The 70,035-nt window shown below is 45.3% G+C and overlaps 1 long non-coding RNA gene across 1 annotated transcript; it reads left to right on the forward strand.

Annotated features, from left to right (window-relative positions):
- Window positions 1-17,796: 17,796 nt before the first annotated feature.
- LOC143268620 (uncharacterized) lies at window positions 17,797-39,872 on the forward strand. The gene is made up of 3 exons (XR_013044658.1): window positions 17,797-18,169; window positions 36,173-36,229; window positions 39,621-39,872. It is a non-coding gene; the product is annotated as an uncharacterized LOC143268620 (long non-coding RNA).
- The last annotated feature ends 30,163 nt before the right edge of the window (window positions 39,873-70,035 follow it).

Raw genomic sequence — 70,035 nt, forward strand, 5'->3', positions numbered from 1 at the left:
TCATTAGCAACCTTTTGGCAAACTCATTCATCTGTGTAATGAGAACACGATCAAGAGTCGGGATTGGTAGCATTGTGCAAGGTTCCAGTTCTAGGGGACAAATGCCTTGGCCTGTTTCCTCCATAGCTTTCTCTAACCCTTGGCTAACTAGCATTTCACAACCTCCTGGGTGTGGCCGCACCCACTCTGGAGGGGTTGTGAGAGCACTCCTTAGCTTATCAATGGCTTATTTCTTTCTGTTTATGATCAGTTTTCATTATCTGAGCTGTTAATTTCCTTATTGATTCATTGAGGATTCTTAAGTCCTTGCCATCAAAAATGAGGTTGCTGGTCACAGCTTCCTGTGAAAACTCTCTGCCTTTGCTCAGTGAACTGTGTAGATGGGAATTCCTAGGTTAAGGGGCTTGTGTGCTCGTTTCCATAAGATAAATGTAAGAATTCTGACATGGTGTCATCTGAAACACCCATTTTCATCACTCTTCTTCATCAGGAACAGTCTGTGTTGACGGCCATATGTTGAGCTATCCTGTAGAGCGATGCCATGATTCTGGTTTAAATTTCTGTGGGGAATAACAGAAGAAGAGTTGCATGTGCTTAGCACCCACTGCCACGTTCTTTACTGTAATAATGCTCTAATGCTCAGCTGTTTGCTATTGGGACCTTCCTCTTCTCAGCAATAAAAATCAAATCCAATGTCTTATGCAAATGGGACAAGCTTTCTGCCACCCAGCCACCCTCCAACCCATTTTGTGGTCTTTACTTGACTATTATTAAGTTACAGAAGTTTACTTTTTATAGTTTTGGATATCAATACTTTGCCAGATAACTGTTTTTAAAATAATTTTCTCCCCCAATATGATTTGAATATTCAGTTAAAAAGCTTTTCATTTGGGGCGAGCACTGTAACTAGATAGTAGAGTATTTATTTGGCATACATCTAGCATACATGAGGCCCTGGGTTCAGTCCCTAGTACCAAAAAGAAAATGCACAAGGTTTTCATTTGGGTGCTGATAAATTGCCTCCTGTGCTGTCCCAGGAAACTGTGTCCACCCTAAGAGACAAAGGTGCTCTTCTCCTGGCCTTTGTTCTGGAAGAGCTGTAGTTTTAGTGTTCTCATTTACATTTAAGGTCCGTCTCAGACACACTTTTGTGCGTAGTTTGAGGTTGGGATTTGGGCCATTGGGTTGGCATATTGCTTCAGCCCTTTACTGCAAACCAAATGTGTGCACACGTGGACTCATTGCTGCACCCTCCTTTCTGTTGGTTGAGCTGCTGGGGCCTGCCCAGTCCCAGCCTCCCCAGCCCATGGAAGCTGACTGTGTTAGCTTGATTCAGTGCTGACATTCAGCGGTGTTTAGTTCCAGGGTGGCTTTGGCTGCTTTGACCCTTTGCTTTCTAAACACAAACTGTTAGTTGTCACATCAGAAAGCCAGAGGGGTTTAGAGAGGGTATTGACAGCATAGACACAGTTAGGGAGAACCGACATCTTATTTGTGTTGAATTTTCCAATACCGAGTCGGTTGGATCACCTTATTTATTTAAACTCTTAATGTCTCAAAATGTTGTAGAGTTTTCAGTGTGGAAATCTCACATGCAGAAAATGTATCCCTGGGATTTCATCCTTTTTTTTTATGCCATTGTAAGTGGAAATAAATTGTTTTCTAGTTGTCTGCTGTTAAGATATGAGAACACAAATGAGCCAAACGTGGTGGCCCACACCTGCCATCTCAGTACTCAAGAGGACGCTGCAGGAGGATTGTGATTTCAAGGTCCATCTGAGCTACATGACAAGACCCTGTCTCGGAGCAAAAACAGAAAAGTGATTTTAAAAATCCTCCAAATTTAACAAGTTCACTCCTAAGTTCTAGTGGTTGCCCTGAACACGTGTGTAATGTGACATGCTTGTTGTGGTGGATTATGGTAGCCTCACTGGTCCCTTTGTTTATGCTTCTCATGTGTTCCCTTCTCATGTTCACTGTTCTGCTTGGAACAAGAAGTGGAGGATGTGAGTGACCCTGCTTGCCTTGTTCCTGACCTTAGTGGAGGGTGTCTAGTTTTTACTTTTAAGTTTAGTCTGTATCTTGGGAAGTGTCCTTCATCAGATTGGAAAGGATCCTGTCTTAGTCAGTGTTCTATTGCTGGGAAGAGACACTGTGACCACTGTAACTCTCATAAAAGAGAGCATTTAACTGGTGTGGCTCACAGTTCCGAGGTTTAGTCCATTTTCATCATGGTAAGGAGCACGGTAGTATGCAGGCAGACATAATACTGGAGAAGTAGCTGAGAGTTCTACATCCATATCTGCAGGCAGCAGGAAGAGAAAAGAGCCACTGGGCCTGGCTTCTGAAACCTCAAATCCCACCCCCCAGGAACATACTTCCTCCAACAAGGCTGCATCTCCTAATTCTTCTAAGTAGTATCACTCCCTGATGACTAAGTATTAAAATATATGAACCTGTGGGGGCCATTCTTATTCAAATCTCCACAGGTCCCATTTATGATTTCCCCCACTCCATTCCTTTTCCCTTCCTCCCTCCTTTTCCCAAAAATGTCTCGAGATTTGAGGGATTATGCCCAGGTTTTGTAACTAAAAATGGCAAAGATGGTTGCTTATGTTTTTCTTTTTTCTTTAAAGATTTATTTATTTATTATGTACACAATATTCTGCCTGTATATATCCCTGCAGGCCAGAAGACGGTGCCAGATCTCATTACAGATGGTTGTGAGCCACCATGTGGTTGCTGGGAATTGAACTCAGGACCTTTGGAAGAGCAAGCAGTACTCTTAACCTCTGAGCCAAGATGAAAGCCATTGCCTGTGTTTGGAGGCAGCTAAGTTAAATTAAGCTAAGTTAAGCCCCAAGGGCCCAGCAGTGACCAGAATATGCTAATCTAACGGTTTTATCTCCTTTGCCCCCATGTGGTCCTTGTTTCCAGGTGGGTCAGGCTGAGGTTGAATGCTCATGCAGAGGCTGGGCGGCACCTTGTAGGCAGTGCTCTTCCTCAAGACCTGCCCTGTCACAGTCCACCCCTTGTAGGACTGTGATCCCTGTCCTCAGATCCTCAATGCAGCAAGATTATCCTCCCCCAAAGTCTTACCTATACAAAGTAGGCTAACCGTGGGAGACCAGCTCCCAATCCACTACCCCCCCCCCCGCCCCCCAGGGTACTCTTGAGAAGAGAGGGATAAGAGATTTAGATAGAAGGATAGAGGGGAGAGAAAAAGACAGAAGACACAGGATAGCCTCAGGAGGGCCTGGATCCTTATCCACCAGCCCCTTCTGTCTCTTCTAAAGGGCTTTTTAAAGGAATGCCAAGGGGTGGAGCTGTGGTGGTACTGTGTTCCCCAAAATATTGTGCACCCTAATAAACTTATCTGGGCTCAGAGAACAGAACAGCCACTAGATACAGAGGCCAGAAAATGGTGGTACACACACCTTTAATCCTAGCATTCCAGAGGCAGAAATCCCTCTGGATCTCTGAGTTTAAAGCCACATTGGAAACAGCCTTTAATCCCAGGAAGTGAGCCTTTAATCCCAGGGAGTGATGGCAGAAAGCAAAAAGGTATATGAGGCTTGAAGACCAGAAACTAGAAGCTTTTTGGCTGGTTAAGCTTTTAGGCTTTTGAACAACAGTTCAGCTGAGATCTATTTGGAGGCTTCCAAGTCTGAGGAAATGGGATCAGCTGAGGAATTGGTGAGGTGAGGTGGCTGTGGCTTGTTCTGTTTCTCTGATCTTCTAGCGCTCATCCCAATAACTGGCCTTGGGTTTGTTTTTATTAATAAGATCATTTAAGATTCGTACTACAGTGGAGCAAAAGACCTCCCTCTAGCAGAGCCAAGTGCAGACCCTTCCAAACACCTGGTAACCATGCATGTGGTCAAGCAATTCTCTAATGCAGCTTTGCTGGGTAAAACAAGCTCAGATCTCACTAGGAACCTTTGTAGGCCTCCACAGATAACTCTGGCCTGTCCTTGGCAAAGAGGGAATTGACTCCAAGCCATGGTTTCCCACAGATTCCCATGGTGCCTTCATAAACTTTGCTATTGTTTCACGGTAATTCTAGTGGTTTCATGGTTGTTGTTGTTTGTTTTGTTTTGTTTTGTCGGAGGATTAGAGTGTAGACAGGGTTAGTCTGTCTTCAGGAAGAGCCTGAACAGGACTCTTTGCTTGACACTCCGAGAGTTTGTATGTTAGGGTTGTTATTTCCATTTTAAATGTTTGCAAGATTTACAGTGATGTTAACTATCTGGAGTAATTTTATAATGAAGGGTTCATTATGCAAGGTCTTTTGTTGGGGAATATTATTTTAAGGTGTGTTACTTTTGTTTATGTTGCATTTGTTTGCCTCTATGAAGCTGTGTTACTTTGCTTTTAGACAATACCTGATGGTCTAATAAAGAGCTGAATGGCCAATAGCAAGGCAGGAAAAGGGATAGGCAGGGCTGGCAGGCAGAGCGAATATATAGAAGGAGAAATCTGGGAGAAGGAGATCTAAGATCCAGAGAAGGAAGAGGACATCAGAGGCCAGCCACCCAGCCACACCCAGCAAGCCACAGAGTAAGAGTAAGATTTGTAGAAATAAGAGAACAGGAAAAGCCCAGAGGCAAAACATAGATAGGGTAATTTTAAGTTAAGAAAAGCTGGCTAGAAATAAACCAAAATAAGGCTGGGTGTTTATAATTAAGAATAAGCCCCTGTATGTGATTTATTTGTGAGCTGGGTGGTGGGCCCCCAGAAGAGTAAAAACAAACAATAACACTGGTGCCCAACATGGGGCTAGAGCAACAAACAAACAAACAACATCTTTATTACCTTCAGGCTCTTCTATAGTGATATTTTATTTGTATTGAAATGTGATTTGTATGTTAATAAAGTTGCCCAGGGGTCAGAGCTATTAGCAAGCCATAGTGAAAGCCTGGTGGTGGTGGTGGTGGTGGTGGTGGTGGTGGTGGTGGTGCACGCCTTTAATCCCAGCTCTTGGTAGGCAGAGCTAGGTAGATCTCTGTGTGTTCAAGGATACAGCCAGCATTGGAGACACACACCTTTAATCTCAATACCAACCATAGAAGACCTGGAGGTCTGTACAGACAGGCAGTGACTAGGAGGTCATGTGGTTGAGTTTACAACCAATGAGAAGGCAGAACAGAAACTCTATAAAAAAAGACAGACACAAGAAGTAGCTCTCTATCGGAGAGGTACAGCGACAGTGAAGGGTAAGGTTTTTAGCTCTTAGCTATTGCTCTGACCTCTTGGCTTTCATCTCTGTATTGTCTCTGTGTTTCTTATTTAATATGACTGTTGGTTACATCTACACTCTTACTGTTCATCATTTCATCCGTGTTACATGGAATGTCACAGACTTGCTCATAAGGTCCTTTCTCTGACGTTTCTGTCTGGAGGATCAGATGTGAGATGACTCATTATTTCTCTTTCATTCTGGGCAAATTCTACCAATTTCTCAAATCTTTTTTTGGGACCCATTTTTAAATTTTCTTCATAGTTTTTCTATTAAATATTAGTTTCCATAGCATAAATTTCTAGGCTTACCTAATTTCCTCCTTATTTCTTGGACTTGGTTGGTAGCTGTTTCTGCACCTGCTCTTCCTGGGAGAAGGTGAAATGGCTGGTGCTCACATTCTAGCATCCATGCGTGGAGCTGTAGATCTGACCTTTACATGAACAAGCAAGAAGCAGAGAGAGTTAATGAGAAGTGGGGTGAGGATGTGAACTCTCACGGCCTGCCCCCGCTGTGACATGCTCTAGGAAAGCTATATCACCTAAAGGGGCCACAACCTCCCCAATCAGTGCCACCAACTGGGGACCAAGTGTTCAAACAGCTGAATTTATGGGAGACATTGCTCATTCAAACCACCGAAGCCTTATAGACGATGTATGAGTGTATGTGTGAAGTGTATGTACATGTGGAGGCCAGAGGATGTCAGGTGGCATTCCTCAGGTCCATCTGCCTTGTTTTTTAAGACAAGGTCTCTCACCAGCCAAACATACGTCAAGAAGGCTAACCTGGCTGGCTGGTGAGACCCATTGATCCACCTCTCTTTTCTTCCCAAGTACCAAGGTTACAAATGTGTGTCTGAAGCAGGGAGGGCCTGTGAGTAGACTCAGAACACATCCAGACACCAAAGTCTGAGCACAAAGGAGATTTATTTCCCCAGAGGGACAAGCAGAGGTGTGTGTGTGGCGGGGTGGGGGGTGGGAGGGTGGGGGGGTTGCCTCTGGATCATACAAAAGCACACAGCAAGCAGTGTGTACGTTTTTGCAGGAGTGGGTTTTTGAGGGGAAAAGGGGAAATCTGAGTTAAAGTGAGTTGGTAAAACCTGATTGGACAGGTTAGCTGGTGTAGCCAAATAATGAACTTTGATTGCGGTTGGTATTTTGATAGTTGGACCATGGTGTCAGTCTCAGGAATGAATCAGTGGCCAAAGGAGGGAGTAGAACTTGAGAGCAAGCTTTAGGAATGTAGTCTAATGGTTTAACAAGGGAGAGGGAAGGGAAAAAGGGCAGCACCTCTCTGCCATGCTTGGGTCTGTTAGAGAGCCTGCCTGTGTCACTGTGTTAGCTTTATAGATTTTATGTTGTTTTCTCTATGGTTTAGGGCAGGCAACTAAAAGATTATATAACGCTGACCTTAAGTTAGTACTTTTACCATTTTTGGAGTGATTGAAAAATCCTATAAGAGGTGTTTTGTCACATATCTCCTATTTTTGTTTTTTAATGCCATGCTGGTATTTCTTTTTTCTACCACTGTAGAAGTATCTCAACGTCATTCTAAGCAACCAATATTCCAAACCTGCCCTGGAGGTCGCCTTTCCCACGGATCCCCACCTGTCTGTATAGCTTCATCCTTCCCACGAGTTTTCCATGGCTGCCATGACGCCCTCACACAGTGAAGTGTGTGTGCTTCACAGTGCTGGAATGAACGTGCTCAGCTCTCTGTCTGTGTTCATGGTGCCTCCATGGACTTAAAAAGCATCTTGTCAGCTATGGGGTACCAGGCTAGCGGCTTTCCTCTTTTTCTTCATTATTTATGGGCAGCCTTCTGTTGTCCTATGACTCCCATAGTTTCTGATGTCATTTATCCTTTGTTTCCTCTTGTATCCTTTGATGGCAACCTGTGATTTTTCTCTGGCTAATGTCAAGATTCTCTTTGTCTTATCCTACTTATGTTTATTGATGTCCTTCCTTCCTTCCTTCCTTCCTTCCTTCCTTCCTTCCTTCCTTCCTTCCTTCCTTCCTTCCTTCCTTCCTTTTTTCCCTCCCTCTCTCCCTCCCTCCCTCCCTCCCTCCCTCCCTCCCTCCCTTTCTTTCATTAAATTTCCCATTTATTTTACATACCATCCACAGTTTCCCCTCCCTTCTCTCCTACCCTTCCCTTCCCCCACCTCCTGTCCTCCCCCTCCCGCATCCACTCTGCCTCCTTTCAGAAAGGGGCAGGCTTCCCATGGGAGTCAACAAAGCATGGCATATCTAGTTGAGGTAGGACCAAGCTCCTCTCCCTGACTCAAGGCTGGGTGAGGCACCCCAGCATGGGGCATAGGTTCCCAAAAGCCAGCTCATGTGCTAGGGACAGGTCCTGATCTCAGTGCTAGGGGCCCCACAAACAGACCAAGTTACACAACTGTCACCTACATGCAGAGGGCTTAGGTGGGTCCCTTGGAGGCTCCTTAGCTGTAGGTCTAGCGTCTGTGAGCTCCCACTAGCTCAGGTCAGCTGATCCTGTGGGTTCTCCCATCATGATATTGACTGCCCACACCCTCACACCCCTATCCCCCCATCCCCACTCATACAATTCCTCTTCCTTCTCTTCAACTGGACTCATCAGTTACTGGATGAAGGCTCTGTGATGACAATTAAGGTAGTCAGCAATCTGATTGATGTGCCATGCTATGTTCAAGCCCATGGGAGGCCTGCCCCTGTCTGAATGGAGACAGGGGAGGAGTGGATGGATGGGGAGGGGGTAGATGGGAGTTGGGAGGGGAGGAACAAGAAGAGAGGAGGTAGGGGAAACTGGTTGCCATGTAAAATAAAGGAAAAAAGTTAATAAAAAAGAATTTGGTAATGTTCCTTCTGTTTCAATTGTGTGGAAAAATTTGAGGAGTATTAGTATTAGCTCGTCTTTGAAATTCTGGTAGAATTCTGCACTGGAACCATCTGGTCCTGGGCTTTTGTTTTTGTTTTTGTTTGGTTGGGATACTTTTAATGACTGTTTCTATTTCCTCAGGGTTATAGGTCTATTTAAATTGTTTATCTGGTCTTGATTTAATTTTGGTATTTGGTACCTATCAAGAAAATTGTTCATTTCTTTTAGATTTTCCAATTTTGTGGAGTAGATGTTTTTGAAGTATAACCTAATGATCATCTGCATTTCTGTGGTGGTATTGTGTCACCCAAAATATTGTGCACCCTAATAAACTTATCTGGGGTCAGAGACAGAACAGCTACAATATTAAACATAGAAGTTAGGCAGTGGTAGCACACACCTTTAATCCTAGCATTCCAGAGGCAGAAATCCACGTGTTCAAGGATACAGCCAAGCATGGTGACTCACACCTTTAATCCTAGAAAGTGAGCCTTTAATCCCAGGGAGTGATGGTAGAAAGCAGAAAGATATATAAGGCATGAGGACCAGAAACTAGAAGCATTTGGCTGGTTAAGCATTTGGCTGGTTAAGCTTTCAGGCTTTGGAGCACAGTTCAGCTGAGAGCCATTGGGATGAGGACACAGAGGCTTCCAGTCTGAGGAAACAAGATCAGCTGAGAAGTTGGCCACGTGAGGTTAGCTGTGGCTTGTTCTGTCTCTCTGATCTTCCAGTGCTCACCCCAATAACTGGCCTCAGGTTTGATTTTATTAATAAGACCTTCTAAGTTTCATGTTACACATTTCCTCAGTGTCTGTTATTATATACCCCTTTTTTGTTTCTGATTTTGTTAATTTGGTTATTCTCTCTCTGCTTTTTGGTTAGTTTGGATACAGGTTTGTCCATCTTGTGATTTTCTCAAAGAACCAACTCTTTGTTTCATTGATTTTTTTTGTATTGTTTTGTTTCTATTTTATTGATTTCAGTACAGAGTTTGATTATTTGCTGCTTGGGTGAGTTTGCTTCTTTTTGTTCTAGAGCTTTCAGATGTGCTGTTAAGTCACTAGTGTGAGATTTCTGCAAGCTCTTTATGCAGGCATTTAGTGCTATGAACTTTCCTCTTAGCACTGCTTTCACAGGGTCCCATAAGTTTGGGTTTTTTGTGCATTCATTTTCATTGAATTCTAGGAAGTCTTTAATTTCTTCATTTCTTCTTTGACCCAATGGTGATTCAGTTGAGCATTGTTCACTTTCCATGAGTTTGTAGGCTTTCTGTAATTGTTTTGTTGAATTCTAACTTTAACCCATGGTGATCTGATAAGATAGAGGGGGTCATTCCAAATTTTTTTTGTAGCTGTTGAGATTTGCTTTGTGACCGAGTATGTGGTCAATTTTAGAGAATGTTCCATGGGGTGCGGGAAGAAGGTGTGTATTCTTTTGTGTTTGGGGGAAGGTTCTACAATGTCTTTTGGGCCATTTGAGTCACAGCATCTTTTCGTTCCTTGCTTCTGTGCTAAGGTTCTGTCTGGCAGACCTGTCCATTGGTGAGTGTGGACTGCTGAAGTCTCTATTATGTATATGGAGTTTGATGTGTCATTTAAACTTTAGTAATGTTTCTTTTACATATGTGGGTGCCCTTGTGTTTGGGGCATATGTGTTCAGAATTGAGACTTCATCTTGATAGATTTTTCCTGTGATGAATATGAAATGTCCTTCTCCATCTCTTTTATTAATTTTAGTTTGAAGTCTATTTTGTTAGATATTAGTATAGCTACACTGCTTGCTTCTTAGGTCCATGTGAATGGAAAAATTTTCCCAACTCTTTACTCTGAGGTAATGTGTGTTTTTGAAGTTAAGGTATGTTTCTTGTATTCAGAAGAAGGATGGATTCTGTTTTTGTATCCATTCTGTTAGGCTGTGTCTTTTTTTATTGGTGAATTGAGTCCATTGATATTGAGAGATATTAATGACCAGTGATTGTTAATTACTGTCATTTTTTTTTTGTCTCAGGGAGGGTGGTGGTAGTGTGTGTGTGTGTGTGTGTGTGTGTGTGTGTGTGTGCGCGCTTCCTTTCTTTGGGTTTTGCTGGTGTGAGGTATCTATTGCCTGAGTTTTTGTGGATGTAGCTAAACTTCCTTGGGTTAAAGTTTTCCTTCTAGTACTGCCTGTAGGACTGGCTTTGTGGATAGATATTGTTTAAATCTGATTTTGTCATAAAATATCTTATTTTCTCTGTCTGTGGTGATTGAAAGTTTTGCTGGATATAACAGTCTGGACAGGCATCCGTGGTCTCTTAGTGTCTGCAAAACTTCTTCCAGGACCAGCTGCTGGCTTTCAGAGTCTCTATTGAGAAGTCGGGTTTAATTCTGAGAGGTCTGCCTTTATATGTTACTTGGCCTTTTTCCTTTGCAGCTCTTAATATTCTTTCTTTACTCTGTATGTTTAGTGTTTTGGTTATTATGTGGTGAGGGGACAATTTTTTTTTTTTTTTTGGTCAAGCCTATTTGGTGTTCTGTTAGCTTCATATACCTTTATAGACATGTCCTTCTTTAGGTTGGGAAAGTTTTCTTTTATGATTTTGTTGAATGTTTTCTGTGCCTCTGAGCTAGGATTCTTCTCCTTCTATTCATATTATTCTTAGGTTTTTGTCTTTTCATAGTGTTCCAGATTTTCTGCATGTTGTGTTAGGAATCTTTTAGATTTAACATTTTCTCTGACCAATGAATCTATTTTCTCTATCATTATCTTTAGTGCTGAGATTCTCTCTTCCATCTCTTGTGTTCTGTAGTTCCTGTTCACTTACCCAGAGTTTCCATTTCCAGAATTCTCCCAGTTTGTATTTTCTTTATTGTTTCTATTTCAATTTTTAAGTCTTGAACTATTTACTTTACCTATTTGATTGTTTTTTTCTCTTAACTTTCTTTATGGGATTTATTGATTCCTTCCAATTTTTTGTTAGTCTTTTCCTCAATTTCTTAAGGCATTTTTTATTTCCTCATTAAGGGCCTCTATCATCTTCATAAAGTTATTTTTAAGGTCATTTTCTTGTGCTTCAACTGCGTTGGAAGTTCTTGTTCAGGTCTTGCCACTGTAGGGTCACACTGGGTTCTAGTGGTGCCATATTGCTCTTTCTGTTGTTGAATGTATTTGTACACTATCATTTACTCATCTGGTCTTCCATCTGGTGTGGGTGGTGCCTGTGCCTATGTAGTCTGCTGGGGTTGGGTGGCAGAGTGGGTCCAGTGGGTGACAGGGGAGGTGGTGAAGCCTGGAGGCAGACCTCTCACCTGCTTGCTGACTGCTAGGGACTGCTTTTCTTTCTTTCTTTCTTTCTTTCTTTCTTTCTTTCTTTCTTTCTTTCTTTCTTTCTTTCTTTCTTTCTCTCTCTCTCTCTCTCTCTCTCTCTCTCTCTCTCTCTCTCTCTCCTTCTTTCCTTCCTTACTTTGAGGTAGGGTCTTTCTACATATCCCTGGCTGTCCTGGAACTCACTATGTAGACCAGCCTGGTCTGGAACTCACAGAGATCTGCCTGCCTCTGCATCCTCTAGTGCTGGGGTTAAAGGTGTGCATCACCATTACTGGTTTATTGATTTTCTTGAAACTATGATATCATGAAGGTCTTAGAAAAGAAACCTAGCCATTCTTTCCCCAAACACAGCTCTTCTCTGCCTTTGTCTCCTGTGGATGGGTTGCTCAGGATTTGGCCTTTTTGAGGATTCTCCTTCCTTATGCTCTGTCTGACTTTCTTCATCTCTATTTTTTCTAAGACCCAGTTAGGGTATTTTTTTAATTGACCTTTCATCTAGTCTTATTTTCACATATATTTACTTCAATGGTGAACTCACCCACTAGATTATTAAATTCAAGTAGATTCTTATTTGTAGAATGTCTCTGGGGGTCTTTCCTATAGCTTCTCGTTCTCTATTGAATTTATCTTCATCATAGCTTTTTTAAAAAATAATTTCTTTATTATATTTAAGGGGATTATTTTAAAGTTCCTATTTAATCCATATGATCTGTGGATCTGTTTCCACTTTATTTCTGTTATCTAACTTTACCTTTACCGTTAATTAAAAAAATTTCTTTACATTTCTTGCAAAATCATAGCATATGCTAGATGTGTGTCAGAGCCGCCAAGTCTGGCAATGCCATCAGCTCATCCTTTTCAGCTGCCTCCCTCTCCTGACAGGTGGATGGGCCACATCATGCCAGCTGGGAACTAAGCAGGTCTGGATAGGATTGTCGTTACAGTCAGACTCATCCGGCTTGAGTCGTCACTGTGCCTTGGACACTACCCCTCTGGGATTTTAATGAGAACCATCTATGCAGTTTTAGAATCTGGAATTAGTTTTAGTTGACGAGAGGGCTGCAGGCCTCTGACTGCCTCTCAGCTTGCCACAGACTGCCTGTGCCACCCAGCTTGTGGACTGCTCCATGCCACCCAGCTTGCTTCAGGCCGCTTCTTGCTACCCAGTTGCTGCACAGGTTTTCCCCTTAGGTGTCCTGTCACTACAAGATGCTTCATTGATTTTCTTGACTCAACCCTGAGGGTTAGCTCATCTTGTTTTCATTTTGTTGTTGTTGTTGTTGTTTTCTCTAACGTCTTGGAAAGCATGGCTTTTGTAATTTACCGAGCTGTTTTCCAAGAGTCTACAGTGCTGTATTCTCTGTTAATATCCATAACATTTTACTTGAAGTAAAAGTCTTACTGATTGTTAAGACTGCACCATTATTATGAGAAATGTCCCTGAGTAGAGTTAGCATTGGATCATGATGCAGACCACTCTGTAAAGACACGACCTAAGAGGAACAGTCCAGGACACCTACCCATCTGTTTAATAGAAACTGTAGAAACACACTCTGAAATGGTAGGCCTTTGATTGGCCTCTCCACATCACCTCAATCTGCCCCATCCTAGGGCATTTCCTGATTTCTTGAACACCTGCAGCTGTGAGTGCCTTGGCCCATCAGCTCTAAGGAGGAAGAATGGTTCATTGGCTGGGAAATGGAGCATTATGAAGGCTTCTCCAAAACATTCCACTGGGTTCTTGACTCAGAATTTGTTTTCAAAGAGAGCCAGCATGGGCCCTCAGCCTATCCTTCTGCTCCATCCTTATGGCTATGACCTTCAGGGTGGTGCTGGCCATGCAGTTTCTACCTGGAAGCCCTACTGCCATCTCCTGTGTTCAGGTGTGGCCCGCACACCATGCTTGAGATGAGTCAGGGAAAGGGAAGATGCATGCTGATGCTGCTCCCTCCAGCTGGGCTGGTGTGGAGAGGAGGGTCTGCTCCAGGTGCTGGTACCCCAGGGGCACCTGGAAAAGACACGGAGGCATTGGTTTGCCTGTGAACTTGACAGCATTGCAGAGGGGGTATTTCCTTGTTATCTGCCCAGGAAGAGCCATCAATCTCCCTGGGCATGCAGCATCTCTGTTTAATGGCTGATAGAGCGTCTCCAAAAGGCTGGTTTTGCTCTTTGTTTAAAATGACATATAATGGGCCTGGACTTATCAGTGTCTCTAAATGCGTTTTCTGTGCTCTGTCCCCATGGGGAGGGGGCAGATTGCGTCAATTTTAATGACTATGTGCAGGATTGACTTTGAACTTGGTATAATTTAATCCATCAATTTAACATTCAATGAATATGTAAAGGAAGACACTCTGTGGATGAAAAGCAGAAGGGACAATCTTATTAATTTGAAATGGACTTGAGGAACAACATCTGCCACGGGCTATGCTGGCATCCGGGAAGCTGCCTGAGTCCTGAAGCAGCTAAAAACAGTCTGGAGCCATTCCAGAACCCCTGCAGTGGCAGCTCCAACCGTGTGAGAGTGGTGGGAGGTGGGTGACTGGCCCAGCTGCAGAGCCGAGGATGCTCTGGCCAAGGCATCCTGGTACTGAGCTCCCAGCCAGAAGGCCAAGCTCTATGGAGAATCCTGGGTATAGGACTCCAGCACAACCCTCAGACTGACACTGGGCTGGATGATGAACCCGCTGACTCCAGACTTCTTTGCTCTAATAGCCTGTCCGTACCTTTGGAGAGCAGCTATATGACGACGGTGTGGGGAGACAGAGGGCCTAGTGAAGTCTAGTAGCAGCTGGGAGAATGTGGGGAATCCTTCTGTTTCCACACAGGCATCCTGGATGTCAAAGGAGGTCAGAAAGCGCACGAGGCCCTGTTTGCAGCTGGAGGCCTGATTTGCAGTGTGGTTGGAAGTTCAGCTTGTGTGCAGGGCTGGTTGGTTTTCATTACCTGAGCAGTGCCTTGTTCCAGATTTGCCCCTTGGCTGGGGGCTGCTGTTTTCCCAGTTTGCTTTACACATCTGACCTCTTTATTGCTTCCCGGCCTCTCAGTGCTGTGACGGGGAGGGGGCGCGTATTTTTGCCCTTTGGGAAGTGTTTCTGGTCCAAGTGGTCTGTCATCCAGGCCTCATCATCTCTCTTACATGTAGCTCAAAGAGTCAGTTCTTTGATTCTGAGGTAGCTTAGAGTATCAAGCAAACCCAGCTTGCTCTAGGATTCTAACAGGCAGTACCAGCCATTGGTCAACACACGCAGCAATACTCAGGCTACGATGGATGGGCTTCAAAGAAAAATCAGCTTTCCTGCCTGAACTTGGAAGCATGAGTGACCTTAGGTACAAAGGGGGCAGTTTTCCAGCCTGAACAGTGGAAGGAAGGGACACCTTAGATGTAAACCAGTGTCTGAATCAGTAAGTACATTTCCAGTTTCATGTAGTTTTATCAGACATGGACCCAACACTACAATAGTGACCACAGTGACACACTTGGATTATTCTGCAGTTATTACTAATACTTGGCATTAGATCTGCTATTTTTGGAGTAAACCACTTTCCTGTCTTTTCTAACCTGCTTTGGCAAGCACCAACATTGTTACCTTTGGCAAAAGGATGTGGGGCAGGGTTAGTGCAGACTGGACAGGAAGCTCCATTTCCTCCCTTCTCAGCCACAAAATCCACAGTAGAAAGAGTTCTATTAAACACACTACTCTGCTTCTGCAGAGATAACAAAAAGAAACAAGGTCAGCAGGCTCTCTCTCTCTCTCTCTCTCTCTCTCTCTCTCTCTCTCTCTCTCTCTCTCTCTCTCTCTCTCTCTGCCTCAGGCTGGCCTGGAATTCATGATGCTCCTGCCTCACCCTCCTGACTAACTTGGATGACAGCTATGGAACTATATTCAGTGTGTCAGAGCTTTAAAATTTCCATACCAAAAAAAAAATAGAGAGAGAGAGAGACAGAAACAGAGAGAAGAAAATGAGAAAATGCGTTCAATATTCTGATGAAAATTCTATACCTAACCAAACTATCATGTAGATGTAAGGAAAGAATGGAGGCATTTCCATTGAATGTGCTTTCTTTCAAATTTCCACTCTTAACTAGCTGCTTTGGGGTACCAAGAAAGAAAGTACTAAAAAAGAGAAGGTATGGACTTAGTAAACAAGAGACCTAGCTAGGATGGTAGGGTCCTAGTCTGGAGGAGGTGGGGACTGATCCCAGGGTAAATATATTCAGTGTAGATGGTCAACAATGGTTCAAGGGAGGGACATTGAGAATCTTGGTGCTATTGATACTTTCCTACACAGAGGACCTCAGGTCCAGCAGAGCCAAGGCACATGTTGTGAAGCCATCCTTCAAGGCCCCTCTGAAGATGTTCACGTCATTCTATGAGGAGCCTGGGAGAGGCACACAGGATACCTGGGGGAACACTGGTTCTTGATGCCTTAGCTTATGTGACAGGCCCACGGATGTTTGTTTAATTTATAGATCCCACACACATTGTTCTGAAGACATCTGATGATCAGGAAACCCTAAACCCCACTGCCCCAGGTCTGCAGAAGTGAAGTGAATTAGTTGCCTCCTCCTTGCTGGTGGGAACCCAAGTGCAGTTAACAGGGAGTGGGGCCAGTCTTCCAGAGGGCTTCAGATTTCAGCCATATGGCCCCAAATCCGTCTACATGATCCTTCGCTAGATCAAGAAAGGCCTCTAGATCCTCCCTTGCCTCATAGCCATGAGATGCTAACAGGAAAGATTTTTTTCATACTTTCTCTCAGGAAGGTGACATTCATTCCTGGTCAAGTGAGGCTGTGCTACATATTGGGTTGTGTGTTCCAATTACTTTGCTCCATGTACAGTTCTGGCAAGTTTCACCCTGTGTCCCTGTCATTGACTTAACAAGGATTCACAGTTGCTCCCTCGGCATTCTTGTGTGTTGCAGAGCTAGCTATGTTTTTAATCTTAACATGTAAGAGCAGCTGTTAATTACCGAAGGACAAGTTAATGCTGTTCAATCCTTGTCGGTTAAGTTTCCTTCCCAAGAGTGGGACCAAGAAATGGGTTTGCTGAGGTTGATGCTGTGGTGTGCATCCTATTTCAGGAATGGATGATTTATAGATACTGCTTAGCTTCTTACCCTAAGGCATGTATCTGAAAAATCAAATGTCACTTGGCCAATTAGGAGACATAATAGAAGACTACAAGGAACACAGCTGGGAATTATGCTCCCCAGGTTTTGGAGATGCTGGTTTTAACTGACACAGTTGTAATACAAGAGCTGAAGAAAGTGCTACCTGACCGATGCGTGCAGATTGTGTGTGGGCCTTGTTGCCAGCTGAGGTAGCACACATCGGCAAGGGCCATCATGGGGAGACTTCTTCCACAGAGGGGCTCTGTAGGTCCCCAAGACCTGAGGTGGAACTCCTTCACTTCTGGTTTTGCATGTGTTGGTCATCCATGTTATCCAACCAGTCACAGCAGCCCAAGCGGCCTGCCTGAAGTGCCACTGTTCTACAGGTCTGTCAGCCTAAGGCCTCGATATTTAAGAACCCTCTACTCCCCAAAACTGTTGTGGCAGATTCTTCTTTCTCATTTTCATCCAGATGCAGCTCATGAAATGAAGTCCAGCACCCTGGTTGAGTTTGTATAATCCTGGCTCCCTGGGTGACTTGTAGAGTTGGAGGGAGACTAACTTCTTCTGAGCTTCGTCCCTCATCATCTCAGCCACAAGATCTGAATCACCAAAATCACACTAGCAGAGGGCTCAGAGGAACACTAGTTGGCAAAATGGGCAGGCGTGATGGATAGAGCAGCTCCTTAGTGATCCCCAAAATCCTGTGGCGCATTCCCAGAGACTCTGTCAGCTGAGTCTCCAGGCACAAGAGGCTAATGCACAGGGCTAACACTCACCCTGTGTGCTCTAGGGTGCAGTGGCTCTGCCCTCAGGGGTAGTGCTCTTTACCTCCCTGCCACTCTTGACTCCTTGGGGAGCAGGCCCGATCAGGCAAAATGTGGTAGGGAATGTTGTTTCCCCCATTTCCTGAAAAACAAAACAAAAAACAAAAAACACTGCATGGAGAGGAAGGGTGGGGCATCACTTTGGAAAATAAATTCATTTGAGGACTAGAGCTTGCAGCCAAGGGTTTCAAGTGCCCAACTCATACTTTTTACCACCACGTTCTATGTTCTGCTTATGCAGATGAATATGTGTGGTATGCATGGTGTGAAAGTGTGTGCATCAGATGTGCTGTGTATGAGGTGCCCATGTGGAATGTGTGCTGTATACATGTGGCATGCCAGTGTGTTACATGTCTATGTGTGTGTGCATGTGTGTGTGTGTGGTGTGTTTGTGTGTAGCTAGTCACTGTTGTGTGTGCTATGTATGCTATACATGTTGTGTTTGTGTGATGTTGGGAGGGGATAAGAGTCAAGGGAACCTCACCACTCAGTCATAAGTGACATGTAAACTTTGTAGTCCCCAGGGAAGATAGATTTGTACATGCCTGGCTGGGTTCCTGTCCAGGTCATAACCACCTGGATAGCTGAAGTACAGCAGTGTGATTGATGACCAGGGATGAACAGGTTTTTTGTTAAGTACCTCAGGCATGAAATTCAAACTCAGCAGAAAACACACCTCTATTCCCAGCTCCCCTTCTGCTGTTCTAACCAATTGCTAATCCTGTTCTCAGGAGATTTAAGATCAAGCTAATCATCTTACAAGGCTGGATTCCATCAGGAGGAAGAGAGTAAGCTATGCAGAACTGCTGTCATCCAGCCCCAGGTCAGATCCAGCTCCTACCCAGAGCCCCATCCTGAGCAGGGGACCTGGGGGGTCTCTGACAGGCAGTGAGGACTGTGGGCCAGCCCACTGTCCTGTCACAGCTGCTAAGTGGCCAGCACTCCAGCACTATTTGTCTTGGCACCCACAGGGAAGGTGAGAAGGGACTTTTCCCCCTGTATACTGAACTCACAGGAGCAGCCTAGGCCAGGGCACTTCTACTTCTAGAAAATTCTCTTGAAGATTCCCCCACCCTCTGCAGGTGCTTGTCTGCCACTATTGTTGGCAGAGACCACACTGTTTTCTTCTGAGATTCCTATGTGGGAATTCCACATGGAGTGGCCATGAGAACTTGAGGATCCTCAGTGTGTGGGTTGGCTATGGATGAGCCCCTGGACAAACACAGCAAGCAGTTTGCAGAGCCTATCTACCAGCAACCTTCGTGCAGAATTTTACTCACCCTGGTAATGCTGCTCATATGGGCAATGCCACACATGCTGTTTATATCATTTCTGCTAAACTGTGACCAGAATACCTTGTTACTGATTGACAGGTGGGACAGAGTCCTAAAGATGATTGGTGATGGGAGTCCTCCCAGTGCAGAACTAAACACAGCTCTCTCTCTCTCTCTCTCTCTCTCTCTCTCTCTCTCTCTCTCTCTCTCTCTCTCTCTCTCTCTCGCCTCTAGCCACATGCATGGCCATTGTACCATAGTGGTGTATCTGATAAAAGCCAGAGGCCAAGCTGATCATGCTTATATAAAGAACATGTATTGACCTCTGATGTCAAGAGCAGCTTACATTGGATGTCTTTGGATTTGTCTAGTAGAGATTTTCTTTTTTTTTTCTATTAAGAATTTTTTAAAATTCATTTTACATACCAACCACAGATCCCCCTCTCTCCCCTCCCCCCACCGAGATTTTCTTTAAGCAGTGTTGATAATGAATTAACATTTTGCCCTATTACTTTCAACCAACAAACATCAGCGATCGTCTCACAGGGCTGATGAGAAGGTGAGGAAATTGCTGTGAAGGCAAATCGAGGTTGAATAAGCCTCCTTGAGTGGTGAGCTAGTTTGCTTAGCACCTGCTGGAGGCATCTTATGACTGGTGATCATGAATCTCCATCTCAATAGCTCTTTAAGGTGAGAAAGCCAGTGAATACAGCCTTTGGTACATCCATGAGATGACTGAGAGACACCTCCTGCTAAATGCTGAAACACGAGAGTTGCATGCCAGAAAGAGGAAAAGCTTCATGACAAAGCTGCTGCACAGGTGACTTAGTGAACCTGACCTTGGTATTGGAAGTGGGACACTCCTGTGAATTTAAAACCAACAGTTTACATTCATATCTGTGTTCTAAATGTTGAAACCTGGGAACTCTAAAAGGTCTTGGTTTGTTCATGATAGAAACAAAGGGGAAACTTTGTCAGAGAAAGCATCTGTACTCAGGTCTTAGAGAAGTCTCCCAACAAGTTCTGTCCTTCATTAGATGACAGTAGGTATCCAGGAAACACACTGGAAATGAGGTACCATCTTCAAGAAACAGCACAATGAGATGAGCAAGGGAGTCCAGACACCGGAACATTCAGACAGACATGTAAGGCCAGTATGTATTAAATAAATACAAGAGGACCTACAATTATTAAAAGCAGGAAACAATCTTAAAAAAGATGATTTTTTAAATCAGCAGGTATCTGCTATCAATACTGATTTTAAAAGATCTAGATTAATTTTTACCTGAAACAATCAGCTGCTCTTCTGGAGCACCCAGATTTGATTCTCAATACCCACACGATGGCTTACAACCATCGGTAGCTCCAGTACCAGGGGGATCCTACACCCTCTTCTGGCTTCCATGGGTACTGCATGTAAGTGATACAGATCTACATGAAGGCAAAACTCCCAAACACAAATATAATAATGAGAAGAGTAATTTGAATCAGGATGCAGAGAGGGCAAGTGAGGTGCAGCTGGATTGCAGCACTGGGAGCTGGGCTAAGAGTCTGTGCATCTGAAAGCTATTAAGCCTGCAGGATGGTGCACCAAGGAGAGGGGCACACAGTGCAAAGACTTCTGAGACCCATAGAAGGCCTGGGAGTGTCCCACTGAGCACTGATGAGCATACCTGTGGGAAGTCTGAGCTCAGAGGAGCCTCTATGTAGAGGGGATGCAGCTAAAAAATATCTGGTGCTTTCTCAGGGCTGGGCATGTTGCCTGCTCTCTGAGGCAGAGCTGAGTGCCCCCAAGATTTATGGAGAAGTGGGGAGAGCACATGGGAGTGTTGGCCTCTATCAGCACAACACAAGTCATGGCAAATACATCTTTTTTAAACAACTATTTAAAAATATTCTTTAATAATCTCATACATGTATATAATGTATTTTGATGATATTCATCCTCCAATACCATCTCGTATCTCTCTCCCATTCCCATGGGCCCACTTTTCATCCCAACAAATCCCTTTTATTTTCATGTCCCACTAAATTTAATTAGTGTTTTTTGCATGAATATGGGTGTGAGGTTATTTAACAGAAGGTGGGCTATTTACCATTGCTTATAGCACTGAAGAAAAATGACTTCCCCCCTCCCACCAGCCATCAACTGAAATAGCTACTCTGCCAGAGGTGGGGTGTCATGAACCCCTCTCCCATCCATGATAGAGTTGATTGGCCCTATCTTATGCAGGTACCCACAGGTGCTGTAAGTTCCTGAGTATAACAGCCACATCACGTCCAGAAGACAGCATTTTACAACGCTCCTCCCCATACCTCAGCTCTTACTTCTGTTCCCTCTTCCATAATGCTTCCTGAGCCTTTGAGAGGCAAGTGAGTGCTAGAAATAACCCAATGGGGATGAGCATTCAATAGTCACTTATTCTTAACACTTTGTCCAATTATGAGCCTCTGCGTTAACTGCTCTCTACTGAAAAATAGGCTTCTCTGACTGACACTAAGAGCAACACTAGTCTATGAATGTAAACATAAATACATAGATGATAGAATAAGAACATAGCCACTTAGCAAATCAACAATGGTAGGATCCCTTCTAGGGCCTATGACCTCCTAATGGACTTTGACCAGGTTTATAGTACTAGTCATGAATTCCCTTCTAGGTAGCAGGTCTTGGTCCAATCAAAACACAATTGGTTATCCCAGAACAGTTGTGCCACTACTGTGCCAATGTGTACATCTTTCCCAGGAGATTACCGCCACTGGGTAAGACTGTGGTTGACTCTCCTCGCTCCACCCACAGACTTCACAGCACCTTCTGGCACTATGAAAGCTAGCAAGCAGGGAAAAAGTTTACAGATTAGTTCTAGCTTGAATTCTCCATGTCCTAGAACATGCCTAATACACCTTTTTTTTTTAAAGTTTCAAAAGAACCAATCTTGACCCAGAGAAATCCAGCTTTGTCCTTGAATAAAGCTCAAAACATGTATAGAAATATAAAGTGCTCTGGCTAGTTTTATGTTCACTTGACAGAAGTTAGTGTCATTTAGGAAGAGTTACCGCAACTGAGAAAATGTTCCCTACCAGACTGGCCTGAGGGCATGCCTGTGGTGCTTTTTCTTAATTGGTGGTTGATATGGGAGAGGCTGGGTCATTGTGGTGTGATGTCACTCTGCCTGATGGTCCTGGTTGCTATAAGAGGGCAGAATGAGCAAGTTTTGAGGAGCATGTGAATAAGCAACACTCCTCCATGACTTCTGCTTCAGTTTCTGCCTCCAGATTCCTGCCCCAACTTCCCTGGATGATGAACTACAAGCTGTAAGATGAAATAAACCCTCTCCTCCCCAAGTTGCTCTTGATTATGGCATTTTCATCACAGCAGCATAGACCCTAACTAAAACACCAAATCAGTAAAACTCTCCATACCTGGCACCATGTTATTGATAAGTGAAATTAGTGCCCCTGAAACTTGCATACAGAAGTTGTGTAATTTTTTTCTCTGCTAATATGGTGAGTTATATTGCTGTATTTTTAATGTTGAACTATCTTGTCCACAGAAAGGAAAGCTTAGTCATGACACAATATCCTTTCTTTGTATATGGATTCAAAAATGCTAAATTGTTTTTAGAATTTTTATTCATGTTAGTAACAAGAATTTGCTCCTATATTTTATTTTCTTAGAAGGTATTGTACAGGTGTAGTTTTCCTTTATCAGGGTGAAGATGAGTTGGACTGAAGTTTCTCTCTTACTCAGTTTTAGGGATGAGTTTTAAGAGCTAGCCTAACTTCCTCTTTAAAGATTAGGTAGAATTTACCAGGGAATCCATACTGGAAACACTATGTCAGCTCATTAAAGAGTTCAGCAGACACTGTATGTGACCCAAACATTCCACTCCTGGGAAACAAGAAGGCATGGAACCACATAGTATTTAATGTCCATGTTCTTGAGAGCCTCTAAATAGACCAAACCAAGGGCCATCAATGCATAGGTGTGGAATTTTTTCCCCATCAACAAAGAAAGTAACTAATATAGCAATTTAGTACCAGAAGTGGGGTTGTTCCTGTGATAAGTGTGCTTACATCTTAGCTATGATCATGGTTTCATGGCTGCATCTATCTGCCAAAGCACGTCACTCTGTTTAACAGCAACATTTGCCATGCATTGTATTCCAATTATGCCTCAAGAGAGATGTTACAAAATAATAAAAAAAAAAACACTGTAACAAAATTTAGTTTTAAAATACAAAACTGAAAGCAACTGGTATTGATTACCTTTTCTTTGATGTAACAAAATGCTTGACAGATGCAGCTCAAGGAGGGAAGAATTAATTTTGACTCACAGTCTGAGGACACAGTCCTTCATGGAGAAGGCAAGACAGCAGGTGTGGAAGGCAGCTGGTCACCTTGCGTCTTAGTCATGAAGCAAAGGTGGATGAATGCTGATACTCAGCCCACTTTCCCTTTTTACCCAGTCCAGGATCCCAGCCCATAGGATTATACCACTCATATTTGGGGGGAGGTCTTCCTGACTCTGTTAAACCTCTCTGTAAACACTGTTATAGACATGCTTAGTCATGATTCTAAATCCAATCAAGTTGGCTATGAAGATGAGCCCTCACATACCCACATATGGAAAACAAATCAATAACATACATTTCTCTAACAATAGGAGTTAAATCCTGCTAGATAAATTCAACACAAAAGATGGCACCAGTAAAGAGAGAGTAAGTGGACTAGAAGATCAGTGTGGAAAATTATCTAGAATACAGTACAGAGCTGAAGAAGAAGAAGCACAGAAGCATTTAAAGCAGGAAGGTCTAGGGCAACTTCTGCCTGGATCTCACAAAGGAGGTAATTGATGGAGAGTTCATAGCTGAGAATTATGTGGATTTGGTGACAATGATAAATCCTTAAATTCAGAAGCAGGAATCCAAACAAGATATATAATGAGAAATTTGCATTTAAATGCAGTCTACTGGAGTTGAGAGATAAATAGAAAAGTATTTAGAGAAAAGAGATTATATAGTTGATCCCAAGGTAATAATAGATTAAAGTTATTTGATCAAAAACAAACAAACAAACAAACAAACAAACAAAAACAAAACTATGGTGAGGCAGACAATTGACTTCCCACTGACTGTGGAGGCCGAAGTCAGCACCAGCATGAGTTCAGCTCTGTGACCAGACCTCTGCCCTGCTAGAGAGCCTGAAAAATATCTTTCAGGAGCTTCAAGTTTCATCTTAAAGGAGAAAAACACTCAACAGATGTCAATAATAAGACAGATTTTCAGGTCCCTCCATGGCAATAGTGTCTCCCAGTATCCCGAGGCACCTTGATGCTCTTTCATAGTCTTTTTCTCTTTCCTAACACAGTGCAGCTCAGGAGCCTCATTTTCAGATCAGCAATGGACCTACATGTGTGTTTTACTTGATGGTAAAGAATAGAGGTAATTGTTCAGGGGGTAGGTTATTTTAGGACTGAGTGGTGTGTTTCAAGGTCTCCTTTTGGCTCCTCTGATGCACTTCTTCCATCTCCAGACCACAGAGAACACCACCAAAACCAGGTACTCTTTCCAGGACAGTTATAAATTCAGTTGTCTTAGTCAGGGCTTCTGTTGCTGTAATGATCAAAATGGACACAAGGAGGAAAGGGTCCATTTCACCTTACGGCTTGTAGTCCATCATCAGGGAACCCAGGGCAGGAGCACGAAGTCAGGAACTGATGTAGAGGTCACAGAGGAACGCTGCTTATGAGCTTGCTCCTCACGGCTTGCTCAGCTTCTTCAATAATCCAGGGCCACCACCTAGAAGTGGCACTGCCCACAGTGTCCACATCAATCATCAGTCAGTAAAATGCCCTCACAAATATGCTTACAGGCCAGTCTGATGGAGGCATTTTCTCAGTGAAGTTTCCTCTCTAAAGGACCCAAGCTTGTGTCAAGTTGACATAAACACTAGCCAGCCCAACAGCCTGACCCATTATTTAAAACATGATGAGATTTGTGTGTATGTGTGCATTCGCATGTGTGCAGGTGCACATGCATGTGTCTATATGTGGAAGGCAGAGGTCAGTGTATCATGTTTCTCTCAATCACTCTATACCTTTTTTTTTTTTTTGAGACAGTCTTTTCTCAAACCTGTAACTCACTAATTTAGCTCAACTGGCTGACCAACAAGCCCCAGCACCCTTTCGTCTCTGCTGGGAATAAAGGTACACACTGCCAGGCCCAGCTTTTTACGTGAGCTCTGGGGATCCAGACCTAGGTCCTCACGCTTCCATGACAAGCGTTTTACCCACAGAGCTGTCTCTGCAGCCCCATTATGAGGTTTTGTTGAGGGGTAACTTGATGGCAGAGTTCTGGAGTGTGGACAAGAGTGTGCGGCAATGTCAAAGGGGGAGGTGGGAACTTCTGTGGTTTCCCGTGTCTGTTCTTCTTTCCTTTCTTCCAGGTTTGCCTGGGGGAAGGCTGGCATTCCTGCCTCATGAGGCCTCACGTCTGATCTCCGATTTCTTGCCTTTTCTCTGTGTGTAGCTCTCACTCATGCCTCTGTGGATGGAATTATCCCTGTTGTTGTCTTTTGGGGGTGTGGCTCACATTTGGGAATCTTTTCCTGTCCAGACTTTGGAGTGCTCTCCTGTCTGGGATGGATTTTCTCTAGAGTTACCCCCTCTTACAGACCAGGTATGCTCTGGTTCTTACCTCACTTCTCATTTTCTCATGCCCATTGTGCTCATTCACCCAGGGCTTCCTTTGGACACGTGACACCTGACGTTGATGGACTGCTAGATGGTAATTTGGGAATAGTAGCAATAGAAAGTGTTTTCCCACTATTATATCTAAGTTTTGGGGGCTAACACATGATGAGGCTGCCAGGAGTATATGGCTGTATATGAAGGGGCTAGGAGACTCTCTGGGGGATAGAGGTGTCCAGGCTGTGTGGGCTACAGAAGGCTTAGTGGGTATTTTGTGTACTTTTCTGTGGCAGGTTTCTGTTTAGAAATCTCATCCAGGGCCACTGGTAGTGACTGCAAGCCTGTATCTATTAGTCCCTGCATATTAGTTGGTGGGTCTTCCCAAGCACAATGGTGACGTCACTCCAGGTCTCACAGGCTCCATGGGGAGCAATGCCTTCCACTTAGGCACCACAATCACAAGCACCTCTATCAGGCCACCCTCACTCTATCTCTTGGATCCACATGCCCCTGCCCCTCAGACATGCCTAGGCTGCTTCCACCCTCCATGGACCCTTTCTTGGAGGTCACCCTGTGAGTTCCAAGTTGAGTGGTCCACACCGAGCAGGTGACCTCCAGGCTGTCTCTCTGTGTGCTCAGAGTGACAAATTCACCCCTGGACATGCTCAGGTAAAGAGCATGCAGCCAGTGTTGTCCACTCACGCTTGAGACAGCGGTGTTGTCTCTCTCATAGAAGCATCTTCAAGTCCTGAGAGATTGAATTCTGGTTGCTTTTGGCAGCCTGCTCACTTAGCTTAACCAAGCACATTAAATTGACCACTAGCTCTTTTCAAATAGTCTCGCCCCGTCTCTGTTGCCAGAGTGCATCCTGTCTGTGTGGTCATCGCTGTCTCTTCCCTACCGTCTGTTAGTGTTGAGCCTGGTCTGTCACCTGATCGAAGGAGCTTGAGGGATGGAACACGCCTTCATTTTCTTCTTCATGTCCCCTGCCCACTTCTGTGCATGCACAGTGGAGCCCCACAGGAGATATGTAAGACATATGGGACGGTGTCCAGGGAGTGAGGAAGGAGAGGCAAGGGGCATGGCTAACAGCAATCCCTGCAGCAGCCAGGAGAAGCTGCTCTTCCCAAGTCCTTTGCCACCCCTTCTTGGAGGGCAGGTGTTTGGGGGCAATGATATGAAACCTGGCTTCCTTCTCCATTACTTTCCTGCCATCCCTAATAAGCTATATTTTAATTTAAAACAGCAATTTGCAGTGCAATTCATTTACAGCAACACAATCCATCGTGATCACAGGGCCATAAATTTGTGTTTTAAGTAATTTTTAATGCTTGTAACGGCCGGGTCTCTGAAGTGTGGAAATAGCTAACATTTTTCACCTTGTGCAGTCAAGGGAAAAAAAAATCTCTGCTCTTTAATTACATAACCACCAAAGACAGCATAGGCTGAGCAGGGCAGTTATAATTGCACAGTAAGAAATGATTTGCCTAAGAATACTGCAAAGCTTTAAACGTAAACACGGAAATGCCAGAGTCTCAAAGGTGAGGCTTGGAGCAGAAATATTCAGATTGCAAAGTCAAGTCAAATTGATTAAAAAGGAGTTAGGAAGGCAGGCTTGTAGAAGGAATGTAACTTTTCCTTCTAGCCCCAAAGAGAAACATCGAATGGGGAAGAGGGGAAGGTTTGCTCCTGTAAGCCTCAACAGTGCTCCTGTGTTCTGAGCCCGGCCTGACTCAAGTCTGGCCACAGCAACCAACTGAAGCAGCAGCTGCTGTGGTCCTCTATGTCCTCCCTGTCTGCTTTCACTATGGGGCCTTTTCTCCTTGAATAAAGCTCTAAGGGGTTAGGCCCTCTGTGCACAGGTAGCTGACCCCTCTCATCATATGGCTAACTGGCTTGCATAAGAATGTCTTGTTCCCTCAGCCAGCAGAGCAGTGGAGGATGCTGTTTAAACTGAGCTCCTAAAGCTAGAAAGTGCAAAAAATCTTCTGAATACACAGCCAAAAATTAATTCAAAGTCAACTGCACAATGACTCTGAGATGTTTGTGGCAGGCCTCATCTGTAGAAGGGAGATGAATACTGAAGACACCTGTGTCCCTTTGGATATGGCAGAGGATTATGGCAGAGGGCTGATGTGCCCTGGACATTAGGAAGAGATGAAAAGGAGTTGAGAGGCCTTGGTCTCATGTGTAGGGCCTGACCAAGCCTTCATTTTAGGTGGGAGTCTTGTCCTTTCAAGTCTGAGGGAGATGCTAGATTCAGCAGGTCACTAAAGGGTGGCAGAGACACAGACTGGTTCTGTTGTCAAGAGACCTGTTTTGTGTTGTGGTCTCAGCACAATGCCAAGGCTGTTTGTCAGGGATTATGAAAGAAGGGAGGAATGTACCCCCTGCCTCCATAGTTTGAACAAGACCCTCCTTCACCTCAGAAATCTGTAGCTAGGTGAGCAGCTTCTGTCTCCTGGGTCACCTTGCCTCTTGCAGCAGTTTAAACACTCTATGAGCATGGGGACCTATAGTAAGATCCACTTCAGGATCCTGGCATTCTCCAATTCTCCAAGTGTCTTCAGAGCAGGATGGAAATGTGAGGTCCTTGCTGTCTCATTCACCCTCATCTGATTCCTGAGCCATGCTTTCTGAGTGCACAGCCTGGTTGGTATGGTGCAGAGCTATGCAGAAAGGGTGCTTCCCAAATACTATGAGTGGAAACTATTAAAACCACAAAGACATACAACTGCCAGGGACAGCAGCAGAGGCTGCTGTGTGTCTAGCCCCTGCTTGGTCTGTGCAAGGCCCACTGGAAATATAGATATTCTAGAAATGGTACCTGCCACGGGAACCTACCATTTAAACAGAATGGTGACAGGCCAACTTCTCTTGGAGGGCTCAATGGAGTGGCCATCGCTCTGTTGGAAATGGAATAGTAGGTGATTTTTAGAGCACCTTTTATTTAATAAAAGAACCCTGGCTGACTGATGCACCCTGGGAAGGCCAGGGCTATTTCATGCTGCTACTGGCTGCTCCATCCTTCCATTTGTCACTGATCTATGTGGCACGAAAATAAAGAACGCATACAAAACATAAAGGCTGAGGAAATGTGTGTCAGGGAGAAGCAGCCTATGCAGGACGCCCCCTTATCTGCATGTGCAGGTCGGCTAGATCCATCAATGCAGACTGAGTCCAACTCCGGGCTGCAGGCTGCTGGAGGCCGGAGGAGAGGCAAGCAGGTGGAGGACACCGCAGATCTTGTAGCAAAGTGCAGCCACGTTCCGTTTAGAAATTTCCATAGGGGCAGGGGCAAAGGCTCTGTAATAATTTTAAGGACATTTCCCAAATGTTTATTTAGATAAAAGATGGATAACAGTAAGTCTCCAGAACCCACGGCCCGATAACTAGGTTTTATTAATGACCTGCCATATGCCAGGGCTGGATAATTAAAGTTTTCCCCCCAAAGGAAGAGAGTGGACAAATTTATTTGATGCTTTGATAACCAGAGACACTGGTTGAAAACTATTGATATAATCGGAGCTCATTCGATTTGCTCAGGACAGCCGTTCCTATCAGCTAATTTCACCTGTGAATAGTTAATTGTCCTCCGAATGCATATGGGTGAGCCATTAATAAAATTTGACTATGTCATAGTTTCTTTGTCCCACATGTGCCTTTTATCTCCTGGATCTCTTTCTTAGTCTTTCTTCCTTTAAAAAAATGCATTCCTTCCCATTTTCTTCTTTAAAAATGACTCTAGGGAAGATAGATATGGTCTGTGGGATTCTGCAGCAGCACTACCCATGTGCCTGGGCCTAGGTGCAGAATAAATCCAGAATGAACCCAGGACAAGTAGGAAGGCTGAGGTTCCTCTGTCCGGGCTTCTCCAGAGAGGCTGCTGTCTCCTGACCACATTTGTGTGCCTGTGGGCTGATGATCACATGAGTATCAGAAACAGCCAGCCGCTGCAGCTGAGGATGTGGGTGCTGAAGCAGCTCGTGTGTGTGTGTGTGTGTGTGTGTGTGTGTGTGTGTGTGTGTGTGTGTGTGTGCGCGCGCGCGCGCGCGCGGACATTGTGGATACTGTTGTTTGTGAACACACCCTAACAGAACGAGGTCTAGTTCTGTTCTCATGGATTTCCTGACCTCAAGCAAGTCAATAATTCCTGATTTTCATTTTTCTCATGGTGCTGACATCTGCTCTAGTGAAGGGGTGAGAATTAAGTGCGATGGCTGTAATCGGCTCTCAGGAGACCTCCTAGGATAGGAATGTACCCCAAAGTGTAAACGGTGTCCCAAGTGTTCCCCAGACCACCTGGTGGTGGTGTGTCGACACTAAATGCTGTATCTGTTCTCTCTGATTTCATAGAATGAAAACTTCTTTAGTGCCACCCCCTCCATTTACATTTAGGGGCTGTGCCTTCTGGGGTCATGGTTATCCTGGGTTCTGGATATATATAGAACCTCCCCTTCAGTCTTAGGTATGTGGACATGCTTGAAGGATTGGGTGGGGACAGCCAGACTGGAAGGATAGTTGTCCAGGTGTCTAAGGTTGAAGCCATGTTCAGTGGACACTGCTCCTTGGAATATGGAAGACCCTAGCCAAGGTGGGCTGTGTAGACTGGAGGGGCCTCCACAGAGGCTGTGTATCCCCAGGGGTAGTGAAATGTGATTGCTTTTATCTTCCAGGGTAAGAACAGATTCTAGAGTGAAACCCCAGATACTTGCTCTGTCTGGGTCACAATGTCCTCCAGGCCTCATGGACCCTGACTTCTCACCCCTGGATGTCTGTTTTCTTCTCTCTGTACTCTGTCCATGGTCCCTGTGGTCACCTGAAGGCTTTTTCTTAGGTACAGTCTGGCACGCCCACTCTACCCAGATGTGTGGACAGACCTTCTTGGCAGTTCTCCGTCCCACTGGGCTTTCCACGTAGACCCTATGTCCCGCATCCACCACTTGCTACTCTCCATCACTTTGCTGGCTTTCCCTTACAGGCTCTGAACCCTATGAGCAGGACTCTCCTGTGCCCTCAGGGAGGGGTGCTTGCTTGGCACCTACTATGGGGATGGTGCTTCAGTTGGGACTTGAGAGGTGGAGTACAGTGCACTGCCCAAGTCTGGGTGACACCATCCTAGAGTCCTGAGCTCTCCTGCCATGTCAACACCTGTTCCTTCTTTCTCCCTGGGCTGTGGCTGGGAATCTCACACATGGCCTTGAATATGGCTCCTGAGGATCAGGTAGTTCCCACTGAGGGCGCTAGATAAGAAATGCCAAGGCTGTGCTTGGTCTCTTGTTGGACTTTTTCTCGGGGACAGCAAGTCTCCCTAGGAATAACCTTCCTGGAAGACAATGTAAGGAAGCATGAACTCAGAGGTTCTATTACAAGCTGCACCTTGGCCACTGGGTAGGCAGGGTCCTCGGAGCTTCAGGGGACCTGAGGAGTATGTGAATGAGGGCTCTGATTCAGAGATGAGCAGAACTGGAGGACTGCCTGCTCACCATGTGGCAGTCCATTGCTGGTGCTGAGAGCAAACACCCCGAGACAGGTGTCTTGAGATCCAGGCATTTATCCACATCACAGGTCTGCAATGCAGACTCACCTGGTCTTGGTGAGCTATCTGTGGGTCTGGAATTTCTGTCCTTGGTCCTCAGCCTGGCTGAGTCCCAGGCAGAGGAATGCTGTGATTCCCAGGCTGACCCTGGGAATTCCAGACCCGACCCTGACACAAAATATTTTCTAGCACGTCTATACTTCCAAGAAGGCCATGGCCACCCTGGCAAAGAATCCATCCTGAGTGGAAGCTGCTGAAAGCTGTGGGAAGTAGGGACCACAAATGTTAGTGCCCAAGTGCCACCTCATGTACCCCATGCTGTGGGAGAATGCAAGTCAGTGGGGGAAGAAAGGGAGCTTGGCTATGAGGTATCCCTGGCAGTGCATTGCTGTGAGGATGAGTGAATGTAGCCCTCCAAGAGATAGAGGTTAGGGACATGCAGGTCTGTAAACACATCTCCACAGGGAGCAGTGTCTTCGTGAACTAACCCCAAGCCCCAGAGACCCTCCATTACCTCCCCAGTGTTTGGCTGCATATTATTCCAAGTCCCTGTGTTGAATATGAGATGAGCCTGGTGACCCACTTCCAGAGCAAAGCAGGAGTCAGAGTGAGCAGCTTCCAGAACCAGGACGCAGCATATAAACTACCTCCTGCCCTTTCTGGGATCACCCTCTGAAGGCTCTCTGAGACTGTGGGGAGCCCACAGGGCAGAGGCTAAGCCCTTGCATGTGGAGACCCTGACGTGGGCCTGCACCTACTCAGACTTCTGATGGGATGGAGACGCCTATCTGCTGCACATTGAGGGATGCTGAGGCAGATCCTGCCAGCTGCAGGACCCAAACGTGAGACACAGAAATAATGTGAGATCTGTGTTTGGGGCTGATCTGGGGTAGCTTGCCCTTGCTGCCTGGCATTGAAGTGGATGCTGGAATCCAAACTCAGGCCATCATGGTTACTCAGCAAATGTTTCACCCACTGAGCCATTGCCCAGCTCCAGTTCCCATTTATATTAAGAGCTATTTTATAGTGGCAATTAACAAGGCAATTCCACGTTGTTCATCTGATAGTTAAAAGAGGTTTATTTTGGGGTGACTTACAACCAGTAAAGGGATCGGTTACAGGATCTCTGGAGAACTCTGACTTGGTCTACAATCTAGCATCCAGGATCACGAGGTAGCCAAGAGGGGGTCAGCACATATGCATTTCAGGTCTTAAGGGTCCAAAGAGGCCATGCCCCAGGGGTAGGTCATAGGCAGGTGTGGCAGTTGCCTCACTAGGGGGCAGTGCTTCAAGGTCAAAGCTGGAACAGCTACCCACTGCACTATTTGTGTATTTTGGACACTTGGCCTTCATTAGCTGTGTCTGTTGGAAATATCTCTTAGCCTGTGACTCGTTCTTCATCCTCTTGAAGCTATGCTTTACAGAGCAGAAGTTTTGATTTTAATAAAATCCAGACTATCAATTATTTCTTTCATAGTTCACGTCCTTATTGTTGTATCCAAACGGTTATTGCCACACCCAAAGCATTTAGATTTCCCTCTCTGCTGTAAGTTAGGGGTCCTGTGGCTGTGCGCTCTGTGCAGATGATGCATTTTGAACGACTTTTGTGGAGCGTGTAATGTCTTTGCCTGTGAACATCTAGTGTTCCAGCGCCTTTTGGTGAGAAGGCTACCTTTACTCCTAGGCTTATTTCTGGGCCCTCTGCTCCCAGTTCAGTTGTCCTAATTGTCTGTGCTTTCATAGTACCATGCCACTGTAATTACTATTTTATGGTCACTTGGCCCTTTGACTATATGTAATTGATTGTTCTGGGACTCTTGCCCCTCCTTACAAACTTAAGGAGCAAGTTATTGGTAGCCATAAAATAATTTGTTAAGATTCTGAATGGGATTGCCTTGAACCCATAGAGCAAGTTTGGAAGAACTGACACATTACCGCTATTGTATCTCCCTGCTTAGGAAGATGGGCTGCCTTTTTATTTATGTAGTTCTTCGACATCTCAGTGAAGTCAGGGTATGACAGGACATCCAGACTGACAGTGTGGGTGCTGCACACATCTGCTCCTGCAGGGGTGGCCTGGAATTCAGTGACTGACACCCTGAACTGCACAGGGAAGGTGATGGGGAAACAGAAGCCTCCTGGAGAACAGCATTGATCAGAATGAATTTCCTCATGAGTTTTACATTTCATTCCATTTATTTTTCCTTTTTCTTCATTTTTTTCTTGACTCTATATTTTGATGCACAAATTGTTTTCTTTTCAAACACTAAAAAAAAGGCAGTGAAAAAAATTGCCAGTGAAACCACCTATACCTGATGCTTTCAATTTGGAAATTAATTGACTATTGATTCAATTTCCTTCATATATTTAAACCTGTTCAGATCATCTATTATTTATGTGACTTTTGGATGATTGTATCTTTCAAGCAATTATCCAGTTTCAACTAGATTACTAAATACCATAGATACAAAGTTATTAAAACGATTCCATTATTATCCCATTATGTCCACGGAGTCTGCTGAGATGTCTCTTTTGTTCTGGTATTTTCTCTTCCTCTTTTGTTGGCTAGTCTCGCTAGAGCCTTATCAATTCACTAAATTTTCCACAAAACTAACTTTTTACTCCCTTAATTTTCTTTTTCAATTTTATTGATTTTCCCTTAATTTTAATTGTTTCAATTATTTTAGATTTAATAATTCCTTTAAAAATTTCCCAAGGTTCATGCTTTTATTATTGAGTTTGGATCTTTATTTTTTATAGAGTACACCTTCACTACTGTTAATTTCCCTTAAATGCTGCTTTCACTCACTCTATAAATTTTGCTAATTTCATTTTCACTATAGTTAAAATCTTATTAAAGTTTGGTATTTCTCCATTGATTTGTGTGGTATTTATAAGTGAGCAGTTTAGTTTCCAAGTATTTGGGAGATTTTTCAAATAGCTCTTTGTTTTTATTTCTAGTTAAAGTTCATTGTAATCTGGGAGCAGATATTGAAGTATTTCTATTCTTTAAAAACAATTGTGGATATGTCTTATGCACCAGACTGTGGTATGCCTCGGAGAATGTTCCATATGAGTTGGGGTGATTGTGTGTTCTGCTATTGGGGAAGTGGCATACAGAAGCCCACTAGATGCAGGTGATGTTCTAGATTTCCCTGCATGTTTTAGTGATGGTATTTGAGGGGTACACATGAATACTCTGTGTATTATCAAAGGCTGACATGTTTAACATTAAGTTAATGACTCACTGATGGCTTTCCTTGCTCTAAAGTCTGCTCACTCTGAAGTTAATGTGGTGATACTTCCAACTTCTTATTAGTATTAGTGTGCTGTATTTTTTCATTCTTTTAGTTTGTATGTTTTATATGTAAGGTGGATTTTTAAAAGTATACACAATTGAGTCTTATCTTCTTATTCATGCTCAGCTCTCTCACGTCCTAGGTCATTACTGACATGGTTGGCTCAGCACCTACTGTATTTGTTGTCTTCTTTATTTTGGTTTGTTTATCCTTTGTCTTTCACATTTTTTTTCCTGATTTTTACAGTCTTATTTGGGTATTTTGTATTCTCTATTCTCTCCTTACCATATCAATTGTACTTTAAAAAATGGTTTTAGTGGCTTTCCCAGAGTTAAAAATACACATGTACAACATTATTTTTAAATTGAAGTCCATTTTCTAATAATGCTGTTCTGCCTCACAGGCAATGCAAGTATTCCGTAACAGAAAACAGCATTGCTATTTCTTCCCCATCCTTGCCGCCACAAATTTCTTATACACACCCACAACTGCACATCTAAGCATCCACACCCAGACACATGGCTGTATTAGTTTGAACAAACATTTTCTTAGGGCAGATCAACAAGTAGCAGGCTTCCTCTGTTTGCCTTTCTCCTTCATTTTTGAGGAGACATTGACAAGACACTGAGTTTTACATCTACATTCCACACACACTTTAAATATTTCCCTCTTCTTTCATCTTGCTTGCATGGTTTGCCTGCGAAGTCAGATATAATTCTTACCTTAGATCCTCAATCAGTAAGGATTTTTTTTTTTAATTTCCTATATGGTTTCTCTTTTATCTTTTGTTTCTGGAAGTTTGTTTAACAGCACCTGCACTGTTTGGTGCTCTGTGGTTGGTGTGTGACACTCATCAGGGGGGATTCCTCATCACTGTTGCTTCATATCTTGCTGCTGCTTAGCTATCCTTTTTCCTGGTGTTTCCAGCAGGGATATATGATTTCTTTGTGGCCTGTGGGTTATTACACCTTTCCTGCACTTTGCTTTTCAGTTCCTATCGTCACATTCTCCAGACCAGAAGTTCTGTTTTCAGTGGTGACCAGTCTACCAATGAGCCCATCTGGGACTATCTGCACTCCTGTTTGAATGTTCTTATCACTATCATTTAAACATTAATTTTTAAATGTCTCTTTGCTGACATTACTTTTTCGTTTTTACATTTTATCGTGTTTTACATGAACGCTGTTAGTCTATTGATCATATTGATGGTTTCTATCTGACTGGTTCTGGTACGAAGCAGTTTCTTCACACTGTGCATTTTAACCTTTTCTGTGTCATGTGGTTCTCTTTTGGAAGGTGATGGGAGGGGAAAATGCTATGATGAGCCTGTGAGCTGGGCGCTGGATGGCAGGCCTCTTGGTCTAAGTCAAGCATTTCTCCCTTATGTGGGACAGGATGGCTGGAATGGACTGGAGTTGAGCACGTCCCTTTCTTGAGGCAAGCTAGGCTCTGAGAAAATCATAGAAGGCAGGGCTCCAGTTAAATATGGCCTGCTTAGGACAAAGCTTGCAGACAGCAGAGATCTCCAGCCCTGCCAACAGGGTTGTAGCCCCCTCCACCCCCCACCCCACCCCCAGCCCCCAGCTGACAGACATTCTGTAGTTTCCTGTCTTCATTGTAAAGACCTGGCAGCTGCTGCAAGCAGAATTCACTGAAGTGTTGTCTTGTGACTAAATCCTCTGTAGTTTTTTTTTTTTTTCCCTCAGAACCTTGTTCATGCTTTTGTGATGTACAATTTGGGTTTTCCTGCCCCAGCACTGGTTCTCACAGAGATTTCTGCCCAGGTAAGATGTGAGTCTGCAGTCCCTTGCCTACCTCCAGTTTGGGAACAGTGATTTGTGACCTCACCTTTATCATAGATCCAAGATGGAGCCTTTTTCCATTTGTTGAACATTTTGCTAGTTTAGTTTAGAACTCTGTGGTGACTTAAGCTCCTTATGCACACTTTATAAGTTGCTTTCATTATTGCTATGACAATGATAAGAAGCTGTTTTAGGGAAAAAGTTTTTTTCCCCTCTTACAGGTCAATGGGAATACAGTTCATCATGGGAAGGACATCATGGGATGGCAGCATCATCAGGTACCTTCCCACATTGCATCCTCAGTCAGAAGCAGAGTGATGAATGCTGATATCTAGCTCACTTTGTCCTTTTTTATGTAGTTAGGGACTCCAGCTCATGAAATTGTGCCACTCACATTTATAGTGGGTCTTTCTACATCAATAACCCTGACCTAGATAGTTCCTCACAGGCATACCCAGGAGGCTGTCTCTAATGAAATTCTGCATCCTGTCAAATTGATATTTATCATTAATATTAACCACAATTCCATACCTTCTTTTTGTGCTTTCATTGTATCTGCAGTTACTTGGAAACTTAGTCCAAATCTTCAATGCTAGATATGGCCAGACAGTCCCTGACTCAGATACTGGTTCAGTTTAACCAATGGATATTTACCAAGTGGCTAATGGGACTGGTTATGCACATGGCATCAGAACTCAGGACTGAGTAGAGCCACTAATGTGCCTACCACCAGGGAGTCAATTGCTTTGAGGTTATCTACTGTTCAAAATCCAAGCAAAGACAGGGCCAGTGAGCTGAGGCACCCCTTGGCCAGAATCTTTAGCCATAGGCGAGTTCCACAGAGCACAAGGCTTCCCCAAATACCTCTAGAGGACACTGAGAACCACAGAAGCAAGGACAGCATGAAAGCTCCTCAGGCAGTTGACCATGGCTTCTTAGATCCACAGCTCTGCTTAACAGAACAGCTTGGGAAGCTGAGAACCGACATTGCTTGCAGCTTCTGGCATGGCTCATCCCTCAGAAGGTGACTTTATTTGGAGACAGTATCACTGAAGATATGGTCAGCTAAGATGAGGACATTCCAGTTTGAGTCTCAGTCTAGTATGATACAACTTCCCTTATAAAAGGGGGCGGGTGACACATAGAGGAGAATGCTGAGTGATAATGGAGACACAGACTTGAGTGTTACCACTAGCAAGGAACCTCAGAGATGACCAGCCACAACTGGATGCAGTGTGTGTGTGTGATTCTCCCTGGTGGCCTGGAAAGGAACCGGTCTACAGCTTGTTTTCAAACTCCAGCCTCTCTAGACCTAAGGCAAAGATGCCCAGGCTGTGGGTGTTGTTACACGGGCCCCAGAACATCAGTGTAGTTAGTCTTCAAAATAAAGCACGCACTAATTATAAAGGTCTCCTACCATCAACCAACAGCATCAGATGTGGAATTTGAAGCTCATGGTGAGTATTTTGCCACTCATTTGGAAATTGCTAACAGTGGAGGTAGGGTTTCTATAACCTCAGAGTGTAAGGCCCATGACTCTGAGCCAGCACTTGGCTTCCAGCTGGAAACTGTCCTCCAGTGTGAGCCCTAAGCCTCCCACACATGGCCCCAGGAATAAAACAGCTAGGAAATGTACTCATTCCAGTTAGCAGAGTCAGGGTGATGATGACTGCTCACACCTGTTACCCACTGGCTTTGCCACCCATCCATATCCCTGGATATTGAGGGGAAAGGGATTGCTCCCAAGAGCCAGTGTGGAGCACATTTCCGTAACTGTGCCTCTCTTTACAGATTGTACCAGGCTTCTTCTTGCGCCACACCAACCAGCTCCCAAATCAGGACACAGAAACGTATTATTATTTTTGATTGCTCAGCCTAGCTTAGGCTCATTTCTGGTTAGCTCTTTTAACTTAAATTAACCTGTTTCTCTTTATCTACCTTTTGCCTCGGGGCTTTTTACTTTTCCTGTTCTTTTTGCGTATCTCACTTTCACTGCTTTTCGGTCTGCTGGCGGGTGGCTGCCTGTCTTCCTGCCGCCCTGGGCATGTCCCTCGTTCTCTCCTCTCTTCTCTCGTTCTTCTCCTCCCTCTCTAGATTCCTCCTCCTATTTATTCCCTCTGCCTGCCAGCCTCGCCTATTCCTCTTCTGCCTAGCTACTGGCCGTTCAGCTCTTTATTAGATCAATCAAGGTGCCTTAGGCAGGCAAAGTGAAACAGATGCAACACATCACTATATAATTAAACACACATCCTCACATGGTTAAGCAAATGTGGCACAAGCAAAAGTGACACACCTTTACACAGTTAAAGTAACATTCTGCAGCATAAACAAATGTAACACGTCTTTGCCCAGTTAAAATAATATTCCACAACAACAAATGCCACTTGCAAAACCAATTTGGGGTGCTGACCTCCCACACTGACCTCTGGATTGTCTTTTGGAACCTCCCATATGCTAGAATAATGGTTCTCAACCTATGGGTCAAAACCCCTTGGGATTGAATGACTCTTTCTTGGGGTTGCTTTTCAGATATATTTCCTATTAGATATTTACATTCTGATTCCTCACAGTAGCAAAATTACAGTTCTGAAGTAGCAACAAAATAATTTTATGGTTGGGGTCACAACAGTATGAGGAATTTATTAGAGAGTCAGATGATTAGGAAAGTTGAGAGCTACTGTACTAAAGGAAAGAATGGGTATCTTCCCTGCCTTCCTGTTTTCATGCACCTCAAGATGCATGGAGGAGTAGACATAAAAAGAACTCCCACAGGTCTCCCTTCACCTTAAAGAGCCCAGTGCTGGCCCAATGGAGAGCATCTTTGGCCAGTTATCTGTCAAGCTACAAGCAATACTCTGCTAGCTCTGTACCCCTACACCATGCATATCAAGCCCCTGGCCCTTCATCAATGTCTAGACCCCAGTAGCTTCCCTGGGCATAGGGGTTCGCATCTTGCCTGTTCTCCAGGGTGGGGGAGGTGAGAAGACAGATGTGAGTGAGCGAGTGGCTGAGATTAGAATCTCCGCTCTCCCACAAGATGCATGGGCACCGAGTGGCTCCTGCATCGCTACCATTCTTCTTCTGCCCATTAGCGGGGAATCCATCACACACCGTATCTCCTTTGCAGGCGGGAGCATCCATTCTGGCCCACAGCACTTGCGTTTCCGTGTAGTGTGATCCATCCCACAGGGTTTATACAGACAGCGGGTTAGGACGACCGGCTCCCGACGATGTATCGCTGTGGATAAGCAGTTATCGCTCCATCGACACTGCTCTGTATCCCCTGGGCCCTGACCCCTACACTCAGGCCCTTTCTGTGATCATGGAAAAGGCCTGGCCAATTGCAGGGGCCAAGGGGCACGTCTTCCTGTTGCCACACTTCGAGGAATGGTGTAACAGAGGTCTGGGGACTACAAAGCTAGCTCATTTGGAGCAAGAAGAGTCATTGAATGTGGGCTTCTCAGCCCCATGGCAATCACCGTGGGAAGGAGGGCACTGTGATCTCACATTGGACTTCGTGGCTATGGAAGGCATGTTTTCTCCTCACAGACACAATCATTTTGATGGGCCATTAGTCTGTAGGACAGGATGTGATACAGTCTAGAGGCTTCGCTGATTCTGTGGCAACAGTGACAAGTGGCTGTAGACAGAAGGAGCGCCATCTCTCAGTTCTAGGTCTGGATGCCTGAGGAAGAATCTGCCTAGACATCTCCAGTCTTTACCACAGCTGGCCATGCATGGTGTCCCTCTGCATGAAGGCTCATCAGCCCAGCCCTCCCTGGCCACCACCATCACACCATCATCTCTGGGCCTGAGTCTGTTTCTGCTTCTTACAGGTCAGATACTGGTTTTGCTTCTTAGTTCAATTTATGTACTCTGTCTGGCTTTTATGGCACAGCTCTGTTCTGAAACTGGGCCAGTGGTCAGTACAGAAGAGCCAGTGGTCAGTGCAGAGCCAGTGGTCAGTGCAGAGCCAGCGGTCAGTGCAGGGCCAGTACTCAGTGCAGAGCCAGTGGTCAGTACAGAAGAGCCAGCGGTCAGTGCAGAGCCAGTGGTCAGTGCAGAGCCAGTGGTCAGTACAGAAGAGCCAGTGGTCAATGCAGAGCCAGTGGTCAGTACAGAAGAGCCAGTGGTCAGTACAGAGCCAGCACTCAGTGCAGAGCCAGTGGTCAGTGCAGAGCCAGCGGTCAGTGCAGAGCCAGTGGTCAGTGTAGGGCCAGTGGTCAGTGCAGAGCCAGTGGTCAGTACAGAAGAGCCAGTGGTCAGTACAGAAGAGCCAGTGGTCAGTGCAGGGCCAGCGGTCAGTGCAGAGCCAGCGGTCAGTACAGAAGAGCCAGCGGTCAGTGCAGGGCCAGTGGTCAGTGCAGGGCCAGCGGTCAGTGCAGAGCCAGTGGTCAGTGCAGAGCCAGCGGTCAGTGCAGAGCCAGTGGTCAGTGCAGAGCCAGTGGTCAGTACAGAAGAGCCAGTGGTCAGTGCAGAGCCAGCGGTCAGTGCAGAGCCAGCGGTCAGTGCAGAGCCAGTGGTCAGTACAGAGCCAGCGGTCAGTGTAGGGCCAGCGGTCAGTGCAGAGCCAGTGGTCAGTGCAGAGCCAGTGGTCAGTACAGAAGAGCCAGTGGTCAGTACAGAAGAGCCAGTGGTCAGTACAGAGCCAGTGGTCAGTACAGAAGAGCCAGTGGTCAGTACAGAGCCAGTGGTCAGTACAGAAGAGCCAGCGGTCAGTGCAGAGCCAGTGGTCAGTGCAGAGCCAGTGGTCAGTGCAGAGCCAGTGGTCAGTGCAGAGCCAGCGGTCAGTGCAGAGCCAGTGGTCAGTGCAGACTCAGCAGACAGTGCAGAGCCAGTGGTCAGTACAGGGCCAGCTCCTTTGCTGTGGCTCCACCTGCTGACCTCCTCATCTTTCTCACCCACCTGCTTAGATCCCTGTCTCCTCCCTATTCTTGCCCCATCATCAATAGTCTCTGCTCTGGACTTCAGGCTTTCTATTGTGGAGTCTCTCAAGTCCTAGGCATCCCTCTGCCTCTCCACATAGGGCTCAGCTCATGTCCAGCCAATGCCCCCACCCCAACATGGATGCTTTGGCCTTGACACTCTAGTCCTGGTATCACATTTTGGTTTTTGACTTTCAGTTCTACGATCATGTTGTGTTTCCTCTTGGCCGTTGCCCCTCTTAGTGACATCATCACCTTCCTTGGTGTGCTGACTGGTTTTATGACAACTTGATGCAAGCTAGAATCATCTGAAAGGAGGGAACCTCAACTGAGAAAATGCCTCCATGAGATCAGGCTGTAGGGCATTTTCTTAATTAGTGATTAATGGGGGAGGGAGGAGGGCCCAGCCCATTGTGGGCGGTGCCATCCCTGGGTTCTAAAAGAAAGTAGGCTGAACAAGCCATGATGAGTAAGTCAGTAAGCACCTTTCTATGGCCTCTGCATCAGCTCTGCCTCCAGGTTCCTGCTCTGTTTGAATTCTTGTCCTGACTTCCTTCAGTGATGGACTATGACATGGAAGTGTAGGCCAAATAAACCCTTTCCTTCCCAACTTGCTTTGGTCATGGTGTTTCATCACAGCAATACAAACCCTGATGGAGACACTTGGAATGCCAGCTTTCCCTCTGTCTGCACATCTGAAACTCGGATGAGTCTTGGAGGGCTGTAGGGATACCCGTGGAATTAACTGCTCCCCATGACTGTTCATTGCTGCCTTGCAAGGTGGATAACTCACTTCAAATACCGACTTTACCCTTGGGACTTTGTGGTATTTTCTCCTGGTAGGCCATGTCTGCATATATATATGGAGTAGTTGGGGTGGAATGAGGAGATCCAAAAATCCATCTGCTTAGATGCCTCCTTCCTCATGAGACAGAATTCCAGCCAGCTCCTGCATGAGAAACAGTTGTTCTCAATCTTCTTAAGGTCGTGTGGCCCTTTAATATGTCATGTTGTGGTGACCCCAACCCTAAAATTATTTTCATTGCTACTTCATAACTGTAATTTTTGCTGCTGTTAAGAATCATAATGTAAATATCTATGTTTTCTGATGGTCTTAGGTGACCCCTGTGAAAGGGTCATTTGAGCCCCCAAAAAGGTCGTGGCCCACAGGTTGAGAACTACGGGTCTAGAATGAGTCCAGGAATGCTTGGTTCCTTCACAAGTTCAAGGGAACAAGAGCCTCGGATGTGCTCAGCAGTGAGGCAACTTCCCAAGCTTGGAATTCTAGAGGAAACAAACATCACCACAGTCATGTCTCAGTGTGGACTTGGAACTCATGGTGCTAAGAGTGGATGCTTGTATCTTCCTTCGTCAAATTTCCAGCTCCAAGGTGGTGAGTGAGAAGAGGGGCCTTTGGGAGGTGGCTAGGAGCCCTTGAAAAAAAATGAGATTACCCAAAATAAATGATGTTTGAAAAATGCCATACTGAAATGTAAAACTTCGTATGCTAATTAAAATAAAAATGAAAGGAAATGTGATTAATGGCCCTGGAGGAAAACACAGGAGAGGAACCGTCTCTCTCTCCCAGCATCCTCTGTCCACCACGTGAAAGCACTGTGAGAATATGGTATTGGCAAACCAGGAAGCCGGCCCTCACCAGGAGCCAAAATGGGCAACGTCCTGATCATGGTGTCCAGCCCCTCATCTTCGTAAAATGAAAGAGGACTGTCCCAGCTCTAGACCTAGCCATGCTCTCCAGCGGCCCAGTCAGAGTGTCCTAGATCGCTTTCTCTTGATACAATAAACACCACCACCAAAGGCAACGTAGGAAGGAAAGTGTATCTCACCTTACACAGGTTACAAGCCATCACTGAGGGAAGTCCTGAGCTCAGAGCAGGAACCTGAAGGCAGGAACTGAAGCACAGAGGAACTCTGCTTGTGGTTTGCTCCCCGTGGCTTGCTCGGTTTGCTTTTTTATACAATCAAGACCACCTACCAAAGGGTGGCACTGCCCTCGTCGAGCGGAACCCTTCCACACCAATCACTGATCAAGACAACACCCCTGTGGGAATGTTTTTTTCTCAGTTGAGGTTCCCTCTTCCCAGATGACTCTAGCTTGTGTCAGTTTTATAAAAATCTAACCAGCACAGAGAGGAAGAAGTAGTCTACCTCCTGAGCATTCATCTGTAGCTGACTGAACTTGTGGGGCGTTTCTTACCGCTAAGATTCAGACTGTCTGTTTGTCCCACGGTCTCCCATCTGAAGCCAGGATGATGTAAACACCCTTCCTGCCTGGGTGCAGGTCTTTGAGTGGCTACCACCCAACTGTTGGTTGGTAAATCTCTGTGAAGACATTTGCTTCTGAGGCCTCTAGTGATGCCATAACATTTAAGATGCCCCGGGCTTTGTGGCTCTCATAATTTCGGATAATCCCCTGTCCCAAGTTGGTATGGACACAATGACTCCTTCCTGAAGGCTAGCACATGACAGACGTGAAGGCTTTCCTCACAGGCCAGTTGAGGAAGAGTATGGCTGGGGATTGCTGCCCTGTCTGTCCTGTAGTGAGGGAAGTGGTTAGCTGTACCACTGGGCTTCCCTGTCTCTATGGTATGCCCTGACTGCTTCTCCAAACTCTGCTCTTCCTGTCCCAGGAAATCCCAAACTCATTCACTCTGTCGCCCCCAAATGCCCCATCCCAGGCCATCACCTATTCTCCTCTCCCTAAGTGTCTCAGTTGTCCCTCCCCTTCTGGCCCAGCTCGTCCCAGCTGCTCATCATTCCAGGCCCTTCCCTGTCCATCCTCACTCAAGGATGTTGCAGAAAGTGATTCTCCGCAAAGCCCCAGCTTGTAGCCAACCTGGATGTAAGTCACAAAGCAGTCTCTAGATACTGCAGCCTTCCTTCCCTGGGCTCCAGGACCTGGGCTTGCTCTGGGGGCCTTGGGCATGGGGCAGCTGGGACACACAACCATGGCTATGTCTAAAGAGGATGCAGCAGGCTGTTCAGGAGCAGCGGGCAGATTGGGGCCCCAGCCCAGAGTCAGGTGGGCACATGGTCTGTAGAGGAAGACACAACCCATTGTCAGTAGTCTCAGCCACAGCATGGGCCCAGGCACAGGGTTGGAAGGGCTTTCCTGGGAATTTGACCCTTGTTCCTCTTCATTTAGTGCTACACAAGCTGACACAGAGGGGCTGGCAGCAGCAGGCCTCAGTATGCCGAGGATGTGCAAAACACCAGAGCCTGAGACGGGGAGTCACCTCAGCCCTTCCATGCTCTGGGGTATGAGACCACAAAGGCCTCTGGGACTGAGTCTTGGGACAGCCTCCACGGGAGCACACATGGCAGGGCCCCCGACTGTGCTCTCAAGTTGTCTGTGGTTCCTTCCCATAGCCTCCTTCGGTGCAGCTTTGGCCTGCCAGCATAGTGTCACGCTCCATTTGGGTGGGCGAAGCACATTCTATGTTCCAGAAAAGATAACAGAAGAGATCATTAAAGTAACTGTGTCAGATTAAATGTATTTCCATGTACAAGTCCAAAGCCCCTTCAGGAATGCCTGCAATTTGCTTTGTCTTGCTGAAAACAATATTTTCCCATAAGACTTGAGCACGAAGGCCATTACAAAATGTAATTCATATTGCATAAGCTCAGAGATGTTCAGCCCAAATGACAAATGGAGGCTTTAGTGCAGTATTTATGCTCTGCGGGGGAACACAGCATCCATAAGTCATGGGATCTCGGGGCCCAGCTGCCCATCACTCACAGAGGATATGCTCAGCTCTGCCACTAACCCCAAAGCCAGGCCCACAATGCCCTAGGAGGCTCAGGAATGGCAAGAATGGAGAGACAGTGGCTGTGCATTGCTTCTTACTCTTGAGCCACAATGGAGACTAGGCCAAGTGTTATGATCTCAAAGTCCTGGTGTCTGGTGTGCCCGAGAAGAAAGTCCCAGGAACAGAGGAGACATTCTTGCTATCAAGAGTCAACAAAAGACGTGCACCAGGGCTGGGGGTGGACGTGATGACTATATTCGCACAGGGACCTGAGCTCCATCCCTTAGACTCAGGTAAAAAGGCCAGGTGTCTGGGGCTGGAGAAGCAGCTCGGCTGCGAAGGGTACTTTCTACAGAAGACACGGGTTAGGCTCCTGGCACACACATGGTGGCTCACAGTTGCCTGTAACTCCAGTTCAGGACTTCATGGGTGCTAGTCACACACATGACATACGTGCATACATGCCATCAATTTCTTTTTTTAATCTTTAAAAAGCCAGGTGTAGAAGCACACACTTGTATTCTTAGCACTGGAAAGACAAATACAGCAGATCCTTGGGTCTCAATGACCATCCAGCCTTGCCTAATTAATGACCCCCAGGCCAGTGAGAGACCCTAACTCAAAAAACAGAGTGTTTCTGTTGAATAATGCCAGAGGTTGACCTCCGGCCATCACATGTACACCTGTATGAAAACACACACACACACACACACACACACACACACCAGACATGGCCTCTGGCTTTTACTATGTATGGGAGAGAGAAAGAGAGAGAGAGAGAGAGAGAGAGAGAGAGAGAGAGAGAGAGAGAGAGAGAGAGAGACCAATAAAAGAAACTCAGTAGGATTGTAGCTTCAGAACGGAAGGTAACAGGTGAAAAATGAATGAGCCATCAGGAAGTCCAATCAACATCAACATCATGGAAAGTGCACTGCCCATCCACACAAATACTGGTGCAGAAGTGACCCAGTAGGAAATCTCTCACACTCCATGGGTGGAACACCCAAGGACACGGAAAGACTCCAGAAACCCAGAAAGTATGTGCCAGGATTTCACTCATCATTTCACCTGAGAAAATCCATATACACCCTGGGGAAGGGCTCACCGAGGCAATAGCGTAACAATCTGGAGGCCACTGTTGCTTTGAGACATGAGGTGTTGAGGCAAGGAAGATCTGGAGTTACCGCTGTAAGGCTGTGGCAATGGGGCACAAAAGAGACACAGCCAAGACGCATGCACTCAGGACATGTTACCAGAGAGGCGTCGAGGGGCTGGGCTACAGGGATACAGGGAGTCAGCAAGATGCCTCCTGCTGCAGAGGCAGCTTCTTCACAGCCATTTATGCTTTCTGCAAACAAAGACCAAAATTAAAGCTGAGAAAAGAAAATGCAATCCTGGAAATTGAAAACAAGCTAAAACAAAAGAACCTAATTATGTATCAGGTTGGTGACAAAACCCAGGAGAGAAGTATTATTTCCAGTGACGTGAGAACACAGTGTTTTGATTGCTTACCCTCCTTGGGAAATATTGTCAGAGCAAATGAAAACCTGAGGAAATCTGACATTTCATCCAACGTTCTAAAGCAATCTAAATTACAGTCAGCCCTCGGTGTCCCTGGGCTTTGCATCTGCTGGTTCAACCAACCGCAGACTGAAAATACTTAGAAAAAAAAAACTGGGTGTGTACTGAGCATGTGCAGGCTGTATTTTTTTTCCCAAACAGTACAGGACAGCAAGTATTTACATAGAATGTACAATGAAGTAGCCGTTGTGAGTCATTTAGACTAGAAAGTACACAAGGGTGTGTGCCTAGTTTGTGTGCAAATGCTATGCCACTCTATACAGAGGCACTTGGTACACAAAGATCTCTGTAGCCAGCTCCCTGGGACACTTACAACAATTGTGTGTAGAGGAGATGTGCACACAGAGTGATTTTTAAAAAATCAGAAGTAAAAGTAAGGAAGCCATTTGGTCTTTCATTCTACCAAGTGACGGAGGAGTGTGAAGGGACATAGTGGCCTCCAGATGGGCTCTTTGTAATTTTTTTAAACATTTATTTATTTTATTTTGCACGTGTGTGTGTGTGTGTGTGTGTGTGTGTGTGTGTGTGTGTGTACCATATGCGTGCAGTGCCCACAGAAACTAGAAGGAATTGGATTTCCTGGAACTATAGTTACAGATGGTTGTGAGTTGCCAAGAGGACCCAGATCCTCTGCAAGAGCAGTAGTCAGTAGTCAGTAAAGAGATGCTGATCCATCTCTACAGCCCTTAGATAGGTTCCTTGGGTCTAGAGACTGGACAACCTGATATATTTCCTCTCTCTCTCTCTCTCTCTCTCTCTCTCTCTCTCTCTCTCTCTCTCTCTCTCTCTCTCTCTCTCTCTGTTGAAATTTGCCTTTAATTAAACCTCCTGTGGTGCAAATCGTATTTGTTGAGAAACAAAGAAACAATGCTAGCATGCTTGGCAGAAATGCCTAGGCAATGATACTATGTGCTCTAATTTGTAATAGCATCACAAGTAAAATGTCCAATGATGCACATACATATTATGTAGCAAATGTAGGAAGATATCTTGTTACCCCATTACATTTATAGGCTTTATATGGCTTACACACTTAAATTATTTTCTCTAATCATTTCATAAAATTTGGAACATCTGCAAATTATTTCCCTTTAAGAATTTTCAGTGCTGGAAATAAACCCGGAGCTTTGTGCATGCTAGGCAGACACTGGGCAGAGCTTACAACCTACCTGGTCACCTGACATGGGGAGCAGTTTGAATTTCATGGTCAGGCACTGCCATCGCCCGGGGACCTCGTGGATAGGGTTGGCACTGCTATAAAAGGGACCAGGTCCTCCAGCCCTGCCACCATGTGAGGACACAGGGAAAAGTCACCCTCTTATCTATGATCCGGGAGGCAGCCCTCTCCAGAACCAGACTGAGCTGTACTGTGACCCAACACCTGACACTTCCTGGATGGTGGTAAAGCATGTCTGTGGTGTGGCTCCAGGAGGGGTTGTTGTGGCTTGCATGGCAAGTGTCCCCCATGAAGGTCTTGTTTGTCCAAAGTTTAGTCCCCCAGCTAGTAGATCTGACCATTTGAGAGGAGATTGGAATTTTCAGTCTCTGACCTATCAAGGATCAATTCACTGGTGGAACTGCAATCGAAAGGGCTTGGAGAAGTGGGGGAAGCTGTGTGAGGTGGGGCCTCATTGTAGGAGGGGTCACTGAGACATGCCTTTTTTAAAAGTTTAATTTTATTTAATTAACTTTTTTTTTTCATTTATTTTACATGCTGACCACAGTTTCCCCTCCCTCCTCTTCTCCCATTCCTTCTCCCAGCTCCCATCTACCCCTCCTCCCATCCACTCCTCCTCCATCTCCATTCAGACAGGGGCAGACCTCCCAGGGGCTTGAACAAAGCATGACACATGAAGTTGAGGTAGGACTGAGCTCCTCCCCCTGTATAAAGGCTGGGCAAGGTAATCCAGCATGGGAAATGGGTTCCCAAAAGCCAGCTAAGTGCCAGGGACAGGTCCTGATCTCACTGCTAGGAGCCTTACAAACAGATCAAGCTACACAACTGTCACACACATGCAGAGGGCCTAGGTCAGTCCCATGTAGACTTCCTAGCTGTTGGTCCAGAGTGCCCCCATGAGCTCAGATCAGTTGTTTCTGTGAGTTCCCCTTTATGACCTTGACCCCCCCTTGGCGTGTACAATCCCTCCTTCCTTTCTTCAGGAGGACTCCCGAGCTTGGCCCAGTGCTTGGCTGTGGATCTTTGCATCTGCTTCCATCAATTCCTGTGGAAGGATAAAGTCTCTGTGATGACGATTAGGGTAGTCACCAATCTGATTACAGTAGATGGCCAGTTCAGGCACCCTCTCCACTATTAATTAATAGGAATCTTAGCTGGGGTCATCCTTGTGGATTCTTGGGAGTTTCCCTGACACCAGGTTTCCCCCAACCTCAAAATACCACACCCATTGAGATATCTTTCTCCCCCTCTGTCCCACCCTCAACCCTCCTCCCATGCCCAGCCTGCCTGACCCACTCCCATACCCCCATACTCCCACCCCACCCCCAGTTTACCCAGGAGAGATCTTCTATTTCCTCTTCCCAGGGAAATCCATGCATCTCTCTTTGGGCCCTCTTTGTTATCTAGCCTCTCTGGGGCTGTGGATTGTAGGTTGGTTATCCTGTACTTTACTCCTAATATCCACTTATGACATGTTTGTCTTTCTGGGGCTGGGTTACCTCACCCAGGATGATTTTTTTCTAGTTCCATCCATTTGCCTGCAAATTTCATGATTTCATTGTGTTTGTTTCTTTGTTTGTTTGTTTTAACCACTGAGTAATATGCCATTGTATAAATGAACCACACTTTCTTTATCCATTCCTCAGTTGAGGGGCATCTAGGTTGTTTCCAGGTTCTGGCTATTACGAATAATGCTGCTATGAACACAACTGAGCAAGGGTCCTTGTGGTATGATGAAGCATCTTTTAGATATATGTCCAACATTGGTATAACTGGGTCTTGAGGTAGATTGATTCCCCCCCCCTTTTTTTTCTGAGAAACCTCCATATTGATTTCCAAAGTGGCTGTACAAATTTGCACTCCCACCAGCAGTGGAGGAGTGTTCCCCTTGTTCCACATCCTTTCCAACATGAGCGGCCACCAGTGTTTTTTATTGTAGCCATTCTGATATGTCTGTCATCTGTATTTTGTCACAGTGCTGCAAAGTGGCTGATGCAGTGGTGCTTGGGGTTTCAGAGAAGGGTCCTCAGAGAGGGACAACCCTGTCCCCCACCCCAGTCTGCATCCGCACGCTGTACTGTGCCTCTCCTGTGGTTGTGACCCAGCAATTATAAAGTTTTTTTCACTTCATTTAACTTTGGCGTTGTTTTGTTTTGTTTGATGTTTTAATTACCAAAGCAGTGTAAATTCACTGTAGCAAGGCAGAGAATCTAATGGAAATGTGGGCTAGCTCCCTCCCAGCTTTCAAGCCCACCTCTAAGGCAGGATGTAGGAATGGCCTACAGTCCCTCCACACACAGTGTGAATTGCAGAGTGGGCTTTTCTTCAGTTTGGCGATACTAAAAATTCCCAACAATTCAAGAGCCATGCCATATTCCCAAGGAATAAGGGTGGAATCAAACTGAATAAAAGAGAACATTACAGGTAGACATGGGGAGGAGTTGGGGAAGGCAAGAGGAGGTCAGGAAATGGTAAGTACCCAGGAAGGGAGCTGTTGAAACTGGTTCAATTGAGCTGTGAGGGGAGGGAAAACCAAGAGAAGGGAAAACCCGCTGTACTGTGCTGTGCAGCAGGAGGCTAAGAGGAGGGACTTCCCGCAGTGGCTTAGAAGTCACTTAGAAATCAGCTGCCCCAAGACAGGGAAAGGCTGTAGATCCTAGGAAAAAGGGGGCAGAAATCCTATTGTGGAGTTTCTGCCATTGGTAATGGAAGGGAATCTGGGCAGGCACCTGGTCCAGGACCTGCTGCTCTGGGACAGCTGTTGGATGCCCATCCAGCTCTCACAGTCACTGATGGTGGGAAAAACCATCCACATGTAAGTGAAATTAGTCAGCATAGCAAGCTGATCCTCCATCAGCCATGAAAACAACAAAGGAGAGAAATGACGTTAAACAGGCAGAATGGGTGGTCTGGGAAACAAATACTTCAGGATCTATAAAATTGCCACAGACAATTTACTTAAGTGGAGAGTATCAGAGAATTTAAAGTATACCTAAAGTAAAACAAGCCCACTCACCCCCAATAAGAACCACAAAATAAAAAACAAAATTTAAAACATGGATATTTCCCTAAACAGAAAAAAACCAAGAATGAGATGGAGAACCATTGGAACAGGACTCAAGATCACACTAGTGACTTGCCAGTTTCAGCTGAAGGGACCTCTCAGAAGCAGAGGTCAAAGGTCAGCAGAAAGGCAGCCATTCATTATGTGTTTTACTACAGTGAAAAATGCTGAAAAGAAGAGAGACATCCATGCGTTCTCCACACTTCCAGCACTTCCCTAGGATTCCAGGAGAGAGGGAAGAACACAAACAGTCAGAGCAGCAGATGTCCTCAGAGATGAAGGGATCCAGCCACCACTCTAGGGTGAGGATGCTTCCCGGCGCTGCCTCTTGGCTGTGCTCCCTCTGGGGCCGTGATCCACGGAGAACTTAAAACAACAGAGACAAAGAGAAAGCCCGAATCTTCCAGGGAAGGGACAGCTTACATGAAACTCCAAATGAAAGAGGCTGCCATAGTCAGCGACCCTGAGGCCAAACGGAACCAGAACCCTTTGGCAGGACAAGAACACTGCACAAACGGAGCTGATCTCATCGTTGGACTTAGCAGTTTTATTTACCGGGAACTTTCTTGGAAATACACTTGTGCATGACACGGACGAAGGCATTTCCAGAGACACCGTTATGGGAGTGAAAAGTGAGAACTCAAACGTTCGTGAGGAGGGAGAGTTAACCCACCCCTGGTGCTGTCCTTCCGTGGAGCCATTTTAAAGATGAGGTGTGGACCAGGCCCAGTGACGGCGTTCCTGCTGTGTGAGCGTGAGGACATGCGCTGGGACCCCCAGAGGAACTAAGAGCAGAACGTGGCGGCAGCGTCTGCAGCTCCAGCGCGGTGGGGACCGTGGAGGCAGCAGGGTGAGCGCCAGGTTCAGGGAGAGATCCCAGCTACCAACGCAAGGTGGAGAGAAACTGAGGAAGATGCCCAGCATCGACTTCTGACCTCCATATGGGCCCATATGGGTTAGAGTACCACACACGCACACACTTGTGCACTCTTGTACTCAATCCCCCCAACACACACACACGTGGGTGTGCATCTAGCATGTTCACACACATAAAAGAATGAATTGTGACTATATGTATCAAGACAGAAGGATTGTCAAGATAAGAAATAGTTGAGAGCAGAAATGAAACATCTCATCAAAATCTGATTTTTCTATACTCACGGGAGCAAACCCAAACTTTCCAGGAATCCAGGGCTTTGCTAGAAGTAGATGACTGGCTTCTACTTTAATTTGATAAACTTGCACACCATTTCATTTTTGTGCCATGACAAAAAAAAAAAAGCCTCATTTAAAGAGATCTCTAAGGAGTTTCCTCTCTGTGGTTGGTCATGCTATGAGTCACCTTGAGGTCTGCAGTGACTGGAAGCAGTCCTGATGATTGTGTGGCCTGTGGCCCTTGCCAGCATGTTGGCCATGGGAGGTTCTCTTCCTGAGGCTTTTTCCAGGGCCCCTGAAGCCAGGGGCTGCTGACATGATGTTACTCCCCTTAGGATTCTGAATGCGTATTTCTTGGCAGAGTGGGTCTGCGTGACCATGCATTTTCCAAGGATGTTGTTGATTTTCCTGTCCCTCTGGTCTCCGGGGTGCTAGATGAACAGCTGCCCAGATGCTGATGTTGGATTTCACCGCCCTGTCCTCTTTGGGCCTGTAAGACCTTTTAAAATCTAATGAATGTCAGATTATTCAGAGTGTGTAAATTACAGGAACAAGGTCACATCTTACCTGTGATTCAGACTGCTGTGGTAGGGACTGAGTCTGTTATGGTAAAAGGTGAGTCTCTGTGTACACAAAGATACATGTGTTCTATACATCTATATATGTGAGTGGAAGTATGTCCATGCATGTTCATGTTTGTGTGTACATGTGTGTATATCTGGGGTCATGTGGTGTATGTGTGTGTGTGTGTGTGTGTCTTATCAAGATCTTGACCCTGGTTCTCATTAACATCTCCTGGGAGGCTTTGCAAACCCCACTGGCATGAATTCTGGTATTCCTGCGACATCTCCAGAAAACAGGTTTAATCATCATAATCTCCAAAAGAAAGTGGCACCTGGTCCTGTGAGAAAGAGCCTCAGCTGCCTGAAGAGGCAGTCCTTCTGCCATGGGGGTTGGTCAGTCTCTGATGCTTTATAAATGTCACATTTGAGGAATAATCCACACATAGTCCAGGGTGTTCTCACAGAGCTGCGTCACGGGCACAGAGCAAATCCAACCCCAGTGGCCACAGGCTTGTACCCAACCCTTGGACAGATTGGCAGGTCTGGATCAGACCAAATTTCTGCTCTGCTCCCCTTACCAGAAGAGAGGGTCCCCGGCCAGCTGTTCTGTCTGTGCAGAGGCTTCAGATAGGAGATTGTACCAAGGAAGGGACGTTAATATTCCTCAAAGGAGGATAGAACAGTATCTATCCAGTCGTTACCGAAAGTGTTGCAGCCACATTCATGACACCAGCTCACAGCACAGCTGGTCATTCGGATGATAGTGTTTGTTTTGACAGGTGTAGTGTTTTGGAAACTATTAAAATTAGTACCAAGTCGAAGTATGAAAAGTGACTGTTGCAGGCGGCCAGTAAATTCCACAGTATTTGAACTCTGGGGTCTCATTCATTTCCAAATCAATTTTCCTTCCACAGTGTAAGCACAACGTTAAGTCTTCACAAACTATGAGTTTCCCCCTTTAATTAAAAGGCAGTCCCTTCTAGATTCGCATTTGGCTGTAGAATAAAATAAAATTCCTCCCGAGTTTCACTGTCCCTTGGCTTGGAATTCACAGAGTTTAAACTAACTGAAGTAAACTGTTTGGAAAAAACACAACTAATTAATGTCAACAAATTGAATAGTGAAGAAATGTGCTGAATAAGAAGGAAGAATGACTAGAGAAACATGTGCCCTGAAAGGCGGACCCTTGTCACCACACTTGGAAGAGTGTGGAGGTCCCAGGTCCAGCAGTGTCCATTACAGGTCCCTGCTCCTGTGTCTCCTGCTGTCTCTCTTCAGGCCAGAACCAGGACAGACGCCCTCCTGACTGATCTGCCTCATCTTTGCTTAGATCAAGGTCCCATGTGTTACTTTGATGAAAGGGAAGCCTGGCCCCTTCTGTAGGGTCGCACAGGCTTCTACAGCTGGCAATGGATGAAGCTGTGGGCCATGCCTGAGAGTCTGCCTCCAGCAGTGTATGGTGGTGAATCCTGGGCTTCCCCCCAACACACACACACACATCCACCCAGGTTCTCAAGGCACCTTGGCCCTTCAGGGTCAGAGTTGAGAGGGCCGTGTGTCATGTAAGGTCTCCCTCAGAAGAACTAACGCCTGAGTGTGTCACACACCTCTGAGGGTGTGGGAGCCATGCCTGCTCCCTTCTTGGAGTTCTGTGTCATCACCATGTGGCAGGTAATAGGCACCCAAGCTCCTATTTCCTGTGCTCCTGAGTTCCTGAGCTCCACCTGGTCTCACCTGCCTACACTGGGTTTGTGGGCATGGGCTGCACAGATTTTCAAAGGACCAGCTACCCTCTGGACGGTGTCCCTGAACCACGCGTGATTTTGTTGGACCAGCAAAGGGAGCAGTATGAGTTCCCAAGCAACAGCCTGGTCAGACAGGGACAGTTGAGTTTCTATCACAGCCGAAAGCCAGAGCTTTGCAGGCCCAGTTTGCCACCTGCTTCTCCCTGGATTCCTGTGACAGTCACACCCAGAAACATCTGTCGGGCTTGTCAGAGGAGACATCCCTTCCCTGGATTCTGAAGGCGGCAGCATCGCTGACATTCCCTGGAAGCATTCCCTCCCACCTTGTGTCTAATTCATAAATGTGTGTGGAGCAACTGTGCTTCGTGTCCCTTGATTATTTTAGGCTAAATCAGTCTCTTTCTTCATGCCCATTGTGGACTTCTGAATTGGATGTTACCAGTGGAAGTCACTCAGCCACGTTGACGCCACCCTTTCTGTTCCCCTGCTGTGCAGATCTCTCCAGGCACAGAGGGCAGTGGCCATCTCTGCCCGTGTGGGTAGTATGTGAGTGTGCTCATACTCCGAGAAGTTCTTTCACAGTGTTCCCGAGACCCTTGCTTTTGCTCTGTTGAGAGCCTGAGCCAAGAGCCTCTAAGTCCTTGAAATGTCCTTCATGTGTGAGTTATGGTCACAGGGCGCCGTGGAACCAGGGGCTAAAGGTGATGACCCTGGCCCTTCTCAGCAGCACTGGCCGTGCAGGAAGAAGCACCTGTGTCTGTGTGCTCATGTGCGGCCTCCAGGCTGGCTGGAAGGAGAGAGGTGGAAATGGGTCAGCTGGAGAGCTGCATGTCCATAGAGGGCAGTCTAGGAACACCAAACGGACACCTCCACTGTTTCCAGTTTGTTCCTACTTGAGAGAAGAATGTACTGGGCACTTGCCTGTGCAACAAAACTGATGTGTCCATTGCTCTTTTCAGAACAAACATTCCCTTTGCTGCCGATGAGCACATGTGTTCTTTAATGAAACCAGCTAGCGAGGAAGTGAGTCTTTCCTGGGTAGATAACCTGGACTGTGCGGGGTCTGAAGAGAGAGGCAGAGAGACTGTGGCGGGCCGGGGAGGCACATGGAGGAGGTAGTTCCCAGGGCCAGTGTTGGATAGCTGAGGTTGTCTGCTCTTCCCCTTCTGATGTCCACTCACCCAGCTCCACCAGGTTAACACAAATGTCCACAGACTGTGGAAAGAGCCACCGATGAGCCTCTGCAGGCTGACTGAAAACAGGGACTCCTGTAAGGGTGGATGCATTCTGCAGGTTCACCAGGCATAGTCATTTAATTAAACACATGACAGCCAACTCACAGACACACTTAAGGTGTTACAAAGAAAAAGGTAAAGTCATTGCCATCCACCTGCCAGTCTTTCTCTCATCCTTGGTTCTTCAGCGGCAAAGTGGCTGCTGGAGCTCCAGATGGGGGTCATCTGTCTTTTTTATCAGATGGTCAATGTTATATGACACTCTTGGCAAGGCTGGAGAGCCCCGCTGTGGAGTTAAACACCATTAAAGAATGAAGGCATTCTTACATGAGACTGATAGTGAAATTGGCAGATTCTGAGTGAAGACATCCCCCGACTCCTGTGAGGGTGGACCGCACCCAGTCAGGCTGAGGCTTTATGGCCATAGCTGACCTGCTCCAGTCTCTGACCTGACTATAGATTTCAGACTCAAGACTGCAACTGTTGCTTCCTCGGAGCCTCTGGTCTGTGGCTGCCCTGCACATCTTATGTGGAACAGTCACCCTGGGGAACTTCCACCAAATCCCCAATACATTTCTATTTCCTCCTATGGCCAATGCTCTCAGGTGGCCATTCCCTGGCATGGCAGGTGCAGAAATGAGATGTCTTATCAGCCTGTCCTGCCTCCATCATGGACCACACCCACCTCAAGCCTGCATTTCCAGCAATGCATCAAATAGGATCAGATGTTCGTACTGTCCCCAGCCCGTGCTGAATGGCATGTCCAGGTAATAGTCCCATACTATGGTCAAAGACAATCAGACATGCAGTCACCTGCCCTCCTGTGATGGCTTCATTTATGAAGTGTCCTGATAATTAGATTAAAAAGCAAGGTTTCCAAGCCCCATCAGTACCTAAGATTCAGTGTCTGTCCATGGTCCAGGGCTTCACACAAATGAGGCTTAGTTGCCCTCTCCAGTTACCTCTTCCTTCCTTACACAAAATGGCGCAAGCATTTTAAAGAAAAAGAGACAACTCTTTATTGAGAATGAGACTGATTTTCAATTATGCTTGTTACATCTCTAGCCCCCTAAGAACATGCAAGGCTGACTCTGGGAGGTATTACTTAAAAACAGAAAACACTGGACATCCAACAAATAGGAGACAGCGTCTTCTTCACAATGGGCTTCATGTTCTGGTCACAGGACTCACTGTGTTAATTGTAAGTCTGGTAAATCAGATGGTTTTTTTCCTCTGAAGCAGAAAAACAGGTACCTAGGTTTGGCTAATGTGTTATTTTGGTTGGGAGTAAGAAAGAGAAGAAAAATGCCTTCATTAAAAAGTAGCAAAGTCAGTGGAAATGGAACCTTATAAGATCACCATTCATATCTGGACTCCCAGCTCCACATTCCAGGAGCACAGGCTAGTGGCCTCCTGGAAAGGACCTGTGGCCGTGTCCCTGGGAAACGTGGGAACATCTTCACCCTTGCAGCTGTCAGCGGGTGGTGGGGGAGAGCAGGTGAGTTCCCAGCATGGCATGAGCCTACAGCGACAGGGCTGTGATGTTCACAGAGAAGGGTCTCTGAACTGGGGTGTGGGGCTGCTCGGCTGGCGTGTGTCTACGGACCATAGGGCCTGGCTACCCAGAGATCTCTAAGAGCACTGGACAAGGATGGGCATAGGATACTAGTTGAGAGTGCCTCGCCCATGGTTCAGCCCTAGGTAGTCCAGGGTGGAGTACCAACCAGGCACGACCAACCTCAGGAAAGAACACTGGCACAAAGTAGCACTGACCCACGTGTGGGGTGGTGGTGGGGGTCAGAGGTGAGTGAAGAGCACCATGGAGAGCAGCCACTACCTAGGCCTGGTGTGAGGTGTGTGTGTGTGTGTGTGTGTGTGTGTGTGTGTGTGTGTGTGTGTGTGTGTGGTTACCCTCTGGCTGATGCTCAGGCCTCAGTGAGTGACTGTACGGACAAGGGGACCCAGCACATACTTTCTGGTGTCTGAAGAACCCATTTACAGATGCGAACATCTGGGCAGTTGCTGGGGTCTGGTCTGGGCTTACACAGAGTAGTGAGACCACCTGCTGTAACCACTGAGTGTCCCAACCATGTCAGGGTTAAGCAACTTCATCCTGTCTGAGGAACAGGAAGTGTCGTGGTTTCAATGTGGAATGATTTCCACAGGCTCACGTGTTGGAACACTTGCATCCCAGCAGGTTGCACTGTTTGTGGAACCTTAGGAGGTAGCGCCTTGTAAAGGAAGTGGATCCCTGGGAATAAGACTTGAGGCTTTGTAGTCCAGCCCCACTTCCTGTTCTCTTCTTGACTATGGATGTGATGTGACCAGTCAGCCTTCTGCTGCTACCACCACACCTTCCCTGCTTGAATCATGTCTTCCTTGCCATGATGGAATGACCCTGCTGAACTGTAAGCCAGGATAAACACCTCTTCCCTTAAATTGGTTCTTATCCTGTATTTGAGTAAAGAAACAAGAACAGTTAACCCAGGAAGCCACATCCCAAGTTACCCAGGGAGTTCACAGCCATAACCTCAGTTCCATTCTAGAGCCAGCGAAGCCAGGTAGGGAGAAGGCAGCCAGGGATCTGTAAGTTTGTACCACAGAGGCTCTTGTTCCCGTCATGCTGCAGTGTTTGAGCTCTGCAGTCAATAGTGAGACCAGAGGCTGGGGCAGGGGGTAGGGGATGGGGTAGGGGGTAGAGTCCTGAGGAACACTATTCTGTGGAACTGGAGTGGCTGCTGCTGGAGCAATACTCTGTGAACAGAGCCTGTTGACCTTCTGTCTAATGCAGAATCCTGTCTAAAGCACCAGTCCTAAGGGAGTTGTAACAGGGTGGGAGCACACATGACTGCCAAGTGTGGAGGAATTAAGTCCAGGACATGCAGTGGTTGATCCTCCACAGAGAGGACTGGGGATTCCTATCTGACCTTCAGGACACGTACAGGGAGGGCCAAGGGGCAGGAGCCAGACCATGCCTAGCTGAGCTGACCAAGCTATTGCCAAGAACCATGAATACTAGACACTTGCATTTACTTTTCCTCAACTTATGAACCACCTGCATCCCAGATCCCTCCTGAAATCAGCCAGTACAAGGCCAGGAAATATGGTGGAGAACCCTAATGATAAAACAGCACCCATCTGCACAGACTTATGTAGAAGGAAGCAGCATTAAAAAGCCAGCCTCAAAACCCTCAAAGGCATGGTGGTGTCACAAGATTCCACTAAGTTCCAGGCCAGCCTGGGCTACATAGTAAGTTCTAGGTCAGACAGAGCTACATAGTGAGGCAGTGTCTGGATACAATGACCAAAACAAAATAGAACAAAACATTTGAAAGAAAATAAGTGTAGTCCAGTGTGGTTATATGTGTTCCTGTAATCCCCATAGCTATGGGGACAGAGGCAGAAGGATTTGGGAACCTCTGGCCACTGCCTAGTTTCAAGCTCAGTGAGAGACCCTGTCTCAAAGGCATAAGGCTGAGCACAGCAGGGCAGGATGCCAGAGCTCCTCATTTGCCCCCCCCTCACATGCTAAGGTGTGTGCACTCACACACATGTGCACATACTCACACAAAAGTATTTTTGAATTTAAAATAATAAAATAGAGAGAGATAAATAATAAAAACAGCAGGGAACTTAATGTAGAAATGTACATCAACAGAGAAATCTTTGTAAAATCAGTAAAACTGAAAGACACACACCAACACTGAAGACAAACACAGCCCATCTCTACTCTGGTGTGATCTAGAGTCATCCTGACAGGTCTTGCCCAAGCCAACAGGGTAGATGAGATTCTGAGCAGCTTCATGCTGACACCTTTGACAAGCAGTAGAAATAGACATCAGGTTTCTTAAAGTCAAAAGTTAACTGGGCACGGTGGCACATGCCTTTAATCCCAGCATTTGGGAAGCAGAGGCAGGTGGATTTCTGTGAGTTCAAGGCCAGCCTGGCCTACAAAGAGAGTTCCAGGACAGCTGGGGCTGCTACACAGAGAAATCCTGTCTCAAACAAATAAACAAACAAACAAAAACAAACAAACAAACAAACAGAAAAATAGAAAATGTAAATGGTCCTCCGTCTGTTACAGATATTGTGGTTGGTAAATGTTAGTTGTCAACTTGGCAGAATCTGGAACACTCTGGGAGATGGGCTTCTGGACATGGAAATACCCATATTAGTTACAGATAGGACAATTACCTAGGCAGGAAATCCTTGGCTGTTGGAAAAGTAAAAAGTGAGCTGAGGACTAACGTGTGTAACATTGCTTTCTCCTAAATGAGAATGTAATGTGACCAGATGCCTCGTGTTCCTGCTGCCTTGATGTCCCCACTGTGAGGGACTAAAACTTTGAACTGTGGGACGAAACAAATCCCTTTATCCTTAAGTTTGTTTTGCTACTGCATTTACCACAGCAGCCAGAAAGAAGCTATAATAGAAACCCGGCATGTAGTTCTTAGACCTTTGGAACTGTTTAGTGGCCAAAATGTGGAAGAGTTTGGTCAAACTCTGGGCTGGGAAAGAACTAACATGCTGGGAACAGAGCTTAATGGGATGTTCTGGTGGGAGGCTGGAAAACAAGAATGCTGAGAGAAATGTGGACACTAGAGGCCTGGCTCGTGAGGACTCAGAAAAGGGCAAGGACTCCATTAGGAAGTGTCCTAAGAGCCATTTGTGTGACATTTTGGCCAAGAATCTGGCTTCATTCTGTTCCTGTTCTGAGAACAAAAGTGAAGCTGAATATAAAGACAATGAATTTGTTAGGCTGAGGAAATTTGAAGACATTCAGATCGGTGCTGAGAAAGCAGCTGTAATTGCTACTGAGGAGAAGCTCCCTCTGCTTCTGATAGGAAGGTGTCCCTAGGGCAATGACTCACCCCTCAGAGGCTCTGTCCTGTGATGATCCAAATTCATTTAAAAGCAGAAGCCTAAGCTGAAGGGTTCCCTGACCAAAAGCAACTGCCTAGGTGTTTGCCATGGTCAGCACACAGTTGCTGATAGCTTGTGATCTGAGATGCCCAGGCTTCGTCTAGAGCTGGCAGCATAGCCATGTGGTAACCCTTTTTTAAAAATTATAATTATTTTTGAGATTACAATATAATTACATAATTTCCCCCTTCCCTTTATTCCCTCCAACCTCTCCCATTGTATCTCCCTCCTCGCTCTCTTTTACATTCATGGTCTCTTTTTGTTTTATACATACAAAATAAAATAAAACAGCAATATATATCCCTAAACATATACATATAACCTGTCCAGCCTGTATATCATTACTTGAATGTGTTTTCGGGGATGACCATTTGGTATTGTATAACCAATTGGTGTGCCTTTCCCTGGGGAAGACGATTTCTCCTGCTCTCAGTGTTTCTTCGCTCCTGTAGTTGATTACCTAGGGTTGGGGGGTCTCCTGACTTTTCTCTTATCAACGTTAGCTCATCTGTTGGTGTCACCCTTGTTCAACTCATGTTTAAGCAGCCATGTTGGTGAGACTTCATGGGTGTAGCTTCCCTGACATTTCCAGGAGACACAACCATACAGTAAATTCCTGTTCTTTTGGTTCTCACAGTCTTTCTGCCTCCTCTTCCACAATGGTCCCCGAGCCTTAAGTACAGGAGTTGTGTTGCAGATGTATCCATTAGTACTGGATCCCATAACTCTGTGTTTTGATTGGCTGTAGTTTTCTGTAAAGATCTCCATCTGTTAGAGAAGTTTCCTCGATGAAGGGTGAGAACAACAAATATTCAGAATGTAGTTAGGAAATAGGCTGATTTAGTAAAGTGGTTGACTTAGGGTTGCTATTGCTGTGATGAAACACCATGACAAAAGTGACTTTATTTCACTCACAGTTCCATTTAACAGTTCATTATCAAAAGCAGTGAGGGCAGGAACTCAAGCAGGGCAGGAACCTGTAGGCAGGAGCTGATGCAAGGGCCACAGAGGGGTGCTTCCTAATGGCTTCTTCTGCATAGCTTCCTCAGCCTGCTTTCTTATAGAATCCGGGACCACCATCCCAGGGATTGCACTGCACATAATGGTCTGGGCCCTTCCCCATCAATCACTAATTAAGAAAATGCCCCATTGGCTTGCCTACAGCTGGATCGTATGGAGGCAATCTCTCAATTGAGGCTCTCTCCTCTCTGATGACTCTAGCCTGTGTCAAGTTAACATAGAACTAGCCAGTACAGCAGTGAAAGAAGGGTCTCCCCCAAGACCCAAGACTTACTTGAATAGCCTGGGTAGTTGGCTATGTTTCATGTACAAGGCATGGTTTCTCTCTGGTTGAGTGGGTCGTAAGTCCAATTAGAGACCTATTGGTTACTATCAAGGTATGGAAGCCATTACTGCACCCTTAGGGTTATCATGCCATGCCAGTCATTATTGTGGTACATAGGTGGGTAGGACTATTGGTTGCTGTCTTACTTTGGAAGCATGGGTGGTGCTTTCTGGTACCATGAAGTCTAGTCCTCAGAAATGAGGCTTTCAGGTCAAATCCAGCTCAAGTTGTCTGAAGTGCATGGTGTCTCCAGCAATAGGGACTTACCTTCTACCTCTCAGGGTGTGGGGCAACCAAAGAAAATAGCAACAGCCTATGATGTTTCAGGAGTTCTCAGACAACCCCGACAACAATACAAAAGTAGGCTTCTTATGTGTGGTGTTGGGATTTTTGTTACACAGTTTATGGCTCTTGGGGGAAGCATTGTCAGCTTAGGTAAGAAAATTTCATCTCTCCTCATCATAGGTATTTGCCATATTCATACCGTGTCTTGCATGGCTGATAGACCACTTAACATGGAAAAGATGAAGCTATAGACTGAATGGTGTTCTCTTAAACTCATCTCAAAACTGTAGGCCCATGATATAGCCGTAATGTTACATAGGATCCATTTCTCCCAATTTAATGTGTGCTTTTCCAAGCACATTCCCTTGGTTGAATGAGGTCCAGACAGGCTAAGGGCTGCCAGTCCTTCTGAGGCTGCCACTTGTCATAGGTTAATCTTAGTGTTTCATTTCAATCCCTGTTCTTAGGGCACAATTTCCCCTTCAGAGCTGTGGTCTAAAAATCTTTTCTAGGAGCATAAGGGTGATGGTCCATCAATCATATAACCACTTCCATGCTGGTGGAGTGCATAGTCCCTGCCTAAAAGAGATTTTTGCACAAGATTCTCCCTATTGGTTGTGGAGGATGTGTTGGATTTCCAGTTGCAGGAGTTGACTGGAATCCCTGTGTAATAGGGAGTTACATATCCTACAAGATACAAACTTTACAAGATTAAAATACAAGATTGAAGTAAAAGTAACAAGATTATGACTATTGATGACTTCAGACATGACGAAAGCCTGGAGAACCATGATCATGTCTGTTCTAGGAGATTCCTCTCTAATGGCTTCCTTTCAGAGGTATGACCCCTTGAATTGTAAACCACACTGATGGTAGAATAGATTAAAAGGGAGCAAGTATAAGATTATAACTACTGAATACCAAAAGTGTCAGATGAAAAATAATGAAACAGAGGATTGAGTAAGGTTACTGTTACTGATTTAGATAAATTTACATCAATAGATTTACAGAAATAGAGCCTATTTTGAGGGGTCGCTGGAGAGATGGTTCAGTGGTTAAGAGCACTTTCAGAGGACCAAGGTTCAATTCTCAGGTTCAAGCTCATAATCATCTGTATCTCCTGTTCCAGGAATCTGACACCCTCTTCTGGCCTCCAAGGGCACTGCCCCCAAATGGCACATAGCCCTCCATGTGGGCAAAACACCTATACACATACATAAGATTAAAATTTAAAGACTAATAAAGAGAATGTACCTTTGTATCATAGGAGTGGTTGCGATTGTCCTATTTTGTATGTCAGTCGTCCAAACACTGGATTTAAAAGGAAGGCTTGTACACAGCCTGAATTATTGTCTTTTTCAAAGTTTAGTGTTTTCTTACTGTGGCTATACTTTACTGCTAGGTGTTTAAGACCAGGTAGATAACCAAAAAATCAATCTTCTTTTTCTGTTAATAACAGTTGATGGTATGGTCCTCAGGGGTCGCTTAGAACTGGGAGGAGCTACGGCTCCTTCAGTCCTTCCTTGACCAGTTGTGCTCTCTGCTGGGACAAGTCGGGGTCTGGCTAACCATGCTGATTCTTTAGGAAGTATAGGGAACATGCCTGTCTGTGTTGACTTTCTTCTTTGCAGAATTTGTCCTGGTTAGGGTCCACTGTTTGGGTCTCCTTGGCTTCTCTGATCAGGAAGATGGGTGACTTACACAGAGGTGCAGGACATTTGAGAGATGCCCAATAGTTCTCTGGCATCTAGTTTACCTTGGAGGGAAAGAGCCCAAACACTGGCCCCTGAAGTCCGGCTCCCCTAGTCCCTCCGTCCACAGTCTTGGGCCACCAATTGCAGTTACTGAACAATTGCACCAGTATTCAAAAACAAGCAATGCTTAAAGTTTCGCTTCACAGAAACAGGTCAATAAACCTGACTTAAGACCCAGCTTTTAATTAAGAGCTTGACATACTTAGTAGAAATCACAAGCAATTATCTTGATAAAACATAAACGCCTTGTTTTTAAGCATATTAATTACCTAAGGAAAGACAAAGGCAGAGGGCTAAGTCAATGTCCTGGTTTTAGATTCTAGGAACAGCAGAGCTCAGCTGAGGCCACTGTCCACAAGTGAGGCTCTTACCTTGGAGCCAGAACCACCAAATCCCGAGGACAGTTTATTTTTTTCAAGCAGTGGGGATTTTTAAAGATGACTTGTAGAATCAGAGCTGAGACAATGATCAAACAAATAATGACTAAGGTTGCTTATGTAACCTTTTGTTATAAAACTTTAATTACACATGAACCAATGAAAATTTGGGCTAACCTGGCAGTTTTGTCTAACATAACCATTAACTTATAAGACAACTTGGTACCATGTAAATATAAAAACACAAGCATGTGCAAACAATATGTATGCACAGTTATATATAAAAGTAGACTTAAAAAATACCAAATATTTTATTACATCACTTATCAATTTTAAGTTAGACTATTGGTCAGATAAAAACTTTAATAGCATTAGCAATTTCTAAGTCAAAAGGACTAGTGAGTAGGAACTGACAGCTTGGCTTTTGTAGAAGTTGTCCCGGTCTAGTAGGAATTGGACAAAAATCTTGAAAAACTTGAAAGAAGAGCACAGTAGATAGACTACAGTTTTTAATATCTTAACATTATAACTATAAGTGAATACTTATCTCAGAAATGTGAAATATTAACTACTATTATTATTATCCCAATACTTAATAATATTTGTTTTTATTATATCCAGGCTAAACTTACCTGGATTTTAAATCTTGTTGATATTGAATCTCTTGTAATCCTCACCATGTAAAGGAAATTTGGCATAGAGACAGATAGCAAACATATATCATTTTATACATAGTACAGCCTTAGTAAGCATCCTACATTTAACATTGCATAGTAAGACTATTCCTGAAAAAGAAACCCATAGCAATTAGTCCAATAAGGACCTATAATGTACATCACGCACAGTTAGCCCAACCAACATAGAACCTTTTTATATCCTTTTAGTTTCTCTTGTTCATGACTATTAGAGAAATGAAATAAAATTAATAATTTTAAAAAGCTTTTTTGGAAAAAATCATTATGAAAATATCTATATTCAATGTTAAATTTTATAACCTAACAAAATGTTTATCTTACAATGCCAATGAATGTTGTTTTATGTAAGCATTTTAAGATTTTATGAAACATTTAATAGAACCAGCTTTCCTGTCTCAATAGGCTTTAAGAAGGTAAATCAGGTAAATGAGCACTTTGGTTTATAAGTACATACTTAGAAGGCCTTTAAATATATACTCAAAACTCATCCACACACATGAACACACAGATCAAGGCATAAAAAATAATAATTTCAGCACACAGAAAAAAAAATTAAGTGGCTACTGGTTTGTTACTCAGATATTTTGGGTGAATTATATGGGAAGACTAAATTCTGTTCTGTGCTGTCCCAACATAGGCATACGAGCAGTTACATAAAAACACATGTGAACATTCAGTTACATCCAAGAGGTAAAAAGGTTGCCGTCTCTGTATTTGGAGGGAATGAGGTAGCTCTTGGGAGATCTGTAAGGCTACTTTATATCTGCCCGAGTGTCTTGTACACAATCAGTCCTGTAAGGTGGCCAGGGGTGGGTTCTCCCATTCATGGCTGTTTGACATGGAGAAGGCAGTGTTTAACAGCTGAGTCTGTGGAGCCTGAAGTTCTTGTACTGCTGAAACTTCTTGGGCTAACATAGTTATTGGGTTTGTAGGTTTTGAGAATAGTCTTTAACAATGAGAACAAGAGCAGTAGGTTTGGCATGAAGAAAAAGTTTTATTCATCTGGGAAGACGTTAGGAAGGCAGGATCCTGTTGTGAAATAAAGGGAGAGAATTGGGGTTTCTGGACATCCCCATGAGACAAGAGAGACTCAAGACAGGAGACAGGTAAGCACTGACAGTCTACTTGCCCAGTTGTGGGAGCCCACAAAGGTTCCTAGTGAAATCTGAGCTTGCTTTACCCAATAGAGCAGCATTAGAGGAGTGCTTGACCATGTGTGTGGTTACCAGGTGATTGGAAGGGTCTACACTTGGCTAAGCTAGGGGGAGGTCTTTCCTCCACCCCTTGGCATTCCTATAAATAGTCCTTTAAAAGAGACAGTAGGGGCTGGTGGATAAGGATCCAGGCCCTCCTGAGGCTATCCTGTGTTTCTGTCTTTTTCTTTCTCCTCTACACTTCTCTCTAAATCTCTTATCCCTTTCTCCTCAAGAGGACCCTGGGTTAAATAAATGTGGGGGCTGGTCTCCCACATCCCATGCTTCTTTGGAGGACCCCAAAGACACATTCTAGCTTTTCACATTGCAGAAAGTCAGCAATTGAAAAGGGACTGTATGGGGCTGGAGAGATGGCTCAGTGGTTAAGAGCATTGGCTGCTGTTCCAGAGGACCTGGGTTCAATTCCTAGCACCCACGTGGCAGTTCATAATTGTCTGTAACTCCAGTTCCAGGGAATCTGACACCCTCATAGAGACATACATCCAGGCAAAACACCAATGCATATAAAATAAAAATAAATAATTTTTTTTAAAAAAAGGGACTGTAGATACTAATTCTTTCTTAGGATCCAGGGCTTTTTCTTAGAGGAAGTGTTGTGTACGTAACTGTAACAATGACAGGAAGCTTTGGGCTTAGTGTCCTTTACCTGTTGTTTTCTTTATAGTTACTTAGACCAGACCATTGGAGCATTACCCTTCCTGTCTTCAGTTTCTACCCTCATTCTTGGAGAGTCACTGAGTACAGCCACAAAAGGATTGGGTATACTAGTTTGCATTCCAAATTCCCCTGAGCTTACACTTCCCTCAGTGGGGTTTAAACAACTGCAACATGTGTCCCCCCAACCCTGGGATTAAATCTGGAAACATTTGTACAATCCCTGCTAGAAAAATATCTGAGCTGTTTTTCTCCACCTCAGTGGAAATAAAGTCTCTATTCTAAGAAGTTCTTTTATTGAGTTGGGGGTCTCACTATGTAGCCTAAGCTAGCCTGAAACTCACTATGTAGACCAGGCTGGCCTGGAACTCACAAAGGTCTCCTTGCCTCCAACCCTCAAGTGCTGGGATTAAAGGTGTCAGCCACCATGCCAAGCTATCCTAAGAAGTTAAAAAAAAAATGACAATAACCAAAATGCAATCCTTGAACTGGGAGGCTGTCGGTTTTAGACAAGAGACTATTTAGTTACACAAATGGCCTTGGCCAATTTATGTTTAAAATGGCCACCACACAAATTAAAAGCACAAGTGGGTGGATTCTTTTTCATTTGGATCTAATGCTGTAGTGACACACTCTATGCCCTGGGGAATTATCTCTGAGCTCATGGGGACACGGCTGTCCACAGCAAGTGACCAGCAAAGGACTGAGAGCAGTAGGGACAGAACAAAGCAGAAGCAACTGAAACATGGAATTACTTCGTTACAAGTCCAGATCAGGGAAAAAACCCATGTCTTTAGCCTGATTTGAGTCTTTACCGTTCATGAAGGGGATTTAGCCTTCATGCAGAGGAACCAGACAGCTTTTTTTTTTTTTTTTTTGTTTAAGTCTTTGCTGCTGTGATATTTTGCTCTTTATTCTTTGGGTCCATTGGTGTGGGAACTCAGACTTCAAACCCTTGTCCCTGTGAGGGATTGTCCCTGTAGAGAAAAGAAACACCAGGGTGCTCAGAGGAATGTATCAGCATTCAAACCTGTGGGCAGGAATATCCTACAGGGAACAGAGTCCACATTCGATTTAATCTTCCCTTCCTCCCACCCCTGGAATCTTCAGGCAGGGACATGTTGGTCTCTAGAGAAGTTATCTCAGGTGAAGACAGAGTGGAAAAGAACCGCCATGAAGTCCATCTATGGGGAGTCCTGTCTGATTGGATCCCATTTTCATGAACTTGTTAAGAAGTTTTAAGTAAAACAAACAAACAAACAAACAAACAAACAAACACAAGAGGAGACTAGGGTGGGTAACTTAATGTTACTGGCAAGGAAAGTTCTAGAGTGAGGTGAGAAGTCATAGAGAGTGGGTACGGGAAATCGTGTTTTCCCTGACAGAAGTTGATTCTAAACTAAGTATTTCCCTGCAAGAAAGGCAGGGAAACATTTTTACATGTCTATCATTTGTCCTTAGAGGACTCATCTGAGGAGTGTCTGATTGGATCTCTTGTTTTCATGAACTTGGTTTAAGTAAAGAAAAACAAAAACAAACACAAACAAAAAAAAACGAGAGAAGACTGAGATGTGTAACTTAGTGTTACTGGCAAGGAAAATTCTAGAGTGAGGTGATCCCCTGGGGACTCAGCAGCATTGGAGAGCTTAGGCAGTTTGTGTGAGCATAATGTTGTCCACCATAAGGGCATGATGCCCCATGCAATGTGTGCATCTCATAGATTAAATGTACACAATCACCTAGCCTCCCAATCTTAACTCTGAGATTAGCAGTTGCTACCAACACATGCATGTCTCAGAGGTTCTGGGTACATTCTTGGGCCCCCAGCTACAGGGTGTTCTAAGGCAGGGGGAGGAAAGGAAAGTGAGAGAATGTGAATCTTGTTTCCCTAAACCATGATTAATGCACTGGTGGAAACCCATCCCTCATCTCCAAGTCCTTGAAGAAGAGGGAATAGTAGTACCCTTGTTCAGAGAGAAGAAAGTTCAGAAGCATCCTGTGCTTGTCTTTTATCTCCTGGCTGGCTGAGCCATGATGCCGCTGTTCGTCTCTTTGAAACGAATTACATAGGGTCACATGGGTAGTTACAGAACAAGAGATAGCTTATTACAGGAGACACAGATGAGCTTGGAAGCGTGGCAGTCCTGGCCTGTGGCCTGGCACCAAGAGGAAGAATGGGAAGGAAAGAGACTATGTGACCATTTGGGACTCATTTGCATAGGATCCACCTCTCCCAGTTTCATACAATGTGTCCTTTTTTTCAAGCATGCTCCCTTTGTTGAATGAAGCCCAGGTAGGCTGAGGGATTCCAGTCTCTCTCCAGCCTACTTTCACATGTTAATTGTGATGGTTCATTTCAGTCTATGTTTCTCTGTCACACTCACAGACTGCACTGGGAGGTGGAGGCTGTAGGGAGGTGTTAAGGTGAAATGAGGTCCTAAGAATGGATTCGGCTACCACAGAACCGATGTGTTTTTAGGCATGGGAAGAGCCACTAAAGCACATGTACACAGAAGGGTGACCCCACTGAGGCCTCAAGAAAAGCCAACACTCAGGTCATAGATAGCCAGCCTCATGGCAACGGGAAAGTGGATGCTAAGCTGCCGGGCTGGCGTGCTGTGTGGCAGGCCTCACCACAAGAGGTGGTGACAATGACCATGACCATGACTCTAGGGGAAGCTACAGGAGGCTTCTCTGGGACTTAGGCTGGGAGTACCATCTGGGTTCCCTGTTCCTGGTCTAACCTGTGGGCAATGGAAGAGGGGCTTCTTGTATAAAAGCCCTCTGTTCCTCTCTTCTCCCAAGTGAGGGCAACTATGCACACTACTTAGGTAGGTACCTGAGGCCATGGTCTTGTAGCCAGGAAACCAAGCATCCAGTGTCCCTGCCTCTCTGGAGACTCTGGCAAAGGCATGGTGACTGGGAAACAGGTCAGAAGAAAGCACTGGACCACAAGCTAAGTGATCGCATGTTACAAGGTCAGCACCAGCTGTGTTCCAGACTGGCATCTGTCCACTGTGTCTGACCCAACAGACCCTTGGTCCCCAGAGTGAAGGGTGTGTGTGAGCATATGCAAGCCTGTCTGTGCCAAATGTGCATGTGTCTTCCCACAAGGAGGGTAACATGTCCCCAGCCTGGTCCTCTGAGCCCCAGGGGAGCTGTTTTCCCCAGGAATTAGGCTGGGCTCAGCAGGGAATAACCAATTTTCTGTGTTTATTTGTTTCTTATACAAGAAGGCTTCTGTTTGGTTCTAATGAGTAGCTTTTCCTAAAGAGAAGCCGTAATAGCAGCAGAAACGTAAGTAGATTCTGTAAACTTGTAATCATACGTGTCAAACACACTGTGGTATTTTTCCCTGTAAAATAGAAACGGTGAGAAGTCATAGAGAGTGGGTGCGGGAAACCGTGTTTTCCCTGACAGAAGTTAATTCTAAACTAAGTATTCCCCCGCAAGAAAGGCAGGGAAACATTTTTACATGTCTATCATTTGTCCTTAGAGGACTCAAAACAAATATGTTTCTTAGTACTCGACACCAACATTATTCCAGTGGCCTCGGGCTATGTGCTGTTTTTCTAGTTGGTGGAGCTAGGGGATAAGAAAACTGCACTGCTGTACTGTATTG

Source organism: Peromyscus maniculatus, chromosome 15, assembly GCF_049852395.1.
Source record: "Peromyscus maniculatus bairdii isolate BWxNUB_F1_BW_parent chromosome 15, HU_Pman_BW_mat_3.1, whole genome shotgun sequence".
NCBI lineage: Eukaryota > Metazoa > Chordata > Mammalia > Rodentia > Cricetidae > Peromyscus > Peromyscus maniculatus.